The sequence below is a fragment of the Amphibalanus amphitrite genome, unplaced genomic scaffold, assembly GCF_019059575.1.
Source record: "Amphibalanus amphitrite isolate SeventyFive unplaced genomic scaffold, NRLGWU_Aamphi_draft 000485F_arrow, whole genome shotgun sequence".
Taxonomy (NCBI): Eukaryota; Metazoa; Arthropoda; class Thecostraca; order Balanomorpha; family Balanidae; genus Amphibalanus; species Amphibalanus amphitrite.
Window position 1 is genome coordinate 380,740 of NW_024881979.1, and position 64,546 is coordinate 445,285.

A 64,546-nucleotide genomic window follows, 5' to 3' on the forward strand; every position below is an offset into this window, starting at 1 on the left:
ACCTCCTCCCCCTCCCCTCCCGGACGCCATCCACTCCGTCCATTCCATAACTGACTACCTCCAACTGGTCAAGCAGAAAATGGATCCTATCGTCAATATTTGGAGTCGGCTTACGCCGCCCGTGACCTCAGTCACAGAGTGCACAACAGCTATACAGTGTCCTAAATAGGTACCAGGGTTTCGGAGTTGGAATCGTCCGGGGTCGTGGCAACAACTGAGGAGTCAAAGTCGGAGTCGTCCAAACTCTATCGACGTCGACTCTGGAACATGTAGTACGTATGTATTCTATGTAGTCTAAGAGCATGATTTGCCCATGCAGTCGATGCAGTCGAAAAAAAAAAAACATATAGGATGAGGCGACTAGCCCTGCCACACATCTAACAAGCTGAAACTTTTTTTTTGTCACTCATCCCATCATGGCAAAAAGGGTAAAAAAGGGTAAAAACCAGGGCTGCGGAGTCGGAGTCGGAGTCGGAGTCGGAGTCGATCGGAGTCGACAGTTGTGACCGGAGTCGGAGTCGGAGTCGGAGTCGATGTTGGAAACCCCAGCCGGAGTCGGAGTCGGAGTCACCAAAAATCTGTCGACTCCGCAGCCCTGACAGGTGTGCGGAGTCGGAGTCGGGAGTTGGAGTCGATCGGAGTCGACATTTCTGCCCGGAGTCGGATTCGGAGTCGGAGTTGGTTTTTGAAAGCCGGAGTCGGAGTCGGAGTCGGAGTCGCCGTAAATCCATCGACTCCGCAGCCCTGGACTAAAAACTCACAACAGTGAATGATACTTCGATGTAACATATCATCATTGGCTCAGATGTCGACCACGCATCAGCTAAGGTAATTTCAGCAATCGTGTCAAAACTGAAGCATTCGCTCAGCATCATGCAGATCTCATTTTGTGCTCCTTGTTCTGTGTCAGTTTCGTGTCATGTACGAATGCAATACATACATGTATGTCAATGATACCATGGATGCAATATTAGGTATGTAGGGGAGACCCGGGAGGTATGGGCCGGTTTTGTGAAAAGGCACTTTTCTTCCAGTGGGCAGTGGCTACACCCGGTTTTTCACTCTGTGCACGTAAAATTGCCTTTCGCCTGCAAAGTGTGCACTTGATATTAGGCATCTGGGATCAACTATTTTGTCTCGAGATAACTTTGGGCCGGTGGCATGTTTCATATCCTTTTCTCGACAATGAGAACAATACTCGTAGCTGGTATCTACCTTGATCTCTCTTAGAGCCCAGGAACCGCATAGCGGCGAACAGCTTACTTCATGGAGGTCACTTGGGCACCTATGTATTTTGTTAAACTCCATCATGCACCATGAAATAAAATATATAATATTTTTCTGTTCGAATGAAATTTGAAGCTAAATTTTCAACCTTGCGCGACAAAAATAAAACTTATTGAAGATGACACTCAATGAAAGCATTTTGTTATTGATTTATGATCAACGGGGGTGGGTGGCCCGAACCTCCCGGTTAGGACGCCAGAATTTGCGTAGCATCTCAGCTCAAAATCTTGCAAGAAAGCTTCAAATTGTCTATCCAGCCTTAATTTACATGCTTTAAACTTAATGTTAGCATTGGTCTGACATCATAAAACGAGCCTGGTTCAAATTTATCACGAATTTCCTGTATGTACAGTATTTTACTCGAAGAGGGCAAAAACGCTTTATCACCGCTCATTGCCAAAGAAGACTGAGGAAGATTTTGAAAATCACGTGGGTTGTATAACGGAATGGCTGCTACCAGTTTACGCGGTCAAATGTGTAAAAACACGCAACACTTCTTCAAAACTGCGATGGCCCATACCTCCAGGGGGCCCATACCTCCCGGGTCTCCCCTACCTGTTATACTGGTATGTTTTCATTGGCTTCGCCTCTGCACTGCATGTCAGCAGAGCAGACGCCAAACTGGGGATTTATGTGTGATGCATCGCTGATGTACAACTACTGATGCACTGTTTTATTACTTATTGTAATACTTATTACCGTGAGTATTACAATACATAGTAGTACTGGTTGTTCCTTCTTGGTCTTGAGCTTCACCATGTGGTTGCTATATACCGATACCACATTATTTGCCGACGTGTTGTGAATTGTGATCGCTATACAAATGCAGCTACAGAATTCAGAGTAGGTACTATGCGATTGTAATATTACTGACGTATAGACAGACTGGCCACAATCAAATTCATCACAGTTCACATGCAATACCCATGTTTATTTAGGGGAGAAGGTAAAGTATAGGCGCCAAGGTTGGTAGCTGGTAACCTGTGTATCGATATACTACTTATATGAAATCCACTAATCTCATTCAATCCACCCACCATCCGTATTTTCCTCCGACAACCCCGTGTTCGCTTCTGTTCCGGCAGAGTTTCACGGCCACCGGCACACGCGGGAACCCCAGACCGTAAATCACCGTGTGTTGACAGTCCCTCCCCGCCGGTCGGCGCGACTCGCGGGTTTTATTACATGGGGGAACGGCAGGGACCGAGGCGGAGACCCATACGACATCTAGCGGCACTCCCTTGAACCAACAAAACCGTCAAAAAGTGGATATGAATCGGGCTTAATTCCAGTCACAGTTCAGATATTTCTGAAAAGTAAACTTCATTTTCGTGTGAAGAAATGTTCTGTGCACATTTCTATGTAGCCGGTTTTTTGTTTTATGCCTCACACAAAAAATGAAAGATGAGCAAAGTTTTACCCTCATTTTTTGCAACATTGCAAAAAGAAAATGGAAAATCGGAGTACATAGAATTGTTGTCCATTTTGAGGAGATGCGGGTGCCATTCATTTTTTGCGCCTAGTTTGAATGACATTTAATGAATTTCGGCTCAAACTTTTCAGTTTTTCCACCTTTATCGTGCAATATCAACGTGAATATTGCACGGAATCAAACAACTTGTCCAAAGTAGGCTTTGTATACCCATGGAGCAGGTACATGCCAAATTTGAGGCTAATATCTCTATCGGTTTTCAAGATATTGCGGTTTTTCACCTCCCATTGACTTAACATTAACATCGCACCCTTAACGATTTTTTTACATTTATACGCCCCCCCCCCAAAAAAAAACCTAAATGTTGAACCGGTCACCAAATTTGCAGGGGCGAAATTTTCGTCAGGGGGTCGTCTACCACTCGTACCAACCAACCGAACTCCCCCCCCCCTCCTCCCCCCGGCCGTCTGCGTTATGAAAAAGGCCCTGGCCTGCAGGCGAGGGTTAACCCGCGCTTGACTGAGCCTCCAGCCGAACACGATTGACTGAGGTGGGCGTTTAACGACCTCCACTCCAGGTTATCTTAAAAAAAATACCTAAGCATCATAGCGAGACGCGTGAGGCGGCATTGGAAAGGTCTCACCGAGACGCATCAGATGCAATCTTGAAATTTGGAATTTGAGGTCACGCTAGTCGCTATACGTGACCTGTCAAGGTAGAGTGTGGTAGAGTCAAAGGTCAAAATAGAGTATATTCACACTTTGAGCTCTGGCGAACGCAGCATCGAAGATATCGCAGGGGCGGATCCAAGGGGGGGTCACATGGGTCATGGCCCCCCCTTGAGGCCCGGGGGCCCAAAGACCTGCCAGGGGCACCACCGGCCTATCAGGGGTATCACAGTCCTGACAGGGGCACCACAGGACCGCCAGGGGCACCACAGGCCTAGCAGGGACACCACGGGCCTGGTGCCCCTGGGCCCTGACAGGACTGTAACGCCCTTGACAAGCCTGAAGTGTCCCCGGCAGGCACGTGGTGCCCCTGACAGGCCTGAGGCGCCCCTGCAAGGCCGGTGGTGCCCCTGGCAGGCCTGTGGTGTCCATGGCAGGCCTGTGTTGCCCTTGCTAGGCCTCTGGTGCCCCTGACAGGCTTGTAATGCCCCTGGAAGGACTGTGGTGCCCCTGGGCCCTGACAAGCCTGAGGTGCCCCTGACAGGCCAGTGGTGCCCTTGCTAGGCCTGTGGTGCCCCTGGCAGGCCTCTGGTGCCCCTGACAGGCTTGCGGTGCCCTTGGAAGGACTGTGGTGTCCCTGGGCCCTGACAAGCCTGAGGTGCCCCTGACAGGCCCGTGGTGCCCTTGTTAGGCCTGTGGTGCCCCTGGCAGGCCTCTGGTGCCCCTGCGCCCGGAGAGGTCTGGTGCCCCTGAAAAGTCTGAAGTGCCCCTCGGCAGGCCCGTGGTGCCCCTGACAGGCCCAAGGTGCCCCTGCAAGGCCGGCGGTGCCCCTGGCAGCCCTCTGGTGCCCCTGGCAGGCCTGTGGTGCCCCTGGCAGGTCTGTGGCGCCCCTGGCAGACCTGTGTTGACTGGTGCCCCTGCTAGGTCGCTGGTGCCCCTCACAGACCTGTGGTGCCCCTGGGCCTTGACAAGCCTGAGATGCCTGGCTATGACAGGCTCGTGGTGCCCCTGATAGACCAGTGGTGCCCCTGCTAGGCCGCTGGTGCCCCTCACAGGCCTGCGGTGCCCCTGGAAGGACTGTGGTGCCCCTGCCCCTAGGGGTGCTCATGGGCCCAACAGGCCCGTTGTGCCCCTGACAGGCCTGTAGTGTCCTTGCTAGGCCTGTGGTGCCCCTGCTTCCTGGCGGGCCTGTGGCGCCCCTACAAGGCCGTAGGTACCCCTGACAGGTTTGTGGTGTCCCTGGAAGGATTTTGGTGCCCCTGACAAGCCTGAAGTGTCAAGGACAGACCCTTTAGACGCCAGTGTCAAGTTCGTCGGACTGACAACGATTTGCTTACCTGATAACGTTCCTGGTAAGTACTCACTACTCAGCGTCCACAACATATACATATACACATAGCACATTCATATATACTTGCTTACAATTGGTAAATGTGGTTGTGGCTAAGAGTTAAGATACTGACTAAAAATAAAAAATAAAAATAAATAAAACTGAAAATGGGGGCACCACCAAAATGAAGTGGACGAAATCCGTTGAGTTTTTAATTTTAGGTATAGGTAGGGGCACCACTTCGATTCATGACCCTCCCCTTGGAGTTTTCCTGGATCCGCCCCTGAGATATCGAGCCCAATTTTGGCTTGAATAAGACCATTGATTGGTACAGCTATTACGGTAGGTACAGCTGAAGTCCCAAAATAAATTTTAAGGTCAAGGTCAGGACGGTCAGGTCAAAAGAGGTCAATGATTAAAAGAAAATGCAAATGGCATGTGACATGTTTTCTAGCCAGTTTTGGCCATAGAACTCAATGGCTGTAGGTACCTAGGTATCGCCTGTGACGTTTAAGCTCACTTTTTTTCGCAATTTAGGGTGAATTTTAATCAGCCACTGTCAGTGTCTTCTTCAAAAGATATTTTCCCAAGAGCCTATAGATGGTTATCCACTTAACTAGGCACAATAGTTTCGAAGTATCCCATGCATCAACTGCTTGATCCCCATGTTTATTGCGCCCAGCCCCGGCGCCATTGAGTGTGCAGAAGGTAGGTAGGTATACTCTATCCTAATTAGTTCACTACACGGCACTTGAGCATAGTCATTAAGGCTATCTTAACTTAATTTGTTTCTGCAGAGTTTGCTTCTCATTTGGTGCTCACCACACCTCACTTTCCTTGCATTATTTCACAGCCGATGACGTTAGAGCTCCTAACGCCGCAACGTCACCTGTGCAAAAAGTGGTAAAACTGCAGACAAAAACAACAACGTGACTGGGGTCGGGCGCCCCCCCCCCCCTCCCCCCGACTCGGTACGTCCTATACGGTCTCCGGAAGCGCTGGCGAGGCGGGAAGTCACGTGTGTGCGACCAGCTGACTGCTGTGGAGACTGTGCCGGACTGTTGTGGCCAGCAGACACCCCGTCAGTCGCTGCACTCAGTCGGATCACGCGCCGCCGCCGCCCTGTCCTCTGACGGACAACAGGGCTGCCCCATTTCGCCAGCAATCACGTGGTGTGAAGAGAAATCGCAGCGTGCGCGAATGGCCGCCGCCCCGGCCGGTGGAGGTTGACTACACCCGGGACGGAGGGACGGCCGGCCGCCGCCCTGCAGAGCTCTGGCGATATTTTACCCGCGGGACACGGGGCCCGCGACACATCACGGCACACCCCGATGCCATGCAAATGGACGTCAGCGCAGGACTGTTCAGACGACCGATCGATGCAGTTGACTGTAATTCCATTGTAGGTACTGCTTAGCATGAGTTAACGAAGTTGCATAAAGCCAGGTCGATAGACGATAACGATATGAATACTAGTAGTTACTGAATGCAAGAAATGCTTATTAGGGCGTGGTGAGGAGTGAAGACACATTAGGTATAAGGTACACATAAAGTGCATGCCTCGCTTGCTTTACGTCAAGGCAGGACCGGCAAGATCACAGTTTCATGCTCCTCGTCGGAGCGGTCATCTCACGGTAAAAGTCGGCCCGTATGATGCGGCACAGACTATACCTACCTACCTACGCTCCAAAGATCTTCCACGTGAAAAGTGGAACATCATTCTGCAGTCAACTGTACCGCACTGGCGCAGTTCAAATTGCCCATCTCCCTTATTCTTTGGACTACAAGAGCATTGCTTTACAAATGAACCTCGCCGGCGCAGGGTGGTTGATGCAACCCCACCTCCCAAAGGTTTTTCGCAAATAACTCTCATAAAAAGCGGCTGATCGCGACAAAACTTTCAGTAGTCTCGCGTTAATCAATTTGACAAATGCCCTAAAAATTTCATGACCCTGACCCAAATGACCTTTGACTTGTGACCTACTTTTCGAGACCATGTTTGGTCGCAATCGCGATTCGGCGTATGTCGGCTCGCATTAGCCGCGCGTTTGTAGTTTTCGTGGTAGTTCAAGCGCTCAAACATGTGATGATGTTGGTCCCATGCATAAGGGTGGGAGCCAAAGCCACCTGAAGGTCAGGTCAGGTCATTGCCGACCTCGGTTCACTTTTTCGAGTTTTGACATGTTACTAGGCAAGTTTTTGAAGCTGAATTCGAATTTAGCAACCATTCGAACATTTATGAAAAAGTTTTGGTGCCTTCGTAACATGTACAGCCCACCGCTAAAGTAATATGTGGTTTTACCAATCTCAACGGATGGCTTTGACCGACGATTTTTAACCCTAGAACGCCTAGGGGGGGGGGGTTGTATCAACCCCCCCCCCTGAGGTTTTTTCGAAGTGCACGCTAAACGGCTTGTCGTAGCGGGCTGAAATTTTCAATACGCTCTGGGGCAACCTTTGCGCATCTTTTGCCGAAAAAAATTGATCGGGTCATGTCAGGTCACGGAGTTATGACGTCATAAGAGGTACAGCCTCCGGCCGGATTTTCACAAACTGAGTGCCAACGCCCGAGGTTTCCTGCCGGTGGTACGGACATCGGTTGATGGATCGTGATGAAACTTCCCATGCATGTTGGGGCAAGTATTGGCTATCATATGGTATAAGAAATTTGACCGGGTCAGGTCAGGTCACGGAGCTATGACGTCACAAGAGGAACAGCGTCCGGTACTATTTTTGAAAAGCGCCCGAACCACTATTTTGCTAATTCTTGTCACCTCAATGGGAATATGCAGCAATATTAGCTTCTATAGGGAGCAATTGGACCTCCCAAATCCAAAAATACAATCAGATTTCAAAAATTTAAATTTTGATTTTTCGAATTTCTGCCGCCGACTGTGACCTTGCCGACTTCCGGCGCTCCCAACGCGCCATTTTTAGAGCTAGAGAAACGAAATACATACCAAACGATAGGGAATTGATCAAGGAACACGATAGTGAAGGTTTCAAGTCGATATCTCCCACCGTTTTGCCGCAATCGCCGCCGAAAGTTGAAAAAAGTTTATTTTTCCGAAAATTTGACCTTTGACCGGTCAAAAGTAGGTCAAATGTTGACCTAGGACCAAAAAATATACCACCAATCGCGAGATCTCGTTGAGAGCAATCCGTTGGTTTTTTCCGCTAAGCTCTACGACCTTCCGTTTCGAAACGCCAGGGGGGGGGGTCGTAACAACCCCCCCCCCCCTGGTCGTTCGTGTTATGAGAAATGGCCTGGTCGTGCGAGGGTTAAATGCGGACTGATTGAAAAGAAGACGTCAATAGATAAAGTTGCAGCTGCAAGGGTGAAGATACCTACATGTAAGCTACATTTAAAGTCTCGTTGCAGTCTGGCTGATCGTTCCTAGGCTTCAGAAGCAGAACATACCCTGACTGAAACCACACATTACTTCTGCTGTGGACCGTACCTAACACCTACTACGAATACCCAGCAGAACCCCTACTGGTTGACCTGACCTGACCTGGCCTAAATGCATAAAGGCAACATCTATGATCAAAACTTGCATGATATTCGTGATCAGCACACCGAAAAAAAAACATGGCAGCCACACTTTACGACGTTCTAAAATGTTCCGATTTTCCCGACTTTTGGGTCATTGACCTGACCTCACAGGTCACCATTTGACCTATGAACTTAAAGCCGGGAACCGTTGGCTTCGTCTCGTGACGACCTACACGATGTTTTTTTTCTGCGAGGCTCTAGCTCAATTAGGGGCAAAACGCGAGGGGGTCGTACCAGCCCTTCCCCCCCCCCCCGCCTTTGTGCCGCGTCGGAGGACGCAAAATGGCCTGTGCCGGCGAGGGTTAATAATGATCCATGTCAATAAAAAAATCCCATGACGTCCATCCAACTGCAGGCCAACTTTTTCTGACCTAAATATACTCCAAGCTGGCGGAACGTGGGCATAGATTCTAGGCCCTGCAAGTATGCATTCTCAGGTGGCGATAAAGGCGTCATGTGGGCCAAACGGCGGCCCCTGGCCGCGGTGAGCATAGATGAGCTGGCCTTCGGCAGGCAGTTTCCAGAGTTGCCACCCGGCCTACATTTTGGAGTCCAATCGAGGTGTCAGTTTATGGTTTTTTTTCCAACGACTTGAGAGTGGTGCGCTTAGTCTTTGTAAGCGAATTAGAAGATAGTTAGGTATTTAATTTCCAGCTACTTGTCAAATTATCGATAAGATGCCAAAGAATAGTAGCATAGCAAAGTTAAACATTTACTCGGCGCTCACAAGCCATGTAGATAACAGATATGTACCTATTTATAATAAGGTACCTTGTAACTAAGTTAGAATCTAGTTCTAGATGCAGGGTTAAAGTTATGAATCGCATTCAAGTGATTGATGGAAGGCCGTCCGTTGACATTAACCCATTTATATCGGCATCACAGTGCATTCGGTGTATGTTTGTATATTAACCCGCCACCTGGTGGGGGGGCTATTTTTTGCCCCCCCCCTCCAGACTTTTCGATATATCTCCAGAACCGCTGCGCCGATAGTCACCAAACTTTCAGTACCCTCCCGGACATCACTTTTACATGTGGTGACCAAAATTTTTTCCGAAGGCTATGATAGGTTGGCCGGAAATGACGTCAGAGTGACGTCATGTTCTGCCGTTTTCGACCCAAAAAAGGGTTTCGTGGGAAGAGCTGTCAGGCCTATAGCTTTGCAAATACAGAAAAATGATAAGGACATTAAAGCTGTAGAATTGACAGGGCTACAAAACTGCTATCTCGGATTTTTGAAATTTTTGGATTTTGACCCCCCAAAAATATTTTTTTTGATATAATGATCGAAAAATCCAAAAACTTTTTTGAGCTTCGCAAAAACCGGAACATATGTCATAGTCCTTACCGCCTTCCATCCACATACCAAATTTGAGATTGATACCTCTTTTTTTGGCGAAGTTATAGCGAAAAAACTGTTTAAAATTGATGACGCCAAATTTTCAAACTCAATTTTTAGCAATTCTAGACCCCGTAGCGCAAAACAAAGACCACCATTAGACTCCCCGTGACGAGCTGCATCGAATCAATACCCATTTTATGCAAAACTATCAACTTTAAAATTTGACCTTTTTTGGCCTGACCTTGACCTGACCTTGACCTGAACTTCACCAGAAAGTGACCTAAGCCGTACCTGATAGTCTTATAACCAACACCATTGAGTTGGAAATGAAAAATTGGCCATAAAACATGCATCACACAACCTTAGTAAAGTTGGGCTCATGTGACCTGACCTGTGACCCTTGGTGACCTGACCTGTGACGTGACCTGGTATTGTCAGTGACCTCTAATAGCAACATATCTACTAGGCAACTGACGCCCTATCGCTGATTCTCGACAAAATGCGTTTTCCTCAGTGTTATAGCGCATTCCCTAGAAGACCCGTGAACGGTGAAACATTTCATCTTTGACCTGACCTGTGACGTCATCGGTGACCCCGAGGTCAATGAAATTTAGTTTCCTTCGACAAATTTGACAGTCCTTTCGAACGCCGTTTGAATTTTGCGGATCCGTCCAGTAGTTTCGGAGATACGAGGGGGGGGGGGCAAAAAATAGCCCCCCCCCCCCCACCAGGTCGCGTTATAAACAGACCCCACCAGGGCGCGGGTTAACGGTTGTTTGGCGAGGCTCTCCATTGGCTATCGTCCCTCACCAGCCATCAATCAGCAGTCCCCGACCAACGGACATCTTGAATCTGGATCGGCCTTTGCCGCGATCTGGTTTACTCACTGCATACGAGCACATGTGCAATAAAACGGGTGCTCTTTGGCGCGTGCCTGTGCTAAAACCATTCCAAAACATCGATAATGAATGGTGGAGGGGGAAAACTTCCTACTTTAGCATCAAAACCTCTCATTGTTCCGGCCGAGTTCGGCGTGCCCAGCTCGGTGGCCATGTTTTTCCACCGGTGCCGTGTTTTGGGAGCGGTGACCCCAGGCCCAGTCTCATGTGCTGGCAGCGGGTCGCGGTCCACATATCTAGCTCCGTTAGCGAGGCGATATGCTGACCCACCGGTACCTGGCACGTCGCGGGTGCCAGCACCCCGGCGATGGGTCACCGTACCCTGCTGACTTAATGTACCCTTCCACGTGCCGATAGCGGGGCGACCTGCAGAGGCCGGACGGTCACCTCTCGGGACTGTATAGGGCAGCGATATAGGGCCCTGGCGGCGCCGGCACACCCAGCATCAACTGACAGGCATTCGGCCTGCTCCAAGAACATGTTACCGGTTTCCTTTCGCCGGTTGGGTGTAAAGAGGCGCGGTCACGAGAGGGAAGGACCGGCGCGTAGCAACAGACAGGCTACAAGGAGATATACAATAGGGGCGGCTATTGGCTGGCTCGGGACACATCTCGCTGAATTTCATTTGGTGCGCAAACACACTTCTTTCGCCCTGTATCTGCATTCTGCAGCCCTGTACGCGCCACCTATCTGATGCCGGAGAATGATGGCAGAAAGACGCTGCACTTTCTACACGCCTGAAGCGCGGAAACTCATGTGTCTGTGCCGCATTGACAGCCCTCATCGAGTGAGGGTGCGGGCCGCTCCTCCACTCTGCATAATATCTAGGGTATATAGTGTTCTGCTGGGAACCACTAAAACCAGTGCTGAGGTGCCCGATCACCAGGCTCACGTGCGAATACCTAAGCGGCGCGGAAGGGGCAATCAGGTCAGGCGGGCGGCCTGCTGAAGATGGCCACCGATGGCAGTCCCCCGGTAACTACCGGGTTCGGCACACTCACGCAAACATGAGCTTCCAACTGTCTGCTGATCGGGAACATATGTGTCAGCATATATATGTCAAAGACACGCCTGACTAGTGCGAAAAGCCGGACCTGACCCAGATATCGCAGTACCCTAAAGGGTTATGCCATTTTTTTCATATGATAAGCCAAAGAGGCAAAAACTGCAAAGTTAACAAACTTTTTATGTGTCGCAATGGGATTTAACCCTATTAGTGGCAGGCTCCTGGCTACCCCATATTAGTGGCAGGGGGGGGGGGGCTGTTTACGACCCCCCTTGATATCTCGAGATCTAACCCGGCCGATTTTCAAAATTCAAACGGCATTCGATTTGGCTCAACGAGATCTACATTTCTAAAAAAAATGAAATTAAAAAATGTCAATAGGGAGTAGAGGGGGGTAAAAACGGGCAAATTACAGATACATTTTAGACTGTTTATCACGGCCAGGTTTCTGAACCAATCTTAACGCAACTTTTGCCGATCGATAGAGAATGAACCAGGAATTCACAGGGATCCTAAAAATATGCATTTTCAAAAATCATAGGCGGATACAAATCATTGAGATTGGGGGTACACAAAAAGTATAGTAAATGAGGTTTTTGTTGGTACTGTTTCTAAAAAGGGTGGCAATGGTCTTGTTATGTTACAATTTTCTTATGAGAGAACGACTAAAATTGTATTGGTCATGCATAGGCGGTGTCAGGGCACCTATGTTTGGAGGTAAAAAATAACCCCCCTTTTTGGACGCCTGGATCCGCCTATTATAGCAAAAACGTGTCAAAAGAGGATGCACAATAACTTTGTATATGTTATCACATGATACCTTTCATTCACTGTTCGTAAAACTGGTGCAGCATCGTGATCTTCGCCCAAATGACTCGCTTCACGAATAGGACCCCCAATTCCCAGTGCTCTGGAGCCGCCCCTGGTAAAGTTATGAACTTGAAATTTTCAGGGAATGTGCCCAATTTAGTTTTAGGAAAAGTCAGAAAATTTCAGCATCGTAGCTTCAGCGGTTTCGGAGATATTCCCGAAAAACCTGAGGGGTGGATAAAAACAACCCCCCCTGCCACTAATAGGGTTAAGATAAAGGCGACATCCGACATGTGTTAATCGTACCACTCCCGTACCTATAGGTAAGTACCTACATAGGTTCATAGGTGTATATAAGGGTACCGTACCTTACCTAAATATTGTGAAGAAAAACACAAAAGCATACTGATTAATTAAAACTTATCAATAGGTGCTTATCGAGTGGGCCGCTACAGTTTTGACACGACTACTCGTACAAAGAAACTGAATGAATTTTATTTTCGTATTCCATCTCCAAAACGTCTCTGACCGGCCACAATCTGACAGGATTTTACAGACTTACCAGATGTTCTATATTGCATGAACTTGGCATCGCATCTTTCCGCGCAATAAGCCGCTTAGAAAAATATAGGTGCGAATATCTGAGGCTGCCATACGGTAGCAAAGATCTGCCATCAAATCGTCTATAGCTGCAGCGCTTAAGTCATACAGACACACGGGTGAATCGTTAGGTAAAGTACATTTGAATTTCACACTTTTAGTAAAAGCAATGACATGACCATTGACCAACGCAATGGCCATGATTCGTGTGGGAAGAAGCACACAGTTTGCGTACCTATGCTATGAAGAGCGGTTGTCATAAAAGATACTTTTCTTAAAACCGCGGAAAAGCAGCAATGCATTATCTACGTGTCGCATATTCTAACCGACTAAACGAACTCTTAGCCTGCTTCTCCCCAACCATTCAAGTTTACCTAAGTAACCACTAACCGCACCATATCGTAGCTAAACTCTAAGTCGTGACGACTTGGTACACTGTACCGCGCCCACTCTAGTCCACTGAACATCGCTGGCGTCTGCAGCGGTCCATAACACTTTCAGCGCACATAAATGTGACAAACGACATGTCGCATTTGAGCGTGAGTGTCGGACGGCACACCGTAAATCGTGAGCCATCCGTCAGCGTCCCGTGGCGGGCGGCGATCGCAGCTGATCGCAGCCTGAGCCATCGCAGCAGTCCCGTCACCCGGGAACGCCGACCGACGCACACCAGGGCGGGACTGTACTGACGAGCGAGAGCGGCGCCGAGCCGCGGCGAACCGAAGGACCGCGACAGGACCGCGTCGGACCCGGAAACCGCGACAGGACCGCGTCGGACCAGGAAACCGCGACAGGACCGCGTCGGACCAGGAAACCGCGACAGGACCGCGTCGGACCAGGAAACCGCGACAGGACCGCGTCGGACAGGGCCGGGATGGGGTGAAATGGAGAATGGTGGAGCAGGTAGTCAAGCTATGACAAGGGACCGTCCACTGTTGAGCGCCCAGTGTCCTCTATCACTCTGCATGCATCTAGTGACGAACTTCCACATGCCTACGCTGGAAAGCGGGCATATCGGCCAAATATGTACAGGGTGTCTCAAAAGTTCGTTGACACATTTCCCATGCCAACAAAGCATATAAGAACCGGCCAAAAATCTAAGATTTTGGTGTCTGTGTGACACTAAACAAATATCCATGCTTTGACAACTGATTTGGAAAGTTGGAAACCAAGCCCCTTCCTGTATCTCCAAAAATATTTGCCCATACCGCTTTTCGTCGCTCCGTCATCTGCCGGAGGCTGATAAAAGGTTACCAGCTTTCAATCCCTTGTAGGGGAATCCCCTGCAGTTTCTGCGTTGGATTTAGCTATGACGAGCTCCCAGGCAACATCGCTTCTCCCTGAAAGCTGACAGCTTGCATCAACACCATCCGTGAGTATTTTGTAGGCCTTCTCTGGCGCTAAATCCTTCATGAATGACTGGCGCCGACCTCCCAAGCACACTGGCGGATCCAGGGTTTCAGCGTGGGGGGGGGCATACCAGGTCACGGAGCCAAACCTAGGGTACCCCCAAATCCTGTTTTCTCATCGGATTTAAGCCACTTATTTTTCGTCATAGCCCTGACACGAGTTTTTTCTTAAAAAAAAATGGTAGGACACCAGACCCCAGGAGATCCAGGGGTCAGATCCAGGAGGAGGAGGCTTTTGGGACAAATACCCGGGCAGCGCCAGAAATCGACGAAAATTGGTGGGGCCCTCAGAATAACTGGTGTATAGAGCCGACCCAGGGCCGCCGGTGTGCAACCTTAAGAGGTACTGGCGTGGGACCATCAAAGGTATCGGTGTGGGTTCCACAGAGGCAGTGGTGTGGGGCCCTCAGAGGCACTGGTGCAGATTCCACAAAGGAGCCGGTGTGGGCCCCCTTAGGTGCTGATGTGAGGCCCTCACATGGACGCCGCGTTGTGGTGCCTCAGACACTGGTGTGGCGCTAAGCCCACCCCACACCATTCACAGATGGCTGTGTGTGGGGCCCTTGAAGTTGTTGGTGCGAAATGCGAATGCTTAATAACCCAGTAGGGCCTCTCAGAGACCGATAAAGGGCCCTCAGAGGCAGGTAACGGGCCGTATGATGCCAACAATGGGCCTTCACAGGCCAGCAAGTGAGGGCCTGCAGTATCTTCGAATTATGGTAGCTACGAAGTTCATATTTTGACACAAGGTGTCAAATTGATGCAGCCGAAGGTACTGAAAGTTTGGCGTCGATACGTCAAGCGGTTTGGAAGTTATTGAAGAAAAACGGGAGGGGGCTATGAATAGCCCCCCCCCCCGTGGGGCGCGGGTTAAGCGTGTCGATTGTGAGAATTGGGACAAAGCTATAATTTGTGAACTCAGTCCGTGTGATGCGGCACAGCCTACCACTCCAGGCAAATAATTGCCTGTGAAAAGTGGAACATCATTCTGTAGTCGACTATACAGTCGGGTACAGGTTGAGGGTTCACTACTCTTTATCCACCGGGTTCCTATGGCTCAGCATGGGCAGCAGCCGCCTGGTAAGTACCAGTAGGCTGTGCCGCATGACCCGAAAGTTATACGGCACAGTCTACCCACGCCGTTTGACATCGGCTCGGGTCGCCGGGTGGAGCGCTTTGTAGACCAGCTGTTGCGTCAGACCAGCGCGGGGGGGAGGAGCTAGTCTCAGTGGTTGGCGTGGGCTGGCGAGTGGTGTGAGGTGGGCTGGCGAGTGGTGTGGGGCGTGTTGGTGCCTGGTGGACCATGGGGGCTGGTCGGGTGTGTGTGGTCACTTGCTTCATTGCACATTTTGCGTCGCTTAACAATTGCATTCCTGTTTTTGCTAAGCACAATGCACGGAAGACCCAGCGAATATAATTTACTTTACTTGTGCATTTTTTTTATAAATTTAGTCCGAACCTTTTGATGGGAAGGATTCACAAGGACAGAGCCACCGCTAAGCGAAGCTTGTTGCGATGACCCTCTACCCTCCGATCGCGCAATTCCGATTCTATGGCAGAATTTAGAGTCCAAAGTTTAACGTGCGCACAAAGCCGCGCACGGCCGGTCCCCTCGCTGACTTCGCCTGGCTACGTGATTGCATTGTGCAATACATGATTTGGCACGGTATCGAGGCAACGGTCTTGTGCCTATGCATGATATTTAGGCAAGGGCGGATCCAGCCGGCCGTCTTGGGGGGGGGGGGGGGCAACCGGTTGGGACTAGCCAAATCTTGGGTACCCCCAAATCTAGTTTTCTCACCGGTTTTAGGCCACTTATTTTTCACCCTTCGCCTTTTCATCGAAAAAAAACGAAACGAAAACATTTGCAAAAAGTGAGATATTTTGTCTCAGCTGAGTCAAGGAACTACCTTTTTGGTAACGTAGAATAGAGGCTTGAATCTTCCACATGAGCTGTCAAGCCAGGTAAGGAGGGGGATTTTTTTCTCAAATGTTTTCTTCCCTTTAGTTTTCCTTTGTGACCCACAACCGCTAATTCAGGGAGGGCAAGCTGCCCCGACGGTTCCTAGCCCTATGAAAAGTTGTGGGGCAGCGCCCCCACGGCCCCAGAGTTGTGGGGGCAGGCTGCCTCCACCGACCCCCAGCTCCCGCGCCCATGACCACAAAGTTCAGGCCCATGGCCCGGCTTCGAGCTCAAATTCAGACTCGGCAATGTTGATGGTGTGTCCGAGTTCAGACAAGCTGAGCTTATGCTGGGTTCAGCTAGGACGATTGAAGAGGTATCCTGTTGAGCTAAATGCCGGACAATCTCAAGCTCTAATTTTGCATTTAATGCTTAATTATCCTACTATGTTGAGTGAAAACTACCCATGTGTCATTAAGTATAACTTCAAATAGTGGGTGTAGTTAGTGACATATATGGTGGAGCATTAGGGGTTTTAGGGGTGCACATGTACCCCTTAACTGAATAAAGCACCTTCTCAAAATGACGCTTGAAACACTTCAAAAACAAGTACAGGTAAGGGGAAATTGTGTCTTCCTCTGCTAACCCTCGCCCGTATAGGGGGGGAGGGGTCGAACAAACCCCACCCCCTCGGTTTTTCGCGAATAACTCGCGTAAAAACGGCTAATCGCACGAAACTTTCAGTACCCTCGAGTTAATCAATTTTGCATCTAGTACCCTAAAACTTTAATTACCCTGACCCAAGTGACCGTTGACCTGTGACCTATTTCTCGAGACCATGTTTGGCCGGGATCGCGATTCGGCGTATGTTGGCTCGCATCAGCCGCGCGTTTGCACTCTTTTCGTGGTTTCAAGCGTTCAAACATGTGATATGATGTTGGTCCCATGCATTTGGAATGCTTTCAACGAATCAGTTAAAATTTAACGAGGTTAGCAGTCCTCTGCGTAAAAGAGGTTCTTTGTTACTATTACTACAGTATATCTAATTTTATCAGTCATTGGTAGACAGCGCCGCACCGAGCCGGGTTATCAGTTCAGCACTGAGCTTGACACATCTTATCACCTGCTCAATGGTCCCGGCCACTGGCTGCAGCGATAGCGATAGCCCATTCTTCGGCACCCGCCATGATCTGCCTTTGTCTACTGGCTAGCATGTAGGTAAAACGGGTAGATACATAGATGTCAACCTACAATCCCCAAAGTTGGATATCTCAAGACCTCATTCGATGTGAATTAAATGTTCTGTCATAGCTGTTCCTTTTTTAGCGTGCCTATTGCAGAAGTGTATCTTTTTTCATGTGAAAAAGAAAAAACCGTGGTCGCGTTTAAAGGGACCCTCCCACCTTCAAAAAAGTTTATGAATTGGCATGAAAGTGATGTCGCTCGGTTCAGAAAGAGCGAAAACGAATATCTACCAAATTTCACCGAAAAATATTCACCGGTTTTCAAGATATTAGACTTTTACTTTTGTTTACTTTTTTGGGATCTCCGCTGTTTCTAGCGACTTTATTTTAGAAGTGCGGCGTTTGCGGCAGATGTTGCGCGCAAATAGCATATACCAACGCGTGCTACAAAACGTTTTAGTCAAACATTAAAAATCGTTAGATATTTGCGCTGACGTCACACATTCAGAGGGGTATTCCTAAGCATTAGCCCCTCTGAATCAAAATGCTGCAATTTTGAAATTCAATATTTCCGATTTAAGGCATTTCTCGATGTTGTGAGTGCCGAAACCGGTAATTGTGAGCCAGGGACCCCATTTTGGCTATCTCAACTCAAATCTAATGTTAAGGTGGGAGGGTCCCTTTAACCCGTGTCACAAATGTCATTCAACAGAGTAACCGCCGGAGATAGAAGTAAGAACGTCGATCACCAAGGTGAAGTCACCAACGAAGATCACTAACATGAATAAATCCGCAAAGATCATCACAAAAGGTCTCGGCAGACGTCACCACCGACGGTCATCAGTGTGTCTAATTGAGACGAAATCGGATATATCATGTGGGTACTATGAATATTGAATACACACCTTACACACATTACATTTCATCTATACTTGATTTAAGTACAAATATGGACATTTGACGCCACATCATGCTACGAACGCAAAAGGTTATCATACAGAAATGCTACACAATACTACACAGCTCACATTACGCGAGCGACTTCATCTTAGAAGCGCAGTCTTGCATAGACCGTCTGGAACTCTTCATCCCGGCCATTGAACTGCCGGGAGTTAAATGTGGCGATGCCCATTTCGTTGGTGCAGCCTTTGGCTTTGATGTTATATTGTTGCGACTGCCTTAGATCCACGGCGCTCGCCACAGGCGTGAGTTTCACCTGACGACTGTGTGGCAAATATGACCCCAGACTGATTTCCCAGGTCTGAGTCTGACGACCAAATTCTCCGTTCCACACATACTGGGGTACTCGAACTGTAGAGAAGAATGGCACCACGGCGTTGCACGTTTTGCCATGAAGAACTTCCACTAGAGTGTCGTTCTTTATCAGAGGGCCGCCGTCAGACAGAGAGTTGAGCATCCGGATGTCAGGCCGCCACGCCTTTTCACCGATCGGTCCGGTGTAGAGCTTTGGGAGGGTATCCTCTACCTCTACAAAGGGCCACTCCACATGCAGCCAGCCACGAATATCCCCTTTTCGGGTATCGATGTCATAAATCTGCAGGCCTACTTTCACCTCCACGGGCTTTGGATAGCGGTTGAAGTCCATCTTGACTTCTCCGAAGCGATGGTCGAAGTTTGAGACTGCTTGTGACGCCAAGCTTGCGAGTTGCGACTACCTGCCCCACAGATCAGCGACTGAGCCAGAGCACCCGGCAGGCTGCCTCGCGTTAAGGAGTTGGCAGTATCATGCAACCGTTATGTTGACTGATAAGACTGATAAGAGTGTCGAGCTAAGAGTGACATGTCGATTGCAAGATTGGTTGCTGGGGCATTCCACGATAGATCGTACCAGGCCCGTCACCCTCATCTCTCAGATTTTAACCCTCGCCCGCACATGCCATTTTCCCATCCTAGAACGCACATGGGGGGGGGGGGGGGTGGTTGCCACCCCCCCCCCCGCGCCATTTCGTTCCTGTTGGAGATAGAGCTTAGCAGTAAAGACCAAAAAGATTCTTTGGGAAGAGACGAATCCAATGATACCCAGTTTTACCTTCTCAGGTCAGTCATTGACCTTCCAGGTCAGGTCAAACTAAAAAATGTTGCTGTTTTGGGTCACCGTTGGATATCAAGTGCGCTGCTTATCAAATACCGATGACGATGCTGTTTTCTGGTGCCAAGCCAGCTAGAACCTCTTTGTCACACTATCCGACCAGAATTTTGCTGCTGAGGTCATTTCAGGTCAAGTTAGGTCAAGGTCAATCATATGTGTTTGTATGTCTGTGTGTGTCTGTGTGTATACTGATGTGTGCATCGATTGTTTTTGGGTCCATATCACATGAAATCATGATCTGAGAAGCTTTTACCAAAAATGCAGTCAAAAAACTTCACAAAAAGTAAATTCAGCTTGCCTAAAACGCAATTATCTTAGATGACCTAGGTTGACCTTGACCCTGACCTTGACCCCTGTACATCGTCGAACAACATGTTCCATGATAGGTGGGAGGTAAGACTGGCAAAAAAGGCCGAAATCAGGGTGTCAAAAGCTCACAAGGCCCATGGCAAACGCAAGATGTTGAGAATTGGCCATTTGGGTCATGACATGACCTGAAAAACAAGGTCATGTCTCCGAAACCAAAAATCACAGAAACTTGAAATTTTCAGTGGACATCAAGAAAGGATAGACGAGCAGCTATACGAAAAATCAGCCTTCTAGCTCTAAAAATGTTGAGTGCAGAGCAGAAAGACTGCCTGGGGGGGGGGGGTGGCAACCACCCCCCCCCCCCCATGTGCGGGCGAGGGTTAATGAAAATCGGTCCTAAGGGTAATCATAGGCCCCAAAGACGCCTGGCAAAATATCAGACTTCTCAGATCAAAACTTTTTGAGTTATATTGCATAACGTTTTTTTAACTTTGGTTTGTAACGGTGAGTTTGATGGCCTTTAACTTAAGAACGGGTTAAGCAACCAACAAACGGTAAACAACACTAAGCTTGCGATGAATCAAAAATTAATATTATTTTTTTTTTTTAAATTCCAAATAAAAATTTTGATTGTTGAACAAAAACCTTAATCTTTTTTCATTTGCCTCTAATGACTTTTGGGACCAAAATTTTTCACATTTTTATTTTTTTCTCAAAATAAACTTCATGTCATTGCAAATCGACATGCAAAAAAATAGAAAGGTGTTCTTTCTATAAGTTCCTCATTTTCCCGCAAACAAAATGGGTTTCGGAGGGGTTGATACGACCCCAGCACGCCGATTTGCTTCTAATAGAGCTAGAGCCTCGCGGAAAAAGCCAGCGTGTGTGCCGTTACAAGTCGCAGCGATTGGTACCCGATTTTAAGGTCTCAGGTTAGCCGGTAGCGTCTGAGGTCAGGTCAAGTGACTGAAGTTACGGGTTTGGTTTTTAGTAAATAACTTCGCAAAAAAATGACCACAGAACCGCGATTTTGGCATCATTGTGTTTGCCTAGCACAGGTGCGTCGAATGGTATACTTTTTGCTGGGGTGAGGTCAACTTAAGTAATTGACCTCGGGTCAAGGTCAGGTCAGAGTCCCTCAGGTCACGAAGCTGGGCAAAGGGTATCATATGGCATATCATTCGATTCGGAAGGTCTTCCCGAGTCCATTGGTGGCTTTCCCGACTTTCTAGCTCAATTTGATCGGGAGTTATTGACGAAAAACTCGTACGACCCTAGTGACGTCATAAATGACGTCACGCAAGGTTAACAATGCAAAAGTGAAGTACTGGACTTTGCAAGAAGTGCATAAAATCACGACACCATGTACGTGAGATAGTTTTAGATCATTCTCGGCGCCAAAATAACAGTTTTTTATATTTCCCCATTGATCTATAACAGTGATGTCACGTGACCGACTTGACCTCATGTGACCTTCAAAAATTTTCAGATATACACGTTGTGAGACCTTTGGATGACACCATGTATGCGTCCTGTAACTTTCATCTCGGACGGCTATGGTCATTGGCGTCCAAAACAATGTCAGAACCAAACAGCCTTTTTCACTCTCGCGCTTATAGGAAAGAGGGTTGGATGAGCCCTCTTTTCATTTTCTTCAGATGACTCAGACTTCAATTGAAATTTCAGTAACCCGTGATGTCACTAGGCAGCTTTAGGTACCACGCCATTTGTAGGCTCCCCTCCCGAAATCACTATTCGGAACCGTTATCGTGACGTAAAATAAATACATTTATAGAAAGAACACCTTCCTAATTTTTTGCATACTTCTTAACAATGAGCCAAACATTTTTTTAAAGAAATAAAAATTCAAAAAAAAATTGGTCCAAAAGTCTAAAAAATACAATTGAAAGAAAAATCGACATGTCATATATCAAAAATAGCATATTTTTCGAAATTTCAAAAATACATATTAATCTTTGTTTCATTGCACGTTCAATGTTATATAACAATTGGCATTTGAATAATCCGTCTTAAAGTTACCTATAGCCCGCCAAACTTAGCGCTGCAAAGCAAGATCCAAAAAAGTTATACACTATAACTCAAAAAATACTTATCTGATAAGCCTGAAATTGTTACAGGTGGATTCAGAGCCCCTGATTACCCCTGAGACCAATGCTCGTCAAATTCTGAGAGTGAGGGTGTCAAATTGGAAAAAAGGTACGATCTATCGTGGAATGCCCCTGCTATTGGCCTCTAAATAAGTGTTAGGGGTTGCGGTATGCGACCCCGTGCCCCCCCCCCCCCTCCCCGGCCGGCCTGGAGTCGCTCGTGCGGCCGGCGCGGCGGGCCGCCCGGCGGGCCGCCCTGGATCCGCCGGTGTGGCGGCGTGCCCGCGGGCGGTGACCTGGTGCAAAGGGGCTGGGCGCGCGGCGCGGTGTGCCGGGAATAGAGTATCTGGTGACCGGACCTGGCGTGTGGACGCGGAAGAGGCCGAACGACGATCCTAATACTGGCGCGGTCGGTCGGTACTTCTACTGAACGTGAGTTGTTATTTTGCTGTATTCTTTGGGCTGGTTTATTATTTGATTTACTTTCGCTGCAGTGTATGGTGTTATACCTGTTAGCCGGTGACTCTTCAAAACACATTCTGTATTACGGAATAGCATCAATTTTTCTTTCTGTACATCATTGCATATTTGCACCAGGAGCAAAATGGATCAATTGAGCACAATCTTGTTGTCACGCCTGGAGATTTTTACGGGTGAGGGTGGGCAAGATTTGCAGTCTTGGCTGAGCCGTTTTGAATTATTGGTGGACAGGGATGGCAAGGATGGGGAGAAGGCTAGATTCTTGCTGGGTCTACTGGGAGGCAAAGCGTTCGAATACTGCGCTGGGTTACCAGAAAAGGTCATCAAGGATTATACGCAGATAAAACAGCATCTTGTCGACAGATTCGACACAAAAGTCAACGAGTCACACGCATATTCCGAGTTCACGCGGGCTTCTCGCGAACCGGGGGAGGCGGTTCAGGATTTTGCAGAAAGGGTTCGAAAGTTGGCCCGTAAGGCTTATCCGGATCGAATCAGTGCGGAGGCGAATAGCCTGCAACAATTTGTGTGCGGCTTAAATGAACCAGGTTTACAAGCGAGGCTCCTCGGGAAGGGTCACTCATCCCTGGATGAGGCACTCAGCCACGCCCGTGACATTCAGCGTCAGCACGCTGCGTTGGAGGCTATGGGGGCGCGGGGCAGTGATGGCGCCGCTCTTCCTGTGCGCAGTCGACCCGCTACCGAGGAGCAGGGGCTGCGGTTATCTCCTCCGGGAGCAGACGAGCGTTTAGATCAGATCCAGAGGCAGGTGGATGCCATTCAGACATCTCTTTCGCAAATGGGCACTGCATCGTTTACAACAGGTGCAGGTCCCAGTCGACCTGTGAGATGCTGGAAATGCGGGGCGCCCGGACACATCCGTGTGAACTGTCCGCAACTGACCCGAGCCTCGGGGGCCGGGCGGGCCACATCAGCGGGCACATCAGCGTGCCATCTATGTGGCGTGGAGGGCCACTGGATGGCGCGGTGCCCCCTGAGTGCGGGGAGACGCACAGGGCCCGGGCGGGGACCCACCAATACAGAGTTCCGGCACGCCGAGGCTGGTAGGCCGGCGTTTTGCTATTGCTGTGGAGCCGAGGGCCATTGGATGGCCCACTGTCCCCAACATCCAGCGAGGGTGCGCGACTTCGCAGCTCCAGTGGAAGGAGTTTCCGCCAGGAATTCGGAAAACTAGACGGAGTCGGTTCCACGCGGCAGGAATCGACTAGGGGTGGTGCACTCGCACCACAAAGGGCCGCCATGATAAGAGTGAGCATCGGAGGTCAAATGGTATGGGCGCTGGTTGACTCCGGGGCAGATTTCTCACTCGTCAGAGCGAAGGTGGCGCGCAGCTTCGTGGGAGCGGGGGTCAGCGCACAAGAGTCAGGTCCCAGGGGTACTTTGGTGGGGGCCAGCGGCGAGCCGCTGCATATCCTAGCAGTAGCCGACATACCGATGCTTATCGAACAGAGACAATTTAGCGTCGCCATGGCGGTAGTGGAACACCTCATCTATGACGTGGTACTTGGCAGGGATTTTGCGTGCCGGTACGGCACGGTCCTGGACGACAGGCGAGGGATCCTGAAGCTGGGAGACATGGAGATACCTTTACCCACATACGACGACATCCGCCCATCCAGGTGCCGGGTCCGACTGGGAGCTGCGGTGTCAGTCCCGCCCCGCAGTGAAACTGTGATCGCTGCCGTTGTTGAAGCAGTAGACGGGGATGACAGGTGGCGGCCGGGGATTAGGCTGGAGGGGGTACTGGAGCCAAACGAAAAGGGTTGTTCTAATAATCTCCTAGTGTCTCGGGCCGTCGCGGACGTTGACGGAAGGGGTCAGATACCAGTCAGGATCATAAATATCTCGACCAGTGAGGCACGCCTCCTGGCGAACACTGACATCGGAACCCTGTACACTATTCGGGACGATGGCATGGGGATTTACGACGTCAGCGACGGAGAGGACGGCGGGGATTCTCCCCCACTCTGTTCGGGAGACGAGGCGGTTGACCCGGTGAACACAGTTGATTTATCTGATTCCGGGATGAGTGAAAAGGGACTGAACCAGGTGCGTGCGTTGGTTAGGGAATTCAGCGATATTTTTAGCCGCCACCCTGGCGACTTGGGACTAACTCACCTGATGCAACATGAGATCGAGACGGGGGATGCACCGCCCGTGAAGCAGAGACCGCGGCGGGTTCCGCTGCGTCTGCGAGAGCAGGTGGAGGAGCAAAGGCAGCAAATGCTGCGGGACGGCGTGATCGAGCCGAGCACGAGTCCGTGGTGCTCCCCCATTGTGCTAGCCAAAAAGAAAGACGGTTCCTATAGATTTTGTGTGGACCTGAGGGCGGTTAACAAAGTCACCAAGGGCATGGCCTACCCCCTTCCCAGAGTAGATGATGCGCTTGATTCGCTCGCCGGAGCAAAATACTTCTCTACTCTCGATATGGCCTCCGGATATTGGCAGGTGGAGCTAGCACCCAAAGACCGAGAAAAAACCGCTTTCTCCACTGGCAACCAGCTTGACCAGTTCAGACTGATGTGCTTTGGGTTGAAAAATGCGGGGGCTTCTTTCCAAAAACTCATGGAACTGGTGCTGGCAGGGGTTGACCCAAAACAGTGTCTGGTTTATATTGACGATATTATATTGTTCGGACGTTCAGAGGACGAGCACATCGCAACCCTGAGAGAGGTTTTCTCCAGAATCAGGCAGGCCCGGATGAAACTGAAACCACAAAAATGCCACCTGGGAAAGAGAGAAGTGACCTTCCTGGGGCATCGAGTGTCTGCGGAAGGTATCGCCCCCGATCCATCAAACACAGAGAAAGTGAGACAGTGGCCGGAACCCCAAACAGCCGCGGAGATGCTGAGCTTCCTCGGTTTGTGCGGGTACTATATGCGTTTTGTGCCGGGATACGCAGAGGTCTCCAAACCTCTGAGGGAGGCCGCATCAGGAAAGGGCACACTGGTGTGGTCGGAAGCCATGAGAACAGCGTTCCATGAGCTGAAGGAGAAGCTGATCTCTCCCCCGGTCCTGAAACTGCCGGCAATGTGCGGTCGATTCAGGCTGTATACTGACGCATGTAACAGTTCTGTCGGGTCGGTCCTCGTCGAGGCAGTTGGAGACCAAGAACGGGTGGTGGCCTACGCGAGTAAAGTCTTGTCAAAGGCGGAGCGACGCTGGCCGACATACGATAAGGAACTTTGGGCGGTCGTATGGTCGGTGCGACATTTCAGACAGTACTTGGTAGGAGCGGAATTCGATGTGGTGACTGACCATCGCCCTCTCTTGAATCTGCCGAATTCAATCGTCGTCGAGAACGACGCGACGGGGCGTCGGGGTCGATGGGCAGTGGAGCTGAGTTCCTACGAGTTCAGGACCCATTACAAAAAGGGAGCCGAACACAGCAACGCTGATGCTTTGTCCAGGCTGCCTGCACAGACGGGTAATGCAGAAAAAAACCTGTCTCTTGGCTCAGGCACCGACAAACCGGCCCTGATCATATCGCCGGTCAGCGAGACCCGAATCCAGGAACTGTCGGCAAACCCTGATGCAGCTCACGCGGCAGCCCAGAGTAGGCGCTCTGTAAGAGCACAGCCCCCCGAAGCAGATCCGGCAAGCAGCCACAATCATTTTCAGTCTGCTCAGGCTCAGTCTCAGTCATTGTTCCCCGAGCAGGGCCAAGATGAACATCATTGTGGAACAGGGACTTCGGTGGGGAATGAGAGCGGGGTCTGGTACCAGGAGGCGGGGTTGAAGGCGGCTCAGAAGGATGATTCACTGACGAGCAAGATTCGCAACTGGCTTCAACAGGGCAGGCCACCAGCAGGGCACGCTCGTAGACGATTAGACTGGAGGGAACGAATTATGGCACGGAATTTCGACGATTTAGCCGAAGTGGAAGGAGTAGTGGGATTGAAGAGGAAGAACGACAGAGGGTGTAGCTTTCTACCCCTGGTTCCCTCGTCGAAACAGCCTGTCATATTGGAGATGTTCCACGACCACAGCACGGCTGGGCACCTGGGGACGCACAGAACATTGGACCGAGTCACGAAGCGTTGCTACTGGCCGGGCATGTTCGGTGACGTTAAGGCCTATTGCAGGTCGTGCGAAACGTGCCAGAGGCGTCACTCACCAGCACCGGCGATGAGCGCCCCACTTCAGACAGACCAATACGGGGGGCCGTTCGAAAGGGTGGCAATGGACATCACCGAGATGAGTCTCACAAGCAGCGGGAATAGATATGCCTTAGTAGTTATGGATTATTTTTCAAAATTCGTCCGAGTGTACCCCATGCCCGACCAGAAGGCGGAGACGGTTGCAGACAAACTTCTGTGTTGGGTCTATGAGCACGGAGTGCCTGAGAGAATTCATTCCGATCAGGGACGGCAGTTTGAGTCCACTGTTTTCAAGGAACTGTGCCGTAGATTGGGAGTGGAAAAAACCCGCACAACTCCCTACCATCCTGAAGGGGACGGGATGGTCGAACGTTTCAACCGGACTTTGAAGGCAATGATTTCAAAATATATCGACCCCCAAGGTTCAAACTGGGACCGTGACGTCGGAGCTCTGATGCTGGCCTACAACTCATCCACTCATAGCACAACAGGCTATACCCCTTATTTCTTGGTCTACGGCAGAGAAGTGCGGCTTCCTGGCGATGCACTACTCTCCCCACCCACTCCCGTCATCCCAGTCCAGAGTTTCCTGGAAGACAGATCGCGCGGAATCCAGGACGCGTTCGCCAAGGTCCGCGAAAATATTCGATCTGCGAACGAAAAGATGGAAGCTCGGCACCGGGGGCCTGTTCGGGAGGTCCAGTACAGACCGGGAGACCCGGTTCTAGTGACCGACCCGACAGCCGCGGTGGGGGGAAAAACGAAATTGGGTTTACCCTACGCCGGTCCAGGGACGGTGATAGAGAAAATAGGAGGCGATGAAGGGGTGGTATATCGAGTACAGCTGCCGCGAAGGGGTGAGGTTATATTACATCACAATAGACTGAAACCATTCATAAGTAGGCGAAACCCAGGCGGCGACAGAGTCGCCATACAACCAGACGACCGAGTCAATCAGGGTCAGGGAGAACTTTACGAATGACCTAGGACCTTAAAATTGGGTATCATCGGCTTCCTCTCGCACGGGCAAAACGCTCGTTTTTTCGCAAAGCTCTAGCTCGATCAGGGGCCAAACGGCAGGGAGGGGGTCCAATAGACTCCCCCTCCCTCCCTTTACGTTCGACGCTGGCAAAACACAAATACGGGTGAGGGTTAACTCAGTAGTCGCCTTGCCCATATCGCTGAATTTGAAATGTAAAATTGGCCATTAAACAAATATCACATGACCCTATAGTACAGTTGGCGGCTGAGATCATATTCTGACCCATATTGACCCGACCTCTGTGACCTAACCCCCCCCCCACGGGTGGCAGGGTCCGGCAATAGCCGGGGCGCGGGTAAGCTCCAAACACAACGAACGCGCAGCGTGCCAATTGCCAACCCGTCAGCGGCAATGGCTGTTGGCCCGGAGCAGGTGACCGGGGCGTCTCCCCGGCCGCCGAGCGGGCCATCACGTGCCGACAGCGGCGCCCGGGCCGAGACGCAATGAATGTTTCATCGGCTCCGGGCCGGCCCGTTTTCTGCACAGACACGATCGGAGCGGCGACCGCCGGGCGACGACAGCCGCCCATCTGTCCGGTCATCTTTACGTGTCAGCAGCGCCGCGTAACAGACGCGCCGCTGACGCCACCGGCGCGCAGCGGCGCCACTTTCGCGCCGCGTCCTTCGTTTTTTGCCACGAGGTGGCGTCGCGCGTCGCGACAGGGGACATCTTTGGCCGGCGGCGATTCCAATTATCATTGGCGGTGCTCGCGATATGCAATGGGGTCGGTGGCGCTTGGCCGCTCTCTCCCTCCGGTGGGCGCGGGGAGGCGCGCACCGAGGTCACACGCCGACCGGCCAATAGGGGTGAACTGAGATGCGATCGGCGTCGGTGCCCGGTCAGGACCCCTCGACGAGGTGTGAGCGAAAGGGTGGCTCAGACGGAGGGTCAGTCGCACCCCGGGCTCCCCGCCGGCAACCCGACAGCTCAGCGCCCCAGCCGGCAAATAGACAGTCGCTGAGAGCGCAACAGTCTGTGAACGGGCCTCTAAAGTGACTTCTCCGCGTCCGGAGCAGCTCGAGCAGTTTTCTGAGCCCCATCACCCAGTGTTGTCGCGATGTCCGGTTCGGTGCGGCCCCACTTGCTGCTGATGGCTCTGCTGGTGGTGACGGTCGCTGCCGAATGGAAGTTCGACCCCTGGAGCCAGCAGTGGGTGAACGAGGAGGCCAAGCAGACGGTCCAGTCGCGCCAGGGACACTCCTACCAGCAGAACTACCAGCAAAACTACCAGCAGGACTACCGCGACTACCACGCCCAGAAGCGCAAGGAGACCAAGACGGTCGAGTGCAAGAAGCGCAACAGAGACGGCCGGTGTCTCACCAAGGCCGAGCGCGAGCTGCTGCTTCCCAACGGCTTCGCGCTGGGCTTCGAGCCCAAGGTGGCCTTCAACCTGTACGACGATGCCGACATGGGCAGTAAGTACACATCAGGGGGAGGTTCCCCATCGCACGGCGCGCTGCTCAGAGTCACAGACACCCTGAGCTCTACGCCAGGCACATGGGTTTAGGTTCTTGCTTTACGGTAGGAGGTGCTACTTTGTGACACTAATTTATGGCGACATCCAAATAGCAATTTGTTGAATAAATGAAGCTATTAGGTGGATAAATCGGATCAATCCGAGCCCAGCAATATTGAAAGTTGCAACCAAGACATAGTTATGTGCGCGTTTACCTCTGGACTAGTTAGGCTGTTGGAGCAGATGTTCCCACTCCAATTGCTTATTGTCGTAACAAATAAGAGTTTAAACTTTTAGGCATAATTGGACGGTAAGGCTATGATTGCCTTCAGCGCTTTTTATCGGTAGGTAACCGCTAATTTTACTTTTGCAATCATTCTGAAACCGACTGAAGGTAGCCTGTCACATCTGAGCTAATTTCGAATGGGAGTTACGACAGAGTTTCGAAGCATGGTTTGGATCCGGCGCATTTTGCATCGGCTAAGCTTTCGGACAACCACAGTTCTGAAAGGTTTAAATTAGGATCACATTCACAGACATAGGATAAAATGCGTTCGAAACTACCTGGATGCTGCGAAAGATTAAGGTTTCAAATCAAATCGGCCACTACGATCACATGACCAATCACATATCGCGTAGGCTGATATAACTGCACCTAACTATTCATAAAGGATGTCCTAAGCCAATATTTTGTTTTGATTGGCCCTCATCCATTGGCTTTTTCCACGAGTCATTATAAATACTCGCTAACATTGTTCGTAATAAAAGAGGCCTAAATTGGATGCTAAATCGCACAAATGTACCCATAAGTCATAATAGCCCTACAGTCTACATTATGCCACGAGGTCGTGAGACGTCATGAAAAGAATAAAGAGCACTTTCTTAAGCAAGAGACTTTCGATCGAAGTAAACCTAATGCAGCAATGGGAACAGCTTTAATGTGCTCATCTTCATCAATACGGATCGACTGAAAAGCAGCATGACCTTTCCGGTCCGGTTATGACTTTTGAACGTGCTTGATCAGGTCATAGCCATTTTTCAGCTGACCTTAAAAGTCAAATTGAAGTTCAGTCACTCGACCCGTCTCTGTGATAGGAACACGATTTATGAAAAAGCGTATGTCGAATTGCAGTATCAACGAGCAAAGCTGCCAGCTGGGTATGGGGGGGGGGGGGGCAAGGGGTGGATAATTGTGCCGAGTTGGGGTAGCGCGAGCTTTCCCAATTCCACGCCGGCTTGGCTTTGGAACCGCAACAGAGGGCGGAGGTCAAGGTCATCGCTAGGGCGGCGGCGGATTTGCTGCGCCTGTGCTACCCCAACTCGGCAGATTTGTCCATCCCTGGGGGGGGGGGGAGGGTGCATTGCGGGACAGCATGATAAAAAATAGCCGAAATGTGGCCAGATCATGACTTCCCATGCCCAATCCCATTGCCCCCCCCCCCCCCCCCCCCCGAATGTTAATGACTATAAACTGCACAGTGCACAGGCATAAACAAGGAATGGCGAGAAACTGTTGTGAAAAATAATTAATTGCGTCGAACGAAAAAGACATTTCGATAAAATAACGTCCTTGCATTTCGAAGTCATTTCCGAATTCCTGCTTGCTGAGCCGTTGACCTGCAGTTAAATCACTAGCGGCACTAGCGGCAGGGCTGATAAATGTTTCTTAAACGTGGATCTATTGTAAAACGAACACTGAATTAACCGCGGCAATTCAACCGATTCTAGAACTCTGTCTCGGTATAAACAGATGTCAGTTGTCACGACCACTGGGAGCGGCACGTCCGCGCTCCACTGCTCGTCCCCAGTGGCAGAACACGGCTCGTTACCATAATCCCTTCCGGCAGTCACGGACAGGCCAATCTGATCTGGCGACTTATCCTGTGGTAACATGGCGCGCTGCGACATAATCCTGTAACGTTGGGGCTCCTGGCGACCATGGCATCCCCGGGTGCAGATGGGACGGGTCTCTCGCTACCTGTGTTCAGAGGTGAATAAAACTCAAAAGCTGTCACCTACGCGATGTCAAGCTGTCGCCAATTTTTCACAAGTCATCTTGAAACAGTAGGTACCATTCTTTGCCGTTTTCTCATCACCTTTGAGGCCTAAAAAGTAAATTTAAAAATGAGGCTACTAGGCTAGAATGTTAGAAACAAACTGATCTTTCAAATTTCAGCCTCTGGGCATTACAACGCATCACCACATTTCAGTAGTTACACAACAAAAAAAATAAATCACTGTCATTAAACTTACCTATAGGTCTGATCAACTTTCTAGCTCGTCCTGGCTTCCTGATCCAGTTCAATCAGAACTCACGAAAGGATTGTCAGCTATCACTGATTCACTTGTCTTTGCTTCAGTAGTCAAGACCAATTATCAACGCTCCTACCAAGTTTCTGGGACCGACGGTCATGGACCTCGCCCCAGTTGTGGCCCAGATGTGACGTCCCCCGTCCCAGTCGCCCGGTCCTACCCTACTCCGTCGGCGGCCAAGGCCGCGCCGGTCCCCGCCACCGCTCAACCGGCGACGAGCGGGGACGAGCTGTCGCGCTGTCGCCGTTTTTCCTGCGTTGTCTATGGCGCTTCACAACGCACCGGCTGTCGCACCGGCGGGATTTTTCAGCCCCAGCTGTCTACAAAGAGATGACGCTGTTAAATTTTTGTGCCGTGGTCCATAGTGGTCTTCTATGGGAAGACAGCTCTGATTGTAGCGGAAACGGCCTAGTTATCTACTTTAACCCTATTCCTGGCGGGCTCCGCCGGGACAAGAAACTGGCGGGGGGGGGGGCCGATTCGGCCCCCCCCTGAGATCTCGAGAACGAAGCAAGATAGCGACAAGCGGTAAACGGCATCGGATACGCACGGCCAAGATCTACAATTTTTACAAAGGTCATTTTCAGGTCAGGTCAAAGATGACGTCACAGGGGTCGAAAAAGTCAAAATGGCGGCACTAGATATGGAGAGAGTTTTTCTCGAATAACTTTCGAATTAGTCAAGATAGGAACAAACTAAGGGCATCATCGTGATCCTCTCGTCAATCCGCATCGAATGATATATATATATGTTGACCTCGAAAGGTCAAGGTCAAAGGTTGACCTCAGGTCACGTGACCTCGAGGTCATCATGTATATCATTCGATGCGTCTTGACGAGCTGAACACAATGAGACCATCCACGCGTCTGTATCTTGTTCCTGTACGGAGTTATTGGCCAAAAATCTTTGGTGACCTTTGATGACGTCACATGACCTCACAGCTGCCCAACAGCAAAACAGACCTCAAGGTAGTGAAGGTTGATCGTATATGAAGTCATGTATGGTATATGGGGCCATTCCGACCCGTTTTAGTGGTAAAAACAGGGAGTTGATTTTTCCCCCATTGACTTATAATGGGGAGGTCGCGAAATTGACCTGACCTTAGGTCACCGATATCAAAATTCCGAGATATACAAATTGCACATACTGGTACCCTAACTAAACCCTGAAGAGAAGAAATTGATCGGTCAAAAACTCTAGCTCTGGCGTGATTGCAAACTTTTCTGAGGTAGCGTCACCAAACCGCCTCTGGTGACCTGACCTGAGGTCAGATCAACTCAAAATTTTCAGACATGTTGCGTAGAAGCCTTTTAGGAAAAGTCAGAAAATTTGAGCTTCCTAGCTCAACGCGTTTGGGAGATATAACCAAAAAACCTCAGGGGGGGGGGCTCCTGAGGCCCCCCCCCCCCGCCAGGAATAGGGTTAAATGCATCAACTGAGATGCTCGAATCTGTCTGTTTATTCCTATGGCTGTCGCCTACGCACGCAGGCGAGTAGCAGGTTTTTTTCACCTCTGCCTGTGTTTCATCTGACGTGGCCTGCTACTCCCCATCCATCCACCATGTCCCCTTCCTTTCGCGTCCCTAATGGGCGGGATGACCTATGAGAAGTCTGGGTGCCGTTAAATCACAAATCGTCATCACTCGCGTCCCTACCGCTCCATGACTTGACACGACCCTCTCCCGTCCCCTGAAGTAAAGACCAGGGTTGCGTTAGCGAAAGATTGTCGGGTAACTCCGACTCCGACTCTGGCTTCAAAAATTGGCTCCGACTCCAACTCCGCAGCCCTGGAGAAGACTGACGTACCCTTCCTGTCACTTGACACCTGATGTGCCCCCTCCCGCCTGGCGCCTCCTGATTACTGATGTAACCCCACTCCCACTGTCCGCCAGGACTGAGGGTGCAGATGAAGACTGATATCTCGTACGTTCCGCCGGCGAATCTGGTCGACGCCGCCGGCAGGTCCCTGGGCAGCAACGCTCGCGTGATGATGGACAAGAGGATACTCTACAACACGTTCAAAACCATGATGTCAAAGTGAGTGAAAACAGAGGCTCGCTAAATGATAAGCCGGGCTGGCGAAGTGAAGACCGGCGTTGGCGTGCTTTTTGGACAAAGTATGTCCCAACAATATCGATCTCAACTCTTTGAGCGTCTCAAACACAAATAAAACGCGGTCATTATCGTGGGATCTCACATGTCAGAACACCGTACCATATAGATACGCACTGTCCATGCCGATGCCGTCTAACGCCTATGTACTGATCACCCCGTGCCGACACCTGCAGGTTCGGAGCCGACGGCGACGCGTGTCTACAGAGGGCCGTCTGTGAGGTCGCTGAGGCGCCGCTCAGGAGGGACGGCATGATCGGCGAGATCCTCAACCTGGTCCTCTCGTGAGTAAACATGGCGACATAGGCAGGATGACCGAAAACGGGTGGGATGCCGAGTGCAGAAACTTCAAACTTCTACCGGCCAACCGTAAGGACGCACACGAAGTAATTACACACAGCCCCTACAGCAAAAACGGTTTACTATGTATAGCTAGTAGGGACGGTACCAAATTATTAAAGCAAGTAGGAGTGGGAGCCATTACCGTTCACCTTTTCATCTTCAGGCAGGCAGAGTCCCCTTCCCTGGACCACCAGTTTTTCAATTTCGGGATTCTGGGCTAGACGGTCACCGCGGTTATCAAAACAAGCAAATGCAATCAGGGCAAATTCTCAACTGGGTAACCGCTGGAACAGCTGGGTGTCCTCATGTCTGCTCTCGGACAGACTCAGCCCAGTTGGTGAGCCCAATCAGCCTGTTGCCTTTCATTTCTTCTCATTCCATGCTCATTGCTCCTGCAATGGCTGTAATGGATCTAAAGGACACAGCCAAACAACAGCAATAGGAAGTTCCAGAGGAAGCACCCGGTATACGTTGTAGTTCGACTCAAATATCGTATCGAGGCAACGCCACCTGGTCAGTCACGATAGCGCCCAGCCGTCACCTCCCTACAGTGCACTGACCCCTCCGCCCCGGTTCCGGCAGGCCGTCTCACCGGCTGGACGAGTCTCTCTCCGAGGACGTGGCCGAGCTGTTGGTGGCCGAGCGGCGCGGTCGGGAGGTCGGCGAGTGCCACATCGCCTACCCGCGCTGCCCCCTCTCGCTCTTCAACGTGATCGACTCGGCGTCCGACTACACGGGCAGCATCCTGGACGCCCTGGCCGACCACGACCAAATTGTCAGCTGAACGAGACTTCATCAACGGCGGGACACAGCGCGAGCTCGAGCGGCCCCACACCGCGCCGCACGGCTCCCGCAGCGGAGAGCTGGGAACGGTGAATGGAAGTCCCGGAGGGTGGTCCTCACAGAATGTGTGTTTGTTGTTATTGTTATTGGTTGTTGTTATTGTTATGGTCTGCTGGTCGAATTGCCTCGCCGGTTGGACATTATTTATGCGAGCTTGAGAAGGAGAGTTGTGTGGACCTATGATGAATGGTGGCTCATATCCACAAGGGTGATGTATTGGGCTGCGTAGACCTCGTTGGCAAGAAGTGTGCGACGGAGAAGTGATCGTCATCAGCAGAAAAGCTAAGTAAATGATGCATGGGGCATTGCAAGCATCCCTTGGGCAGTGCTTAAATCATAGGAAACGCGTTGTCCGGTTCGCGATCAAATACAATTTCATTTTGACATTTACTTCAGCTTTAACTGCATGTGTTCTCAAGAACCTCTCACGTCTGACGTCTCGATATTATTTTCAGGATAATATACACAATAAACGTCAAACCAATCGATCCACGTCGGTCAAATTCAATTATGTCCCCCTAGCTGTTTTCGCGACAGCCATGCGTGTATCTTGATCCTTGTCGTGTGTGTATGGACCATGCAAGACTGCCGAATTACAGCAATAAAACGGCTGTGTACTTGAGACGTGGGCTCATATGTTTAACAACAGAGTAGCTAAAACGCAAACGGACCAACGTAAGTAAGTCCTGCCAAAGAAGTCAAATCCAAGAAGTATGATTTCGTTATATTGATCAGCTTTTTGAATGGGATCAGGCGCCTCCTAACTATGCTTTAGGAGTGTCGAATGTAGGAACAATCAGTCAATATTGTGTAAAATACTTGAGGCATATCACTTCCTTAGCCAGATCCGATTACCCTTACTGAAGATGAAGATGGCCAATAAGCTGAACAGTTCACCACACATATAAAGAACCTAATTAAAAAAAAATAATACAAGCTAAAAGGTAGCAACCATGGAGTATCACATTGAAACACCTACCTATGCAAGAAAAGAAACGTCATTGCAATAGCTCAACCGTCATCACAGCTAAGGCATTCACCCTGCTGTGATAATTTCCCATGGCAGTTGTAAGCGGTGCGCCGAGGCAGCCGGAGCTGCTGCACCGGTCGGAGCACACCCGTCGATAAATGGGACGACGGCCGGTGACCGAGATGTGACAACAGGTAGGTAATGTCCGACCTCGGTGCATGGCAATGATACACCGACACGACGACACCCGGTTCGCGTTCCAGAACGTCCCGATGGCGAGATACGAGACGTGCCTACATGACTGTCTAGATGTGCGACTCTTTGGCGTTTCGTGCCCACTGACATACCGGTAAAAATTGAAACCGAATGAATTCGCCAAATTTCAGTGGTTCGTAACTTTGGGTAGGTACACTACTACACCTTTTTGCGTTGTTCGATGGCCAATCGTCATAACCATTTCGGCATCAGTTTGGACAAGCGTCATTCAGAATAACCCATCGGCGGTGTGCATCACTGTTTGACGGTCGGCAAAACAGGCTGGACTCCATTTAACCATTCTGCATAACTCTTTGTCATTGAGCACAATGTTCGTCATAGGCAAAACACTTTGTCAGATTGTCATAATGCTTCGACATTTCACAAAATGGTTAGTCGATGTGCAAAATTCATCGGTACTGTGCGTAAACAATGACTGTTTATTTAAAACTTTCGTCAATGATCAAAATGTCAATGATGTAGTGCTTATCTAGCCATATTCAATGTTTAACGTTAATCACGCATTCAGGGATGAGGCTTATGACAGTTCCAGCGCAATTTGCAGCCAATTAACCATTGGATTCCGAAAAAGGCAGTTATACCATAGCTACGAGGAGACTGCCGGCGCCATACCGAGTAGGCATGTAGATTCTTGAGCGTCGGACTCCTAAACGCTTCGATACAAACCACGAAGTCGGCCGTCATTATCGCATGAAACCCTTGCGATGTCATGGGACAACGCCTCGGGCGGCCGCGCCGGTCGGACTCGCGAGGGAATGGCTGACAGATGGCAAGCCGGGCCCTGCCGGCCGGACACCTTGGTTTTTTGGGCGGGGCTGACTTATCCAGCCCGTTGCCTGTTCCTTGGTGTTTGAGGCGGGGTTAATTTATCCAGCCTGTTGCTCTGTTGCCTGTCCATTTTTCAATCAGCCGATAACATGTCAGCTACGTCCATCTACATTGTACCATGTACCTATGGCGCTCATGAACGCTACCGATTTTTATGTGGATCAATGGTCTACGAGTTTCGCCACCTATGCCTCGCACTGCACTGTATAAACGCGGTCATATTTATACTTCTCTGTAAAGGGGCGATCTGTTTTTAGTTTTGACGAAATGTTATGAGGAATGCCGAAATTAGCATGGGGATGTTTTGGTGAACGACGAAGGGATATTAACGAATGACGAAGCATTTATCCAAATCGTCAAAGGTTTTGCCGGAACTCAATCAGTAATGGCGAATAGCGAAGGTAATACCAACTGACGAGCTGTGGAGTGGGATCAGCATTCCGTTTTGCCCATATGCTGAAGGTTTTGCCAGAATGCCTCTCACTGGCGCCACCTATGTGCTGATCGGACGAATGGGTTTTGCTGATTGGCCATCGAACAACGCAAAAAGGTGTACTACTAACAGATGTGCCGCAAAATCGCGCTTGCTCAACAGAGCATGCTGGTAAATTAGCATGAGTTGTGGGCAGCTCCTGTTTAAGTCAATCTCCATCGAGCGAAGAGGATAAGATCAAAATATTACGTTGATCACAACAACACTTATCGCTTTGACAATTCATAATTACCAATGTCAGCCCCATAAGCGCTTAAAAGGTCTTAGCAGCAGTTCAAGTTTTACCGAAGCTTGTTGCCAGACTTTTTAGCAGCTCCACTGCAAACCTACATATAATACAAAGCAATAAGCTTTATAGTTTATTTGAGAACCGGCACAATGCAACGATGGCAAAACCCTATGCAAACCCATAAGCGATTTGTTTGGAATCCAGCTTCAGTGTGTGAAATTCCGATGAACAAATAGTTATATGGCTTATCCGACACTGGCCAGAGGTCATTAGTAAAAAAAGGTACTACATCAGATAACCATTTATTAAGAGTGGCCGGGTTGAGATCACCACGAAACAGCGAGCGTTTGTAGCACTTTTCTGCCGGTCAGGCTGCCGTGCAGATAGGGCTGTAGTGGCCTCCGTTGGCCGGCAGGTGTCGGCAGAGAGGGCGCTGACGGCACCGGTCAGGTGTCCACCAGAAACGCTGTCTGCCGTGGCGAGACCAGATTCGGCGCGAGTGGGAAGAAGACGGCGCGGGGGAGGGGGGATGGGTACACCGGTGTCATTTCTTCCCCGATTTCTTGATGCCGCCACTCGCTGGAAAAGTAATGGAAGTTAATTTACGTGCAATTAGCAGAAGCAATTATAAAAAGGAGTTACCTACCGGTGTTTTCAGAGCATTTGAAGGTTCAACAAGAAACAGAAAACAAACAAAACAAATTACTGAATAGATCCACGCAGTGGCGAAGGCATTCAGTGCCCTTTACGAGTTGTGCCGAAAGTTTTTCATTTCAGTAGGCATTGAAAAACGAAAAACGTACAGAAGATGACAGGCGGTATGGAACCATTCACAGTGCAATGGGAGCTTTACCTGGCATCATTTTTAATGGAATTGTCAATGAGGGTACGCGACATTACAAGTGGTCTAGGTAGAAGCAGAGTATAGTATCGCCTAATCACCACTGACCTTTCTGACCAAAATAGCCCAAGCATCGTGTCTCCGGATTTCGAAACGTACAATTTGGTAAGCACAGAACGTATCTGAACGGTGACTTCATCTCAAGTGAGTACCTACGTTCCAAAGATACCAAAACAATCAATCGCAGCTCATTAATGATTTACCATGACTGACACTGTTAATGGCCCACATTGTGAGTACCAGATACAGAGCGACTGACCTCACCACCCTCACGAATGACAAGTGGAAGATGGGGAATATATGGCCGAGACTAGAAATATGAGAGTGTGAGTGCATCCACCATCCAAGAGGGTGGGTCCCCCAGGATCATGACTTCATAAGACATGCCTTCACAATTGACAGGCTCAGCGCCCCAAAATTATAGTTTTGCCTGGGTGTCAGAGGGGAAATTGCTAACCAAAAAGGGCATGAGAGTGAAAAATTGTTGGTCAAAACAGCCCAAAAAAGTGGGAAAGGATCAAAAACATTAACTTGTCTACTGTGGTAGCGGATAGAGGATGCAAAACAACCATCCACGCAACCCGCTCTTTATTGGTGGGATTGGGAGTGGAAAATTGGTCTTGAAAATTATAAGTGAGAGTCGAAAATGATTTTCAGTTGGATGTTGTTTCCCACCCAAATCGACAAATGTTGGGACACTGGACAGGCTGATTGAATTAGGTATATCCTTACATGCAGTAATCAGTATCCACTATCCATTATCAAAATAAAATCTTTCTCCAAACAAGATGTGGCTGACTCACTGGGTAAAACAATCACATACAATCCTCATTAAATAGAAGTAGCTTACCCAGTGGCCCCTTGCCAGCTGCCTTTGCCTGAAGCTCTTTCAGTTTCTTAGCCTCTTCTTGCTGCTTTTTCTTGAACTCCACATCTGACTGGAATAGTTAACAAATATAAAATTATTTTAATATAGAATGCCTAGTGTCATCACATAAAAATGTGATTGACTTATAGGAAAAAGGGGTATCATAACATACATTTCAGGCAAGATGATAATTTTATTTCCTAATTTTTGAAAGCATCAGTTTATCCTTCATGGCATACTCTGCACCCAAAAGGAAGTATAGGTATTTAATTACAAAGTATCATGATTACTTTCAGTCTTTTTAGTGCTTGTGCAAGGAGCATTTGTACTTCAAAATACTTTCTGAATGACTTCTCCTTGAAATTGTATGTTAGGTAAGATAGGTATTTCAGGTGAAGATAGACATCATTTCTGTATATGACTTTTTGTAAAATATATACCTATCTTACCTAACGCTAACATACAATTTCAAGGAGAGGTCATTCAAAAAGTATCATGATTAGTCTGCTGGAAACAAATATTAAATGAAATTTGCTAGCTATTTGAAGCACAGACCATTGCAACTTACATCATCAAGTTGTTTATCTGCCTTCTTAGGTGCCTTCAGAGGCTTCTTCTTGCCACCTGAGAGAGACATCACATGTAGGTTACTGTTCAACATTCATATCCATAAACATTATTTTTCATTCTATTATAAAAAATAAACAAAATAGGATAAGTAGGAAACTAGAGTTTAACAAAAAATGTTACTGGTCATCATAAAGCAGGTGTCTCACATGCTGCCACTCATTTGAGAAAAGTCCCTAGACACCAGTTCTCAAGATATTTACATGAATTTTGCTGTACAGGGTGTCTCAAAAGTTCGTTTACACATTTCCCATGTCAATAAAGCATATAAGAACCGGCCAAAAATCTAAGGTTTTGGTGTCCGTGTGTACACTAGACAAATATGCATGCTTTGACAACTGATTCGGAAGGTTGGAAACCAAACCCTTTGCTGTATCTCCAAAAATATTTGCCCATACCGATTTTCGTCACTCCGTCAGCTGCCGGAGGCTGATAAAAGGTTACCAGCTTTCAAGCTCTTGTAGGGGAATCCCCCGCAGTTTCTGCGTCGGATTTAGGTTTGACGAGCTCCCCGGCAACACCCGCTTCTCCCTGAAAGCCGATAGCTTGCATCGACACCATCCGTGAGTATTTTGTAGGTCTTCTCTGGCGTTAACTCCTTCATGAATGACTGGCGCCGACCTCCCAAGCACCATTTTCCTTTTCAAAACAACCCCATTCCTGAACAAATGGGAAGTGCCAGGGGCAAATTTTTCGCAGCATATCGTAGCAGAATGTGTCGGCCATCTGTTTCTTAGACACATTTTGCAAAATTTGCAAATCCCGAACGCTCGTCATTCCCAATGCCAAGACCTTCGCTGGGTTCCGGAGTGTTTTCCTCAGGAGAGGTTCTGCTTTGTAAACGGCCAAAACCTGTCCATCGTGCGGTTTTGTCCGGATTTTGTGTGTAAAAGAAAGCTATTTGCTCCAGATCTGCCTCTTGAAACTTCGTTAGATAAAACTTTACATTAATTGACACTTTTGGAGGGTCACTTGTCCTCGGCATTGACGATTTTCGCATTATTTTCCCACAAAATTTAGCGTTATAGATATTATAAACAATTTTAAATGATATTTTGTCTTTATTTTATGATGACCTGCAATTTTTGAAACTGGGTTACCTCTGTCTGTGAGCTTCTAGTCAGTTTTCAATAGTTAGGACTGCATTTTCAGCTGCTTTCCGGAGCACGATTCTGCAGCGGTACAAGGGTCGTTCAAAGCGCTGTTAGTCTCGCATGGTTTCGTCCTTCAAAAATTTTAGCCACCGTTTTTATTAGATGACCATAATGCTGTACTCATCCTCGCCGACACTTTGACATGTGTCATTTCCGACCTAACCATTCCCATTACTCGTGAAGCAGAGAGTTTCTCAGCCGATCCGAGTATGCGACCTCCATTTTCATGCCTGATCCATGGTCAGAGGTGAACCCTTTTTGTGAGCTCATGAAGGGTCGAATGCGCTTGAAAACAATGAAGCTGCTTGAGGAAGGTTGTTACCAATGCCCATGCAAAATTTTGACTGTTTATTTCATGTTGATTCAGAATTATTGACAAAAAAGCATGGCTGGTACCTGTAAGCGAACTTTTGAGACACCCTGTAGGCGAATTTCGCTGCACGTTGGTAGGTAGGTTGTAGGTTGTTGGTATTCTGTATAAGGTTTGCTGGTTGTAGGTTTGTAGGTTGGCAGGTTGTAAGTCATAGGTATGGTTAAATCAGGTTAGATTATGCTTTGTTCAGTAAAATCATTTAATAAAACGAATAAAATCTAAATTTGCCTAAATATCAAAGTCTAGTGACTTTTCAAAATGTGTGGCAGCATTTGAGACCCCTGCAGCCTACTATATTAATACCTACCAAGTTACTGACCAAAAAATGGAAGCTTCTTATGGAGCATAATTTGGCAGTGGTATCCAAGGCAGAATAGTGGTATCTACCTATACCCTTTCCACATACTACCAGAGGGAAGATGTAGGGCACATGTAACTGGTGGATGATGAAACAGAGCACCAGGGACATTTTGATCAAGGCTGTTGAAGTTTGACAGTGCAAAGCATCTGACTGATACTTTGACTTGAGGTGTGAAAGACATGGAGAGGCGAAACTTCTTAAAGGGACCCTCCCACCTTAACATTAGACTTGAGTTGAGATAGCCAAAATGGCTCACAATTACCGGTTTCAGCACTCACAACATCGAGAAATGCCTTAAATCAGAAATATTGAATTTCAAAATTGCAGCATTTTGATTCAGAGGGCTAATGCATAGGAATACCCCTCTGAATGTGTGACGTCAGCACAGATATCTAACAATTTTTAAATGTTTGACTAAAAAGCTTTGTAGCACGCAGTGGTACATGCTGCTTTGCGCGCATGAAGTGCTCACTTTCTGCTGCCAAACTATTGCTTCCAAATAAAGTCGCTAGGAACAGCGGAGATCCCAAAAAGTAAACAAAAGTAAAAGTCTAATATCTTGAAAACCGGTGAATATTTTTCGGTGAAATTTGGTAGATATTCGTTTCCGCTCTTTCTGAACCGAGCGACATCACTTTCATGCCAATTCATAAACTTTTTTGAAGGTGGGAGGGTCCCTTTAATGGCCACGTGACTAAATATGACACTGTGCCATATTTCATGCCTTCGGGCACCCTGTTTTCACCATCCACCAGGTAATTTTACATTAAGGGTTAACCAATCCTGAGTCACGGTCTTAGGGTCAAAGCAAAAGGAATTTGAATTGGGGAACTTTTTAAGTTTCGCTAGTCAGAACATGGAACACGACGTTTAAAAATTCAAGGGAGATCGACGCTATCTTTGCATTTTATGTGACTTGCCTTCTCTCCCACTCATTATCTTCTTTAGATTTGACTTGTACCACCAGATAACCACTATATATGGCCTTGAGATAACCACCAGTGCCTTGAAAATAGACCGCGCCAAACACTCACAGACCGCGGAGACCGCGCAACTGCTCGTCGCGCACGCGCCCGCAAGATACGTTTTCTTTTACAGTATGCTTTTTGCATGATTTGTGCGATTTTTGCACGTTTGCGTAAATCCTGAGATATTATTTGGTTTGTCTCGAGAAAATTATCCTTTATTTCGTCGCTTTCTCGTCATATCTCGAAATATGATCTTATGATCATTTTGTGATTAGTTCTTTGCGTGCGACCTCCCCATTAGAAGAAGTCAACGGGAGAAAATTTAACCCTTGTCGGACTTATTGGTTTTCTACATACCTACATACTCGCCGGATAATGATAAGGAGCCGGAGGGGATGGTAGGTACGACACGACCCCCTCGCCGTGTCGCCCCTGATATGCAGCTAGAGCCTCGCGGGAAAGCGAGCACGGAGCAAGGGCGCACACAAAGGGGGGCAGTGGGACACGGACCCGTGCCCCCAATCGAGTTGGGGCCTGGGGGTCCAACCCGGAGGATAAGGGACCCATTTGAGGGGGCCGGGCCCCTAATCCTTAGACCGCCGAAAACCGAGCAAAAATGAGCTGAAATGATGATTGAAAAGACCGGGAGGGCCCATCTAGTGCCCCAGCAGGCCCATATGAGTTCACAAAATGCCCAGCAGCGCAGCCAATGTGAATGTGGTTAACCCGCTCCCCGTAGGGCTATCGGCGGACCCTACCACCCGTAAGGGGGGGCCTTTTCGGCCCCCCTAAGATCTCGGAAGTTTACCGGCCGATTTTCAAAATTCAAACGGCGTTCGATAGCCCCACCGGGAACTACAGTCACGAAACTTTGTACTTTGTGACGAAATTTCATTGACCTAGGTCAAACCGATGACGTCACAGATCAGGTCAAAGGTCGGATTTTCACCGTTCACAGGCATTTCAAGAAATGTGTTGTGACAAGCTGCCCCAAGTCCAACGGTTCCTGACCTCATGAAAAGTTGTGGGGCACCGCTCCCACGGCCCCAGAGCTGTGGGGGCGAGCTTCCCCCACTGCCCCCTCTCCCGGTTCCCGCGCTTATGTATGAATCTATGAAATTATGTTGGTAGATTTCCGATTTTGATTCCTCCAGCTGGGTGGAGGGGGGGGGGGGCTCAAATACATTACGAGCACCCCAGCCGGAAATCTGGAGGGGCTCAGCCCCCGCTAGCCCCCCCCCCCCCCGGTTCCCGCGCCACTGCATTGACCTGACCTGGAAGGTCAACCAATGACCTAGGACCTTAAAATTGAGTGTCATCGGTTTCCTCTCGGCACAGGCAACACGCTCGTTTTTTTTCGCGAAGCTCTAGCTCAATCAGGGGCCAAACACGAGGGGGTCGTATGTACCACCACCCCAGTTGTGCTGTCGAAGGGCGCAAAATGGCCTGTCAGCCGGCGAGGGTTAACACTCGCACCGACGGGGGTCTGCGCCAACTTCGCACCGACGGGGGGGGGGGGCGAATGACCGCCCCCCCCCCCCTGAGATCTCGAGAACGAAGCAAGATAGCGACAAGCGGTAAACGGCATCGGATACGCACGATCAAGATCTATAATTTTTACCCAGGTCATTTTCAGGTCAGGTCAAAGATGACGTCACAGGTTATGGCGGCGCTAGATATGGAGAGAGCGTTTCTCAAATAACTTTCGAACTAGTCAAGATAGGAACAAACTAAGGGCATCATCGTGATCCTCTCGTCAATCCGCATCGAATGATATATATTTTGACCTCGAAAGGTCAAGGTCAAAGGTTGACCTCAGGTCACGTGACCTCGAGGTCATCATGTATATCATTCGATGCGTCTTGACAGGCTGAACACAATGAGACCATCCACGCGGCTGTATCTTGTTCCTGTACGGAGTTATTGGCCAAAAACCTTTGGTGACCTTTGATGACGTCACATGACCTTACAGCTGCCCAACAGCAAAACAGACCTCAAGGTAGTGAAGGTTGATCGTATATGAAGTCATGTATGGTATATGGGGCCATTCCGACCCGTTTTAGTGGTAAAAACAGGGAGTTGATTTTTCCCCCATTGACTTATAATGGGGAGGTCGCGAAATTGACCTGACCTTAGGTCACCGATATCAAAATTCCGAGATTAACAAATTGTAGCTACTAATGACCTAATGACATCCTGCGACTTTCAAAGGCCTCCGACATCTACTGTAGCTCTGGCACGGTGACAAAGTTGCAAAAAAGTGACTTGAGGTTGGGTCATTCAAAGTGACCTGGTGACCTGACCTTAAAAGGTAGGAAGTTCAAACTCGCACACCATGTGTAAAATTAATGAGGGAATAGTCGCACAAAATTTCGCGGCGCTACGCGCCGCGGTTTTCCCGCTATTTGCGAAAAACCTCGGGGGGGGGGGCGGATATCCGCCCCCCGTCGGTGCGCGTGTTAACCCGCGCCCTGCTGGGGGGTGTTTGAACACCCCCCCTTGTGGTTTTTCGCGAATATCACAAAAACGGCGGCGCGGAGCGCCGCCGTTTTTGGTACACCTTATCATACATCAATTCTACACATGTTGTGAAAATTCCAGACCAAGGTCATTCAAGGTCAGGTCACCAGGTCACTTGAAGTGACCTCACCTCATAAAAAGTTTCAATGTCTGTCATAGCTACACCGAGTGACCGATCGCTTTGAAACTTTCAGCGATTGCTAAGAGCAATAGCATGTACAAAATGTATATCTCAGAATTTTGATATCGATGACCTAAGGTCAGGTCAATTTTGCGACCTCCCCTTTATAAGTCAATGGGAGAAAATTGAAATGCGCCTCTTTTGGACGAAAGACATTATAAACACTCCCAAACACTGAATTACAAGTGGTTTAGACACACTGAACATGAAAATGGTGTCCGTGACCCCTGTTTATGCCCTGAGGTCATCTTAGGTCACGAATGGTATCTAACAGTTTTTCGCAAATAACTTTTGCTAGAGGCATGCTAGAGCGATGAAAACGCCTTAGATGTGTTCAGATCGACGATACGGATCGACTGATATGCAACATGACCCTTTCCGGTCAGGTCATGACCTTGACCTGAGGTCAAATTTTCAAGTTGACCTTTCAAGGTCAAGTTATAGTTCATTCGATGCGTCTTGACGAGAGGAATACGATGCGCGTAAAAGTAAGCTCGTACAAGGCTTGGGTCAAAAGTTATTGCATAAAAACTGTTTCCGAAAAAATCGGCTATTTTTGCAGTTTTTGCCCCCTGAGGGCAAAACCGTTGACGTTGGGTCAAATCTGAGAAAATTACTCAGAAAGGGCGTTAATAGGGCTATCGAATGCGCTTTTCCGCGGCGCTGTAGCTCTATTGGTTCCCGAGTTATGCGTTGGCTTCTTGGAAATTGTCGACATTCGACCTGGAAATCGGCGAAGTTTTGCCTTCAATGACCTCTGGTGACCTGACCTTTGACCTGACCAAAAAATTGACCGAAGTGATTTCGTCATTATTTTTGACGCTCTTTCGAACGCCGCCTTCCGCGTATCGCTACGTGGCCCAGGAGCCGAGTTAGAAGGGGGGGGGTGTTCAAACACCCCCCCCCCCCCAGCAGGGCGTGGAAATCCAGGACCCCCAGCCGGGCGCGGGTTAAGGTGTTGACCTCGGGTCAAGGCCAGGTCAGTGAATCGTTAATCTTTGCACTGCATGACGGTCAAAAATGTGTAGCAGCCCATTTAGTCCTTTTTGCGCCCGACATGGTCGCAAAGAGCTCAAGAAGGGAAATGAATGGGAAAAGATAGAAGGGAAAATGAGGAATGGCTGAAGCTTGCGATGTGTGGCGGGTGATGCCAATTGTCATGGCAGACTGCAGGGGCGCTGAATCCAGCGCGGGCCTCGAATACAATGCGGGACATCCCCATAAAAAGTGGGTTTCGCCTTATCCGCCTTTGGTGCATTACGTGATCAGTTTCCACGAATCCACATACATTTTAACGTGCTGGCTAAATCATGCTCCTGTTCCAGTGATGAAGTGATTTGCGTATTTTTTATATTTAAAGTATCTTATTTAATGTTTTCGAGCGTAACATTTTTCGCCTTATTATGGGGAAGCCCTATCAGCGACCCTCCCCGGTCGCTAATCGGGACGAGTTCCCCATTAGCGTTTTTTTTTTTTTGCAATGGTTTGCGAAAATGCTCACTCACTACAAATGAATTTGGAGATATTGGGGCAGAAAATAAATAGATTCTGATAGAAAATAAACGATCTCTCCGAAAATCAATCCAGTAATACAGTGGCAGTGATGGCACCCATACAGCGTGAGCAGTGACAGTTTAAATTGGGGGGTCGCTAATTAGGCACCTTTCCCTAGCAGGGGTGTAATTTTCCCAAAGTGGGTGCTCAGCTATAGGGGCGCCAGGCCTCTTAGGGGACGTATGGGGCGCCAGAAGGTTACAAGGGCGCCGAGAGACCATCACAGGGGCGCCATTCTCCCTGAGAAGGGCGCCGAGTGATTGAAAACGCTATGTGGTCCAGGGGCGCTGAGAGGCCAGAAGGGCGCCGACGGCCGAACAGTCGAGGGATGCAAGGTGGACAGAGACATAAGGGCACGAGACGTTCAGGAGGGCGCCGTTAGACCATGAGAAGGGCGCAGTGCTGTCAAAAGGACGCCATTCTCCCAGAAGGGCGCCGAGTGATTAAAAACGCCATATTATCCAGGAACCCGAGGCGGTCAGGAGGACGCCGTTACAACATGGGAAGGGCGCCGTGCTCTCGAAAGGGCGCTTGTGACATAAGACTTGTGGCCGTGGGTGCATTTTCATCATTATGGGGCATATTTCAGGATTGTGGGTGCATCTGCCCCCACAAAGAGATATAAAATTACACACCTGTTCCCTAGTGTCTACCTAAATGTAACCATTTTGTTATGAAAACACGTCACTATGAGTCAATGCACTTTGACTGGGCATTTTAGTTTCGCAGGCCAGATCCTAACAGTAACAGAAGCAAGCTTTCGGGAACCACTGTCCTAGGATTTACGCCTTTGCTTCAAAACAGCTGAGTGACGAAAAAAAACTATTTACCAAAACACCGTTCTAGGTTATTCGTTTCTTAAGAGGCCATGCGGAAAGGATTGACAGCCTCCAAACCGCTGAGTAGGCGGCACGTGGCTGATTGGCGCCGGTCCGTATTCCAGTTTGTGCCGATTGTTTAACGGCGGCACCCGGTCACGGCCTGTAGAGTGCTGACCGGGCGCACGTGCCCCCGGCTCCTCCGGCAGCATGACCGACTCCAACAGCGGCCCAGCCGATTTACAAACAGCCGCCGAGGGGTTCAAAAGGCGCTCCACACCAATCAGGTCACCACTTGTGAAGAGACCGGTACACCATCAGTGCCATGGAGCCACAACGGTTTCTTTATTTGGTATGTTTTCTGCTCCTGTGTTTGATGGAGTTAAGACCAGCGAGAGCCACAAGGATACCGCGAAAACGCTCGATTCCATGTAAGTTGCCCCTTCTCTTAGTTCTCCAGTACATTTTCTATGGGTCTTTAGTCCAAAGGCATTTTTTTTTGGATGGTTATGATTACACGACAGTAATATGCTTTAAAAAAAATCATGAACACGTATCGCTTATGACGTGCTTTTCATTTAACAGGCTGAATGTAAACGATTCAGTTTCTTATGATGTTAAAAGCAGCACTTATGTACCCCTACACTACAAAGAAACTGAAGAAAAAAGGCTGCATATTGCATAACTTTCTCACATAGTAACGTTTAAAGTGACCATCCCACCTTAACTGAGTTTGGAGTTGAGATAGCCAAATAGGGGTCCCTGGCTTGCACTTACCGGTTTGGACACTGACAACATCGAGAATTGCTTTAATTCGGAGATATTTAATTTCAAACTTGTGTTTTCAGCTTCTAAGGGGCTAATTCATTTGAATGCCCTCTTACATTTTGTGATGTCAGCGCAGATCTAACTATTTCTAAATCTTACTTAAACCATCGGTAAAACGTGTTGGTATATGCTGCTTTGCGCGCAACATCTGCCGCACTTTTAGGATGCCAAATTACTTCTTCCAAATGACGTCGTAAGGAACAGCGGAGGTCTCAAAAGTAAACAAAGTTAAAAAGTATAGTATCTTGAAAACCAGTGAATATTTTTCGGTGAAGTTTGGTAGATATTCATTTTTATCTTTCTGAACCACGGGACATCACTTTTATGCCAATTCATTAACTTTTCGAAAGAGCGAGGGTCCGTTTAATATAAGGTTTGATTGATTTAAAATGTTTTGATTTTATGTTTGTTAGTCATTATGCAATCTGCAATCTGCAATCTGGTAACGTTTATATCGTGTAGGTGTACTTCGCAGTGGATAGGTACTGGGTTTCCTTCGTGAATGATTTCAATGCATTTTTTGTCGCACTTAAATTAATTTCAGCTAATTTTCCTGCCTTTTGATATTTGGATGAATAGTTCGAAAACCGTTTCACAGATACGTACGACGTCAGCAGTTGGTCCTCTCCGTTATACGGCGCCAGCACCTGGTCGTCCCCGTACTGGCCCAGCACGTCGCCGGGACCCCAGTACATGATGGATACCGGCCGGCTGAGGGCTCGCAGCTGGCCGTCCCTGCTGTCGCAGATGAAGGGGCCTCCAGACGCTCCGGCACCCAGCCCGGCACAGGTGCCCGGTCTGGAGCCCAGTCCGGTGTCGTACCTACCGCTGCCGGCGCTGCTGGCGGCGCTGCGCGCGATGACGCCGGCCTCTGTCGGCGTCAGCGCGGCGCCGACTGTGTGCGTCCACACCCACCCGGGGGTGGCCGCCCCCGCCAGCGAGCTGTCCTTCGGCGACCTGCTGACTCCCGGCAGGGACAGCCAGGCGCAGACGCTGCAGATGCTGCTGGACAGGCTGATGCCGGGCGGCAGCGTCCTGGCGTCCCGCACGCCAGCCAGCAGCGGCACCCGGCGGCCTGGCGAGCTGCCCGACCTGTCGTTCCTCAGCGGGCTCGGTCTGGGGCTGCTGAACCCGGACCTGTTCCGGTCTGCCGCTGAGGACTTTCCCAGGCCGAGTATGTCGGAGGCGGACCTGAGGGCCGTGGCTGCAGCAGAGAGGAATGCCGGGGGACGGCCGACACTGAGAGGAGGGAACCCCGACTCGGAGATGTTCCCTCGCAGCGTTCAGTCCTCCCCCGAGCCGTCTGAGGCCGATGACTCGCAGCGGATCAGCATGCTGCTGTCGGCCAACGGCGGCGACTGGGCTAACAGGATCGACAAGCGGCGCCGGCGACGCTCCGTGTCTCACGGCGGTCAGAGGGAGACTCGCCATCAGATGTCCCAGGTGCTGAGTAAAATCATACGCCGCATCGGGTTCGAAAAGTACAGCGAGGCTCTGCAGGTGATCATTCAGGATCTGCAGCCGCTCAAGGAGGCGATGAACGCCGCGCAGCGGGACCTCAGCAAGGTGCAGAGAACGTACCACAAGTTTGAGAACGACCTGAACGGCCTACTGGAGCAGACTCGTGAAGCACAACAAATTCTTCTCTTTATTCTGTCGTCACTATTTCAGGAGAACATTGTTATGCGCGGTAAACTCGAGGAGTGTCATGCTTCTAAAAAGGTTATCACTGCCAGGATGCGCTTCCCAGACAACACCGACGAGCTGAACAATCTCCGGCATCAGTTGGAGAGCAGGATCAATCGATACGACACGCTCATCATCAATCTGATCGGTAAGAAGTCTGAGCTCGAGGTGGAGCGACAGCGGCTGCGAGAGAGGTGCAACATCCCCATCGACTCCGGCACTCAGCCGGACCCGTTCAGTCTGAGCACGTTCCTCTCGCTGATGACCGGGATCGGCGAGCCGAGCAGCGCTCAGCGCGACATCAACATCCTGCTGATGCGCCTGTTCCCCGACCTGTACCCCACGCCGCCGCCGCCGCCACCACCGCCGGCGCCGTCCGCCCCGTTGCGACACACGGCGACGGCCGGCAGTCCCAGTGGCTGGCTGCAGGTGCTCATCCCGATGATGAACACGCGCCGCGCGTCACAGCCGCTCCACTTTCCGTTCGTGGCCCCGTCGTCGGTGAGCATGCCATACTCGTTCGCCAACCAGTACCTCCAGCGACACAGCTCCCCACTCCGCACCTCGTCACCGCTGATCGCTCAGTCAACTGATAATGGTGACGAGTTCATCATGAGCATGCTGCAGCTGATGCTGCAGCTCTACAGCGCACAGCCGGACCAGGTAGACGAGAACAGAATGAAGGAGGAGCTGGTTAACTTCGGACGAGCGCTGCTTTGCTGATGGATATCGCAAGTCATAATTTGCATGTCTGCAATTGCATTGCATTACAATATAATGTGTAGGGCGTTGCTGTAAGTTGTAAGTCATTTGGTGTATGGGGTTTCTTGTCTTGTCTTTTGGAATTGTATTCCTACTGATTCCCTTAAATGCATACAATACATCCTACCGTCGAAATAAACTATGAGACCAAACATTCAATAAAATATTCCCTTCAGAGACGTACCGATTATATACGGACAAAACACATTCAATGAACGGTTGTCAATTCAGTCAAGTACCAACAGCATTTTATTTTATAGTAGGTCTTTATTTTTATAGGTTTTTATTTTATAGGTAGCATTTTATAGGTCGTCAATAAAAGGGCACATTGAAGAATGTGGTAAAATACGCTGCAAAAAAAAAAACGAAAACAAAAAAAAACACAAATTTAGCGGCAAAATGTAGTATGCTTCGCTGTATGAATATACCCATTAATTGTAGGCCTACACGGGCCGGTCTAAGCTGTCACCATCTGCTGGCTTCGACATCGGCTAACTTTTTATCTTTTCAGAGTTCAGTTACCCTCCTGCCCTTTTGTTTATTTCGTCTTCGTATATCTTTTAGTCTGCGAGGGAGTGTTGGGTCACTTTTAGCGGTGTTAACAGCATCATGACATTCGGTTTCCAGAAATACCGCATGCTCAGTTCTCTACATACCGTGGCACGCACCGTGTCTGCCCATCGTCACGTCTTCTGAGTGCTGACATCTTCAAACAGGAAAAAGGCAGAGTTCGTTTTTACTGTATTGCAAAAATATTTACGCCCCCATCGTGCAAATATTTACGCCCTAATCACAGACCAGCGTATGCATGAAATACGCAATCACAGCTCAGCGCACTAATGCGCCTAAGGAATGCACGATGAAAGACATAAGAACACAAAAGGAATGGGCCTTCTTGAAGTTCGACGGCTTATGGGCACCGTAGTGTCAGTCAGACCACCAAGAAGCTGGTCATATCACGGTCCTTTTCCCAGGCCAGGGCGTCGGGATAACTGGCGCGCTTCTGGAATCCATCAATGAGAGGACCGGGGTCCTCAAATACCGGCAGGTGTACAGGGGGCGTGCCAGCCTGCAGCAGAAAGAAAGAGTTGATTAGACGGAGACTCATGGCATGTTTTCTCTTCTTTGCATCAGATGGTCGCAGGTTGACTGAGTCGCAAAACACACAAAAGTTATACTTACATGTTAGGTATAGCTTGTTAATGTTGATTGCAAAGACGTCATGGAAACAAAGGGAAGTGTGTAGGCAAAATGACCATTTTACAGCTAACGCTGTCCTTGTAATTAAATTATCAACATAATGATTTTTACGTTTCTGTGCGCAGGCAGCACGCCATAGTCCACAGAAACCAAACCACTATTTTACTCACCGTGACTACGACCGTCCTTTCTGTGACCGGCGCCTCTGGCTGTTCAGGGTTAGAAGTCGAAATCCTGCGAAACATACCGCTTGGTGTGGACATATGAAGCGAGGCCAATGGCCGACATAAATAAAATATTGTACCTACACTACAGGGGATCAACCCCGTTGAAGTTTGTACTTTTTTCTAAGCTTATATAGGAACTTTTATATGCATAGAAAAATAATATTTGAATGAAATTGAGACGTTGTGATACTTACATACTTCCCCCATCTTCAAAAAATAATACCGAACTACGGCTAAATCTTTGGAAGAAGCGAATGAACAATATCAAAAATAAAATTTGAACGCCTCGCTTCTTATCAATTCTCCAGAAAAGCATTAATCGGCAGTCTGTTGAAGTGTCACTATTTTATAGTTCTTATTCCTGCATGCAGATTACCATCCACCTTTGTATATTCTATCCACCGGCATTGTCCGTTTTATTCGTGGTCATACCCACCCAGCACACTGCGCACGCCTACCTGAACCTTGCTGCGTGTCGGTGGAGATCATCCAGAGATACTTCACAGGTCGATGTGATGAAGGCCCGCAGCTCGGAAAGCCGGCAGCTTCTGCGGCAGCAGGCGTCGACTATCCTCTCGCCTGCAAATCATCGACGAAATGCAATCAACGAAACGCATACCAATCGGTACACTATTTGCTCCATAGTTATATAAAAGTTAAAGAGGAATGAGATTGCGATCGCTTATTAGATCAGAAACGAATGCGATATTCGAATAGGCCGTATGATGACGTAAAAGCATAATGTAATCAAAAGAAATACACTTATTACTAAGACATACCAGCGTGACGCAAACGCGTGAGTATGGCGTTAGCGACGGCGCGCCCGTCTCGACGTCTACGGAAGTGGCAGGCGTTTTCAATTAGGTCAGTCAGCTCTGATCCACAGACGAACACAAAGAAGTCGGTTTCACCCTGGTTTTCCGAGTCGATTTCGCCCTGATGTTCCGTTCGCCTGGGGCGCGTGGCGAGATAATTGGCTTCTCTAGCGCCGCCGCCCGACCTCCGAGCTTGTTTCTCGCTGCTGAGTGTGGCGGGTCGGCCTACCCACCAGGGGCTGAATAGGCCCTGAGGCGCCGCCGCCGGTCGGCTAGCTTCCTCGGGCCGCCGCCAGAGGCGCTGGTATTCTGTCAGCAGTGAAGATGGTATCGGCTCATCCGCTGACAGTTGAAGCGATTCGCGTGATTGTGGCACTGTTCGAACGAGGCCTTCCTCGCCGCTGGCTACCGTCGCCACGACGAACAGAAGAATCGACGGGAGACCAGGCATCTGTGCAGACAGTCGAAAAAAAGAACAATACAGTCACAGTTCAGCGACTGTTAGCTGAAACTTGCGATAGATAATGGTCTTTCATTCAATTATTTTAACACTTCCTTCAAGAGAAACTGACATACAGCGATAATCCTAAATGTTATGAGCGATGCATTCACGGCATGCATGTCCATGCGTCCATTGTTTCGTACAGGAAGGAAGATGATGTGTTAAGTTCTCGTTTCATCGTGCCATGCCCATATATCTCGGCCTATCTGCGATCTGGGCCATAGGGATGAGACGTGATAATGTCTGTTACGTCGTGTGATAGGTGTGTAACCATTTCAGGTAGACCACGACTCCTGAGTCGGTTTCCAGGAACCGGCTGGCCGGTATCCAGATCAGCTGTAAACATTGTGTGACCACCGCTCACAACTCGCGCTTATCGGCCGGAAACGGGCAGACATGGGGCCGTTGCGTCCGATCGTCCGTCGTCCGTGTGGCGGTCTGCGGTGTTTGGTTTCCGGAGAAAACGACACTCGGAAAACCATACGGTTCCGGTCAGCGGAACAGCTGCACGTCGAGGAAAACTCTCCGCGAGTCAAAAGGCCCCAGCATCCACGCTATGTCTATAAACCCTATGCACGCCATGGACATTCTCAATATTACTTTACAAATTAGAGGCCGTGTGGTAAGCGCTAGAAAGACCAACGCGACGGAAGGCAATGTGTTGGCTGTCGGATCTTTATCGGATGAATGAAATGCCGGACACTGTTTGGCAGGTGTATGCTAGCCGAATTTTACAGATTTTGTTTCATTTGTTTCATTTGCCAGCAAGCAGCACCCAAAAGAGTTTGGACTACGTATATAACATCTTTGCTCATCCGGCCAATTTAGTGTTGAAAAACCGGTCATTACAGCAGTGATTGGCTTCTTACTTATCCGTATCTGAGCCATTGCAGTAACGAACAACCGTGAATGATCGGATGTGCAAAATTCTAGTTGAACAAGGCCGTGGAGTGGAACAACTTGGAACACTTAATCCTCGCCGGACCTATTGGTTTTCTACATACGCGCCGGCCGAGGGGGCGGGGCGGGTCTCGCCCCTCTCGCCGTTTCGCCGGCCCTGGTGGAGCTAGCGCGTCGCGGAAAAAAACGAGCGTGTGCGCCGTTACGAGACGCAGAGATTGGTACCCGATTTTAATGTCCTGGAACAACCGGTGACCTCTGAGGTCAGGTCAAGTGCCCCAAGGTCGGTTCTGTTTTTGGTAAATAACTTCGCAAAAAACGGCCGCAGAGCCGCAATGTCGGCAACATCGTGTTTGCCTTGCTCAGGCGCGTCGGCCGTCGAATGATATACTTTTTGTTTGGGGTGAGGTCAACTTAGGGTGTTGACCTCGAGTCACGGTCAGGTCAGCGTCCCCCACCAGGTCACGAAATTGGTCAGAGGAGAGCATGTCGCATATCATTCGATTCGGGAGGTCTTCCTGAGTCCAGTGGTGACTTTCCTGACTCGGTAGCTCAAACTGATCGGAAGTTATTGACGAAAAACTAATATGACCCTAATAACGTCATAAATGACGTCACGCAAGGTGGTCAGCAGTGCATAAGAAACGCATCGAACCTTGCAAGGGGTGCATGAAATCACGATTCTGTGTGCTTGAGATAGTTGGAGATCGTTCCCGGCTCCAGAATAGCAGTTTTCATTTTTCCTCCATTGACTTATAATAGTGAGGTCACGAAAATGATCTGACCTCATATGAACTTTAGGAAAAAACCGAGATACAAAAGTTGTGAGACTCCTAATGAATACTAGATCTTGCAAGTTTCATTTCCCTGTGAAAGCTCCTCTGGCAGTGAGGGCGTTGCGAAGTTGCGACATCTGAAGACCGTGCAGAGGTTCACTTATGACGTCATAGGCCAGTGACCTGACCTGACCTTAATATGCGGCTGGTGTCACAAGATTCGGCTTGAATCAAAGGTCCAGTATGCCAAGGTTCAGCTCTCTATCGCCGGCGTGTCTGGAGATATCGCGAAAAAAAACCTATGGGGGGCGGCGCCCGCTCCCCCCTCCCTCGGCCGGTGAGGGCTAAGCTAATTTTCGTGTTTATGTGCTGTCGCCTGTCAGTACGGCTAAACAACGTTTTTTTGCCATTGGCTAGCTCACTAAGTCGACTATGCAGCCTGCATGAAAAGTTCCAAATACGCAATTTTCGAGTGTGACAACTGTCCATAGCCGTATACGGTTCGATATGTGACTTTTCACATTTTATTTGCCTGTTACGTAAAAAACGTCAAGCTGCTTAGCACATCAGCAATATCAAAGTATACTTATGATTTTGTTAGGCATCCTCCTAGTTAAATTTCAGAATGACATTTTTTATCACAAGATGTAATCACTGAATTGGCAATGAAGTCTGCAAGACTGCAATCGCATAGATGTGTCATGATAGGTACAGAAGTTTGTCTGGAGCCTGGATGATTTAGCAGCGTCGGATATTGCTCACCTGTGCAGCGGTGTGAGACGGCGCCGGTCGGGTCAGGTCAGGTCAGCCGCCGCTGGTGACCAGATAGATGCGCTGGTCACGCCGGGACGGACGACACTGACGCTGACCGAGCGAGGTGCGCCTCCTTTTGAACGGTGACGAGGCCCGGTCTCCACGTGGGAGTCGGACCGACCGTCGGGACGGTCCGCTCCGATCATCGCCGCCGGCACCGGAATCAGCGGCCCACTAAACCGGCGTCGCATTAGCAGGCTGTTCATTAGATGATTTGGTCGGCTTACTGTGCTGGATGGCCCACGATTGGAGGGATTTTGATCGGGAAACTAGGTACAGAACCGCGACAGCTGGAAGCCTTTTTAGTTTACCTCTGTCTATCTGCAAAACAATCAGGTCAATTAAAATTGATCTGCACCCAGCTGATGGGTGGGGGTCAGAATCTGCCCTCTCCCATTTTTCACCAACAGCTGCTTCGAAATACGTGAAAGTGACCATCCCACCTTCACTCGCGCCCTGACGGGGGGGGGGAGGGGCGGAGCATTTTGCCCCTTCCCTGTGTTTTTTCTTGAATAGCGAGAAATCGGCGACGTGCAGCGCCACCAAATTCTATGTACAGGTCTAGCGGGTTTTAGCGGTAGGTCGCTCGGCGAGCGGGAGGGCAACCAGTTCCGCCTCTGTATCGGTGACCATTTGCTCCGCCCAGTTACTCGCGAGTGCGTACTACGACACATAGTAAAGTGGGGAGGGAAGGGTCGGAGTGGCAGCCTGCGTAGAGGCTAGATCAGGTTTCTATCGTCTGGGCCGGCGACACGGCATGCGGTCAGGGGACGGGGAAAGGTCAGAGGTCACTCACAATGTTTAGTACCGCGTCCCGTCCTCTCTGCGTGCTGACCAGCACACGACTTCGGCCGTTGGCCAATCGGCATTGAACGGTCAAGGCCACACGTAGCCAGCGGGCGGAGTGAGCCGGCAGCGTGCCGATCCATAGGTAGTCGTAAGTTTTAGCCGCTTACCATTGAGGCCGGGAGACGACTGTAATGTTATTTCTTGGGAACAGTTCTGTCACTTAACCCGCGCCCCGTTAGGGTCTACCAAGCATCGGTCCCATTGGGGGCAGGGGAGTATTTTGCACCCCCACCCTAAGATCTCGAGAACCACGCAAAATAGCGACAAGCAGCAAACGGTGTTGGATGGCCCCAACGAGGAAATACCTTTTGGCTCAATTTCATTAACCTCAGTCAAACCGATGACGTCACAGGTCAGGTCAAATGTCGAATTTTCACCGTTTACAGGCATTTCAAGAAATGTGTTGAAAAATCGAGTAAAATGCATGTCATTCATCGATAAAGAATCGATGAATGACAATATTCGATGGGGAATTGCTCGTCAAACACAATTTGAGGTCACTGATACCAGGTCAGGTCACAGAGGTCAGGTCACTGAGGGTCACAATATGAAAATAATTATTATGTGATGCATGTTTCCTGGTCCATTTTGCATGACAAATGCGATTATGTGGGTCAGGCAACCTTTGGGTCCAGTTAAGGTTATGTTCTGGTGAAGGTCAGGTAAAGTTCTGGTCAAATTTGGCCAAATTTCTACTTTGATATTTTTGCATAAAATGGGTATCGATTCGATGCAGCTCGTCACGGGAAGGCTAATGGTGGTCTTTGTTTTGCGCTACGTGGTCTAGAATTGCTAAAAACTGACTTAAAAATTGACCCAATCAATTTTGAACTTTTTTTTTGCTAAAACTTGGTCAAAAAAGGAGGTATCAATCTACAATTTGTTATGTTGATCGAAGAAAGCAGGGACTATTATATGTATTCCGTTTTTTAACTTAACAAACTTTTTTTTTTGCTATTTTATATAACAGACTATTTTTTTTTTTATTTGGGGGTCAAAATCTCAAAAGTTTGAAAATCCCAGATTGCAGTTTTGTAGCGCCGTCTTTCCTCTACACGACCAGATTGAGATAGAGAGCTTTGAAATTGCTTGTTAACTGTAGCTTTTATGCGCGTTTCGAGATTTCCTGTTTTTGCTCATTTTTGCTCGAACATGACCTCAGTTTGACCTCAATAACTCCTGACCTAAGCTAACCTAAGGCTTGTGATTTTGTGTGAAGGTGTCAATTGATTCCCGGCAAACTACATACTGAAAGTTTTTTCTGCTATTCAGGAAAATACACAGAGGGGCTATATTGCCCCCCCGCAGGGGTGAGGGTTAACCGTGACCTGCTGAGGCTGGAGGTCGTTTCACAACAAAGTTTTGTTTCCTGATGCACTATATTTCCAAAACTTTTTTCACGAAACTACCAATAAATATGTTGCATGAATGAAATTGCAGTATTATTAAAAGGAAACCAGGCGTAAGAATTAAAGTAACATCACTGTAAGTTGATTTTTTGCGTTATTTTTAGAACAAAATCGAAGTGAGCCACTAAAAAAGCAAAACATTGACAAAACAAAACAAAAACAAACATTGTTTATATAGGAATATGCCATAACTCGCAACCATATCGGCGTTTTCGCAGGCGCTAATGTTTGGACGGGGATGGATCAGACCCCACAGTTAATCGGCTTTTGATCAAACTAGAGCTTCTTGAAAAGAAGGAGCATGTTGCACGTGACGAGAGGAAGCCGATGATACCCAATTTATAGATCATAGGTCATTCGTTGACCATAGGTCATACGTTGACCTTCCAAGTCAGTTAAATGACCCAATAGTCGGAGGGGTCCAGACCTGCCTTGAAGTTTTTGTCGTGAGCTTTTATGGAGCTTTCGGTATAAGAGAGAGAGAGAGAGAGAGAGAGAGAGAGAGAGAGAGAGAGAGAGAGAGAGAGAGAGAGAGAGAGGGAGAGAGAGAGTGAGAGAGAGAGAGAGCGAGAGAGGGAGAGAGAGAGAGAGAGAGAGAGAGAGAGAGAGAGAGAGAGAGAGAGAGAGAGAGAGAGAGAGAGAGAGAGAGAGAGAGAGGAGATTATGCGAAGTGCTCCATGGGATGACCAGAGTTGGACTGCCGAGACAGAGACAGAGACAGAGACAGAGACATAGGCAGAGAGAGAGAGAGAGAGAGAGAGAGAGAGAGAGAGAGAGAGAGAGAGAGAGAGAGAGAGAGAGAGAGAGAGAGAGAGAGAGAGAGAGAGATAGAGAGAGAGAGAGAGGGCGAGAGAGAGAGAGAGAGAGAGAGAGAGAGAGAGAGAGAGAGAGAGAGAAAGAGAGAGAGCGAGAGAGAGAGAAATTAGCCTCTTTAGAAAACGGTCGGTATATGTAGGCATTAAGCGACAATGCACGGGTTTAAAATGAACGTGAATCCTTCTCACTAGCCTGTTCAACGTGTTTCCATTTCCATCGCTAGTGACCTCGCCTTTAGGTCATGTGACCGGAAACCGGCAGCTAAACAGCAGATATTCTAGGGGCGCGGAAACCTTGAAGATTAGCTGTGCCGCAATGTCATCCCTAGTGGTTTTGAACCTGGCTAGATCGGCTCCATGCGCTCCGCAGATCGGCAAATTTGTAGTTAAGCAGCCATGAAGGCACCGGCCAAGTTCCTGCGCTAGTCCCGGCTAAATAAGACACAAGGTGAAGGGACCAAACACAATTTCAAATGTTGGGACGTTTCTAATCACTAGTCTGGAAACGAACGGTTAATGAGACCTGACACGCCGAATGCCCATTCTGGCCTGTAATGGGCTCTAAAAACTGGTCACAGACCAAAGGTCATTTTGGTCAGGGTCATGAAATTTTCAGTGTAGGTGTAAACTTTTAATTGCAGCTGGCCTGAACTTATCCTGACTCCTGACCGCATGGGTATCATTTACTTACGGTAAGAAAAAATAACTTACGGCACTGAAAGCTTCGCTGTTATCCGCCACTATTTACGCGAGTTATTCAGGAAAAACCGAGGGGAGGGGCTCATTTTATCACCCCTAATAAGAAGTAGGGTTTCCATTAAAAGTAAGCGGTAACATCGAAAAATAACATTTCCTGTAGGCATGTTTCTCAATTTAATATGGTGGGTTCTTTCGTAATGTTAATACATGCTTATAAGGTAAACAATATTGTAAGGTGACCATGGCACGACATTTCCATTCTATTTTATCCCGTTCGTTCTAGCCCCTCTCGCCTGCCGCCCCCCCCCCCCCCACACACACACACCACCACCACCACTACCACCAAACCAGCCGAGTTGGCTGAGGCGAGCGCCTCCCCTCCCTTCATGCCAAACAGAGCCTGGCTGTCGTGACCTCTGGCCTCACCGCCCGAAGGCTCGCCCGCTGTCCAAGGACGCCCTGCGCGGGCCGCAGTGATAGCCTCTGCCGAGTCCCGCCTCTATCCACCGTTCAGCACGCGCTGGATTCATTCATGCCTCTGTGTTTCAGCGTCCTACTCGTCGGGTGGCGCCACTGTAGTCATAGGCGACTGCAGGGAAGCCGCGGTCAGAATGCCCCAAACGGCGAATTTTGAGGTTTTCTTTGAATTTCTCCGAAACTAGCCGGCATACGATCAAACCTTTTTCCATGATCATGAAAAGGAGTTATACGAATAAATCGGTCACATCTTCAAGCCTACAAAGCTGAAGACGAAAAAGATATAGCCGGAAAGGCAAAACCTACGCTTAAAACCCGCGAGACCTGTACCTTCCCGAGCATCAATTTGACACCTTCACACAAAATTTTTAAAGTCACAAGTTACCTTAGGTCAGGAGTTATTGAGGTCAAACTGAGGTCATGCTCGAGCAAAAATGAACAAAAACATGACATCTTGAAACGCTCACAAAATCTACCGTTAACAAGCAATTTCAAAGTTCTTTATTGGTCGTATAGAAAAAAGACGGCACTACAAAACAGCTATCTCGGATTTTCAAATGTTTGGGATTTTGATCCCTAAAAATAAAAATAAAAGATTTTTATAGAAAAACTAAAAAACTTCCCACAATTTTCTCAAATTTCGTAAAAACCAGAATATATATGAAAGTCCCTGCGCTTTTCTACCTACATGCTAAATTTTAGATCGATACCTACCTACTTTGTTGGCCAAGTTATAGCGAAAAAAAAAAACTGTTCAAAATTGATTATGACACTTTTTTAACTCAATTTTTAGCAATGCTAGACCACGTAGCGCAAAACAAAGACCACCATTAGACTCCCCGTGACGAGCTGCATCGAATCGATACCCATTGTATGCAAAATATCAATTTTAAAATCTGATCTTATTTGACCTGACCTTGACTTGACCTTCACCAAAACATAACCTAAACTGGCTCCAAGCGCTGCGTGACCCACATAATCGCATTTGTCATGCAAAATTGACCATAAAACATGCATCACGTGATATTTTCATATTTTGACCCTCAGTGACCTGACCTCTGTGACCTGACCTGGTATCAGTTACCTCAAATAGCAAAATAGGTATGTGTTTTATGGACAATTCCCCATTGATTATTTTCAATCATATGCATTTTACTCGATTTTACAACGCATTTCTTGAAATGCCTGTAAACGGTGAAAATTCTACCTTTGACCCCGTTGGGGCTATCCAACGCCGTTTACCGCTTGTCGCTATGTTTCGTGGTTCTCGAGATCTTAGGGGGGAGGCAAAATGCACCCCCCCCCAATCAGACCGCGTTGCTCGGCAGGCCTCATCAGGGCGCGGGCTAATATTAGTTTTGAGTTGAGCTAGCCAAAATGTGGTCGTCGTAGTCGTCGTACGACGGTGCCAAAATAGCGACTTTGTGACCATTTTTGGACAAACTATTCACCGAAAACCAAGCTCCTTCTTTGGGCACTTGACCTGACCTCAGAGGCTACAAGGTGACCTGAGACCTTTAACCCTCGCCGGCACAGGGGGGGGGGGTTGATGCAACCCCCCTAAGGTTTTTCGCGAATAACTCGCGTAAAAAGCAGCCGATCGCGACGAAACTTTCAGTACCCTCGCATTGATCAATTTTACACCTACCCTGAAAATTTCATGACCCTGACCCCAATGACCTTTGACCTGTGACCTCTTTTCTGTGACCATGTTTGGCCGAAATCGCGGTTCGGCGCATGTCGGCTCGCATTAGCCGCGCGTTTGCAAGCTTTTCGTGGTTTCAAACGTTCAAACATGTGATTTGATGTTGCTCCCATGCATTAGGGTGGGTGTCAAGGTCACCTGATGGTCAGGTCAGGTCATTGACCTTTGGTGACCTCGGGTGACCTCGGTTCACTTTTCGAGTTTTACATGTTTCTAGGCTAGTTTTTGGAGCTGAATTCGAATTTAGCAACCATTTGAACATTTACGAAGTAGTTTTGGTGCCTTTGTAACATGTTACGAAGCTGTCCGAGGCGGTTGACACGTATTACGAATACCCGTCACAACCCCTACCGGTTGACCTGATCTGACCTGACCCGACCTGGTCTAAATGCTTAAAGACATCATCTATGATCAAAACTAACACGATATTCGTGATCAGCACCCCGGAAAACCACATAGCAGCCACACTTTACGACTTTCTAACAGGTCCCGATTTTCCCGGTTTTCGGGTCATTGACCTGACCTGGAAGGTCACCCGATGACCTAGGACCTTAAAACTGGGTATCATCGGCTTCCTCTCGTGACGGGCAACACGCTCGTTTTTTCTGCGAAGCTCTAGCTCGATCAGGGGCCAAACGCGAGGGGGGGTCGTACCAACCCCCCTTGTGCCGTCGAAGGACTCAAAATGGCCTGTGCCGGCGAGGGTTAACCCGCGCCCAGTAGGGCTATCGGCGGACCCTACCACCCGTAGGGGGGCGTTTCGGCCCCCCTAAGATCTCGGAAAGTTACCGGCCGATTTTCAAAATTTAAACGGCGTTGGATAACCCTACCATGAAACTACCTTGTGACCAAATTTCCTTGACCTCGGTCCAACTGATGACGTCATAGGTCAGGTCAAAGTTCGAATTTTCACCGTTTACAGGCATTAAAAAAGTGTAAAATCGAGTAACCCGCGCCCTGGTGGGGTCTGTTTATAACGCGACCTGGTGGGGGGGCTATTTTTTGCCCCCCCCCCTCGTATCTCCGAAACTACTGGACGGATCCGCAAAATTCAAACGACGTTCGAAAGGCCTGTCAAATTTGTCGAGGAAATCCAAATTTCATTGACCTCGGGGTCACCGATGACGTCACAGGTCAGGTCAAAGATGAAATGTTTCACCGTTCACGGGTCTTCTAGGGAATGCGCTATAACACCGAGGAAAACGCATTTTGTCGAGAATCAGCGATAGGGCGTCAGTTGCCTAGTAGATATGTTGCTATTAGAGGTCACTGACAATACCAGGTCAGGTCACAGGTCAGGTCACCAAGGGTCACAGGTCAGGTTACATGAGCCCAACTTTACTAAGGTTGTGTGATGCATGTTTTATGGCCAATTTTTCATTTCCAACTCAATGGTGTTGGTTATAAGACTATCAGGTACGGCTTAGGTCACTTTCTGGTGAAGTTCAGGTCAAGGTCAGGTCAAGGTCAGGCCAAAAAAGGTCAAATGTTGAAGTTGATAGTTTTGCATAAAATGGGTATTGATTCGATGCAGCTCGTCACGGGGAGTCTAATGGTGGTCTTTGTTTTGCGCTACGAGGTCTAGAATTGCCAAAAATTGAGTTTGAAAATTTGACGTCATCAATTTTGAACAGTTTTTTTCGCTATAACTTCGCCAAAAAAAGAGGTATCGATCTCAAATTTGGTATGTGGATGGAAGGCTGTAAGGACTATCACATATATTCCGGTTTTTGCGAAATTCAAAAAACTTTTTGGATTTTTTGAGTATTATATGCAATTTTTTTTAATTTTTGGGGGTCAAAACCAAAAAATTTCAAAAATTCGAGATAACAGTTTTGTAGCCCTGTCAATTCTACAGCTTTTATGTCCTAATCATTTTTCTGTATTTGCAAAGCTATAGGCCTGACAGCTCTTCCCGCAAAACCCTTTTTTGGGTCGAAAACGGCAGAACATGACGTCACTCTGACGTCATTTCCGGCCAACCTATCATAGCCTTTGGAAAAATTTTTGGTCACAATGTGTAAAATTGATGTCCGGGAGGGTACTGAAAGTTTGGTGACGATCGGCGCAGCGGTTCTGGAGATATATCGAAAAGTCTGGAGGGGGGGGGGGCAAAAAATAGCCCCCCCCCCCCACCAGGTCGCGGGGTAACAGGCATGTTATTGAAAATCATCGATGAGGGAATCGTCCGCAAACTCATATTCTGCTATTTGAGATCATTGATACCAGGTCAGGTCACTGAGGGTCACAATACGAAAGCGTCGTGTGATACATGGGTCAGGTAACCCTTGGGGCCAGTT

The 64,546-nt window shown here is 48.9% G+C and overlaps 4 protein-coding genes across 5 annotated transcripts; 3 read left to right on the forward strand and 1 right to left on the reverse strand.

The window, feature by feature from the left end:
• The first annotated feature begins 15,564 nt into the window (after positions 1–15,564).
• On the forward strand, positions 15,565–35,052 carry LOC122392419. 2 transcript variants are annotated; one of them, XM_043387246.1, is made up of 5 exons: positions 15,565–15,570; positions 28,644–29,011; positions 33,258–33,402; positions 33,654–33,761; positions 34,402–35,052. In XM_043387246.1, exons 2-5 carry the CDS (start codon positions 28,654–28,656, stop codon positions 34,601–34,603), a joined length of 813 nt encoding a protein of 270 aa, XP_043243181.1. In that variant the 5' UTR covers positions 15,565–15,570; positions 28,644–28,653; the 3' UTR covers positions 34,604–35,052. The 2 variants fall into 2 exon arrangements, with proteins under 2 accessions (XP_043243181.1, XP_043243180.1); XM_043387245.1 differs by lacking the exon at positions 15,565–15,570 and having other exon boundaries at positions 27,868–29,011.
• Positions 22,393–23,640, forward strand: LOC122392418. Its single transcript, XM_043387244.1, has one exon. The coding sequence runs from the start codon at positions 22,558–22,560 to the stop codon at positions 23,626–23,628; it is 1,071 nt and encodes a 356-aa protein (XP_043243179.1). The 5' UTR covers positions 22,393–22,557; the 3' UTR covers positions 23,629–23,640.
• A 12,982-nt stretch (positions 35,053–48,034) lies between the features above and the next one.
• LOC122392415 lies at positions 48,035–51,236 on the forward strand. The gene is made up of 2 exons (XM_043387237.1): positions 48,035–48,214; positions 49,210–51,236. The coding sequence occupies exons 1-2, from the start codon at positions 48,109–48,111 to the stop codon at positions 51,018–51,020; spliced, it is 1,917 nt and encodes a 638-aa protein (XP_043243172.1). The 5' UTR covers positions 48,035–48,108; the 3' UTR covers positions 51,021–51,236.
• A 437-nt stretch (positions 51,237–51,673) lies between these two features.
• On the reverse strand, positions 51,674–56,371 carry LOC122392411. Its single transcript, XM_043387234.1, has 5 exons — positions 56,242–56,371; positions 53,266–53,752; positions 52,945–53,065; positions 52,430–52,493; positions 51,674–52,128 (listed from the first exon to the last, which is right to left on the reverse strand). The coding sequence occupies exons 2-5, from the start codon at positions 53,750–53,752 to the stop codon at positions 51,991–51,993; spliced, it is 810 nt and encodes a 269-aa protein (XP_043243169.1). The 5' UTR covers positions 56,242–56,371; the 3' UTR covers positions 51,674–51,990.
• Positions 56,372–64,546: the final 8,175 nt, after the last annotated feature.

Bases quoted from the DNA above. Each gene is read 5' to 3' on its own strand.
- LOC122392418 (XM_043387244.1), top strand. From the start codon at position 22,558: ATGGATCAATTGAGCACAATCTTGTTGTCACGCCTGGAGATTTTTACG.
- LOC122392419 (XM_043387246.1), top strand. From the start codon at position 28,654: ATGTCCGGTTCGGTGCGGCCCCACTTGCTGCTGATGGCTCTGCTGGTG. The intron at 29,012-33,257 runs GTAAGTACACAT...ACTGTCCGCCAG, and splicing joins CGACGATGCCGACATGGGCA to GACTGAGGGTGCAGATGAAG. The intron at 33,403-33,653 runs GTGAGTGAAAAC...CGACACCTGCAG, and splicing joins TTCAAAACCATGATGTCAAA to GTTCGGAGCCGACGGCGACG.
- LOC122392415 (XM_043387237.1), top strand. From the start codon at position 48,109: ATGGAGCCACAACGGTTTCTTTATTTGGTATGTTTTCTGCTCCTGTGT. The intron at 48,215-49,209 runs GTAAGTTGCCCC...ACCGTTTCACAG, and splicing joins GCGAAAACGCTCGATTCCAT to ATACGTACGACGTCAGCAGT.
- LOC122392411 (XM_043387234.1), bottom strand. From the start codon at position 53,752: ATGCCTGGTCTCCCGTCGATTCTTCTGTTCGTCGTGGCGACGGTAGCC. The intron at 53,066-53,265 runs GTATGTCTTAGT...GATGATTTGCAG, and splicing joins CACGCGTTTGCGTCACGCTG to GCGAGAGGATAGTCGACGCC. The intron at 52,494-52,944 runs GTAGGCGTGCGC...TATGTTTCGCAG, and splicing joins CGACACGCAGCAAGGTTCAG to GATTTCGACTTCTAACCCTG.